General features: G+C 38.2%; 5 protein-coding genes across 13 annotated transcripts; 2 read left to right on the forward strand and 3 right to left on the reverse strand.

The window, feature by feature from the left end:
- Window positions 1–3033: 3033 nt before the first annotated feature.
- Window positions 3034–3839, reverse strand: LOC108988037 (basic leucine zipper 43-like). Its single transcript, XM_018961131.2, has one exon. The coding sequence runs from the start codon at window positions 3769–3771 to the stop codon at window positions 3178–3180; it is 594 nt and encodes a 197-aa protein (XP_018816676.1). The 5' UTR covers window positions 3772–3839; the 3' UTR covers window positions 3034–3177.
- Window positions 3840–15367: 11528 nt separating this feature from the next.
- LOC108988208 (E3 ubiquitin-protein ligase CIP8-like) lies at window positions 15368–25752 on the reverse strand. 4 transcript variants are annotated; one of them, XM_018961387.2, is made up of 2 exons: window positions 24510–25752; window positions 15368–15895 (listed from the first exon to the last, which is right to left on the reverse strand). In XM_018961387.2, exon 1 carries the CDS (start codon window positions 25617–25619, stop codon window positions 24573–24575), a length of 1047 nt encoding a protein of 348 aa, XP_018816932.1. In that variant the 5' UTR covers window positions 25620–25752; the 3' UTR covers window positions 15368–15895; window positions 24510–24572. The 4 variants fall into 4 exon arrangements, with proteins under 4 accessions (XP_018816932.1, XP_018816930.1, XP_018816931.1 ...); XM_018961385.2 differs by having other exon boundaries at window positions 15368–15929; XM_018961386.2 differs by lacking the exon at window positions 15368–15895 and adding an exon at window positions 18816–18920.
- A 5780-nt stretch (window positions 25753–31532) lies between these two features.
- Window positions 31533–34638, forward strand: LOC108987985. Its single transcript, XM_018961066.1, has 2 exons — window positions 31533–34032; window positions 34118–34638. The coding sequence occupies exons 1-2, from the start codon at window positions 31533–31535 to the stop codon at window positions 34636–34638; spliced, it is 3021 nt and encodes a 1006-aa protein (XP_018816611.1).
- Window positions 34639–42361: 7723 nt separating this feature from the next.
- LOC108987926 (pentatricopeptide repeat-containing protein At3g02330, mitochondrial) lies at window positions 42362–45499 on the forward strand. The gene has a single exon (XM_018960993.2). It carries the CDS (start codon window positions 42453–42455, stop codon window positions 45120–45122), a length of 2670 nt encoding a protein of 889 aa, XP_018816538.1. The 5' UTR covers window positions 42362–42452; the 3' UTR covers window positions 45123–45499.
- A 604-nt stretch (window positions 45500–46103) lies between these two features.
- LOC108988186 (WPP domain-interacting tail-anchored protein 1-like) lies at window positions 46104–50927 on the reverse strand. 6 transcript variants are annotated; one of them, XM_035692407.1, is made up of 6 exons: window positions 50766–50927; window positions 50097–50225; window positions 49308–49918; window positions 47705–48924; window positions 47175–47372; window positions 46104–46549 (listed from the first exon to the last, which is right to left on the reverse strand). In XM_035692407.1, the coding sequence occupies exons 3-6, from the start codon at window positions 49870–49872 to the stop codon at window positions 46358–46360; spliced, it is 2175 nt and encodes a 724-aa protein (XP_035548300.1). In that variant the 5' UTR covers window positions 49873–49918; window positions 50097–50225; window positions 50766–50927; the 3' UTR covers window positions 46104–46357. The 6 variants fall into 6 exon arrangements, with proteins under 6 accessions (XP_035548300.1, XP_035548289.1, XP_018816882.1 ...); XM_035692396.1 differs by having other exon boundaries at window positions 50097–50488; XM_018961337.2 differs by lacking the exon at window positions 50766–50927 and adding an exon at window positions 50372–50668.
- Between the last annotated feature and the right edge of the window lie 9820 nt (window positions 50928–60747).

Raw genomic sequence — 60747 nt, forward strand, 5'->3', positions numbered from 1 at the left:
GCTCAATATCAATGGAAGATCCATCAAATGGATGTTAAGTCCGCTTTTTTGAATGGTTATCTTGAGGAAGAAGTTTATATTGAACAACCTCCCGGTTTTGTTATTGAAGGTTATGAAGATAAAGTGCTTAGACTTAAAAAGGCCTTATATGGATTAAAGCAAGCTCCAAGAGCTTGGAATAGCCGTCTTGATAAGTATTTTAAAGAGAATGGTTTCACTAGATGCATTCATGAATATGCACTCTATGTGAAAAAGGAACATGAAGATTTATTATTTGTTTGTGTCTATGTGGATGATCTTATATTCACAGGAAACAATCAAAAGATGTTTGAAGGCTTTAAGAAGGTTATGGCTCAAGAGTTTGAGATGAGTGATATGGGACTCATGTCTTATTATTTGGGAATTGAAGTTAAGCAAATGAAGGATGGGATTTTCATCTCGCAAGAAGCCTATACAAAGGAAGTGCTAAAGAAGTTCAAGATGTTGGATTGCAATCCTGTCAATACGCCTATGGAGTGTGGAGTTAAACTTTCAAAACAGGAGAAAGGGCTACAAAAGGTTGATCCAACGTTGTTCAGAAGTCTTGTGGGAAGCTTAAGATACTTGACTTGTACTAGACCTGAAATTGTTTTTTCAGTTGGACTTGTGAGTCGCTTTATGGAAAATCCATCTGAAACACACATGAAGGCAGCCAAGAGGATCCTTCGTTATCTTAAAGGTACTCTTGATTATGGAATTTTTTACTCTGCGTCAAATAAGTTCAAGTTAATGGGCTATTGTGATAGTGATTATGGTGGAGATATTGATGATAGGAAGAGTACTACTGGGTTTGTCTTTTTCTTGGGAAATAATGCAATTTCCTGGTGTTCTAAAAAACAACCCATAGTCACTCTTTCAACTTGTGAAGCTGAGTACGTTGCTGCTACTACTTGTGCTTGTCATGCAATTTGGTTAAAGATATTGCTGAAGGAACTCCATTTTGAGCAAAGTGAAGCTACCAAGATCATGATAGATAATAAGTCAGCTATTGCTCTAGCAAAGAACCCAGTGTTTCATGATCGAAGCAAGCATATTGAAACAAAGTATCATTTTATTCGACAATGCATTGAGAGCAGGTACGTGGAGGTAGAGTATGTGAAGTCACTTGACCAAGCTGCTGATATATTCACAAAGCCTCTCAAATATGATACATTTCAGAAGTTGAGGATGATGATCGGTGTTGGAAAGATGTCAAGTTTAAGGGGGAATGTTGAAGATTAAACTTGATTTATTGCAAAAGGCCACAATTTATTAAGTTGTTCATTTACGAGATATGTGAAAACTGGAAAGTTTATTTTCATTGTATCTAGGTGTGTACCGTCTAGTGAATCTGAAAGGCCATAAATGTCATTAATTTAATTTCCAGAATTTTCTTTTGGTTTTATATATTGATGTACTGAAACAATATTGAATGAATTGAGAAAAACAGAGTACCGACGTGTGAGTGCTTCTTTCCTCTTCTATTGTTTTGTCTCTATCTTCCAACAGAGAGAGTACCGACGTGTGAGTGCTTCTTTCCTCTTCTATTATTTTGTCTCTATCTTCCAACACTTCATATATTGTCTGAGGCAATGAGTGATGCATTACAAAGGGACAGATTTGGTATTTGTTTAAGAGCTAGGAAGTGAACTGCCAGAGCATCTGAAGAGTTTGGCTTCAAGATGTGTCAAAAACATTGGGACATTTGTTACCATGTTCTTTACAGAGTAGTACTATTGCTATCAGTGAATGTATAATTGTTACTTTTGGGTCATCCTGGACAACCTAAGAAACTCCCAATGCCTTGTAAAGCTATGGTTGCATAGACCCCAGTCCACCATAAGTATGCTTAACATGTTAATTCAAGATGGGACCTTGGTACTTGGTGCACATATGGTGGTTTAAAATTGAGCTTTTCCTCCCCAGAATTCAGATAGTGAGTGGTTCTGAAGGCGATTGTTGTTATGGTTGTTGATGGAGAGGAGGAGCTTCTCTCATTTCAAAATACCTTTTTTCTGACCTCTGAGCATAATCTGTCATCTTCACTGTCCCCACTGCAGTCCCAAGTTATTTTAGAACAGAACAGTCGATATATATGGAACTGTGACCCGCTAACATTCCAAGAGTCAACTCCTATGTTCTTGCCAGGAGTCCAACTATCTGAGGGTGCTTTAATCATTATCGGAGACTTGAATGACATGATTTCACATAAATTTAAGATATCCAACATCAGATATTAATGGAAATTGCAATGAACAAGATTAATTACCAAAGAGAAAATAAAATATATATATATATATTGAGGCTTTTAATTCTGTAGATCTTGCTAGAAAATAATATGTAAGCTTATGCTTAAATACCGAAACACGTACAAACTCTGCTGGACCCAACCTGAGTCAGAATTAAATTGCATAGCTGAATGTTAAATAATTTCCTATTACATTCAGTCAAGGGTGTTCCTCAAAAGTATCAAACAGTATTTGGGATTCAGTGGAAAGCTTTTCCAAATATTTTTCTTTTTATGGCAATTTTTGTTTTGTTTACCAAAACCCACTTCACTACCTTTATTTCTCTGTCATGTCCAACTCCCCAACACCCAAAGCCACTGGTTCGATCCCCCTAGCACACCTGACATAATCAATACCACATTTCTTGCACAACAATTCATAGAATTTTTTATTTTTTACAAGAATACTTTTCACATATATTGCATATGATCCACTGGTTCAGTTTTCAGATGATCAGTACATGATAATCGATGTCTCATGAAATAATTTCTATGGAAGGATCATGATGAAGTCTCCGAGAGTGCTCCATATAGGTGGTGCCAGCATTAATATGCTCAAGTTTAGGCTGTACAAGCAGTAGTACTTTTAATGTTAATATGGTGATATAAACTTAGATTCTTGTTTATTTAGTATGTATAGAAGAACCCTTGGAAGGCTGGCCTGCATCATTTATAGACAAATATATATATGTGTGTGTGTGTGTGTGTGTGTGAGAATCAAAATAAAATGCTCAAAACATACATATTATTATAATTTAACGGCAATCTCTTACGGCTTAAAAAGCAAGCCAAAAACTGGTTCACTTCCATACAAACAGAAGAACCAAAAAGAGAAAGAGGATAATATTAGGACTTTTCATCCATCTAATAATTTAGCCAAGCAGATCCATGGAACTTGTACTGATAGACTGGTTTGATGACTCAGCTCTAAGGTAAGCTGTGTTGCAGGGAACATCTTCCAGGTCTCTCAAGGAAGGGAAGGGGCTATTGATTTGCATGTTATTAAGCATTTGGCGAAGTTCTGAAGCTTCCTCTTTGAGCTGAGCATTTTCTTGAACCACCCGGTCATGGCTCTCCGAGGCATGGTTCAGCTTATCTATGAGCTGGTGATTTTCATTACGGAGCCAAAGCACCTGTGACCAGAGCTCATCTAGGTGCTTCTGCTTGCGCATACGTGAACGACGCGCAGACTCTCTATTAGATATCATCCGTCTTTGTTTCCTCTCGTTGATAAGACTCAGTTGTTGCTCATCAGCTTCATCAGAAGTTGAATTGCTGCTGAAAGATGATGATTGTGGGTTGAATTCTTGAGCTTGAGGGAACTGGAAATTGTATATTGGGCTAGAAAATTGGTTCAATTGAATTCCGGGTGTGCAACTCTGAGACATGCTAAAGTGATGAGAAGGGTATGGAGATGGGTTTGGAGGGACTAGATAATGAAGAGCTGTAACCTCACTAGGCTGCATGGCTAGAACTTGAGTTAGAAAATGCAGGGTCTTGGAAGGGAAGGTGAAGTTGATATTGTTCGTGTTGAAGGGGGAGGAAAGCGTGAGGAGAGCAGGTGTTTTATAGGATGGGAAAAAGGTTGAATGGCCCCACTGTCAGCAACTGTGGGGGAAGTTTCGTAAATCTCATGCCATTGGAATATATATCATGCACACCATGATCCTTTCATACGGCATCACCTTGCTCAGAAAAAAAATCAAAAATCAAAAATCAAAAAGCAAAACAAAAAAAGAAAGTGGCAAGTCATTACATATTAACGAGTAATGTTATATATAATCATAGAATGCGTAAGTGTCGTGTAGTTATTTTAAAAAATGGTATGGTTTACTATTAAAAAATTATTTTTTTTTCCTGTAGACTTCTATTTATTTACTTTTTTCAAAGTAATTATGCGACACTTGCACATTCAATACTACAACTATCATTTCTCCATATTGATATATGCGTGAAACTCTACAACAATCCATAGGTTATCATGTAGTGGTTAATTGTAACCATGCGTGCCATGATACAGAGACATAAGCATAGGGGGCTGCAATTGTGTTTGTGGATAATCATTTTGAGATCAAAGATATGCTTACATCAGATGAGAGAAAAAGGCAGTTCGTGGGGAGTACAATTATTAAGATGTGAGAATGTTTTGGCAGAAGGAAAGCACAGGAGAGAATTAAATGGAGTTCAAAGAAGTCAATCTAAAATATTGGTTGTGTTATTGCCAAGCCAGATAGATACATACATACATGTTAGATGGTTTTTCACTTAAAACTCACACCCAATAGAACCATTTGACACGTAAGGATCGAAACCGATGGAAAGATCGATGTTGGGGGAATGGCAAACTCTGTACTATATCCATAACTACGAAATATTATATTGAGTTTGATGACTCAATTACCACTTGTATGAGAGACTAAATATAATAGATTAACAGAGGCCTTGACCCTCATTCTTTTGATTATTTTCATCGACCAATAAAAGTCCTCCTCTATCTGACATGTTTAGGCACTAATCATAGTCCACGATGACCTGCTAATTAATGAGGGTTTGCATAAAACCTCCATAAAAAATAAAAAAGAGGAAAAAATCTTCTTGCAAGTGTGTTCGTGTATCAAACCGCGTATCAATATTGACATGTAAGACATCCGTTTAATGAATCGGTGCATGCGAATTGTGATAGAAATAATTTTTGTGAGACAGAGGACGTACTTTCTTCTTCTCTTAAAATTTTCATTCTTTTGTTTTTCTTTTCAATAAAAAAAATTATGTCAGTATCGGTACGCAGTTTGGTGCACCAAACTACTTGTACCTAACAAGGCTAAAAAAAAAGGTTAATCAAGTTAAGAGCAGTTCTCTCTTAATTATTAAATGGGAGGGGAATGTATCTTATGAAAAAGAATGGCAAATGCACTATTTTTTTAATCTTTGAAGTTGGGAGTAAGTGAAATGGTCGTGACGTGAACCTTTACCAAATATACGTCCATTTCTCAAGTAGCTCTCGAGTTGGCAATATGCAGAAAGTTATTATTCCAGTAACAAATCATTGGTTGATGATCAACATGTAAAACAAAATCGCCATCACAACGAAGGAAAAACAAAAGATCAGCCATATTCACGTCAATTTGCAAAATCATAAACATCAATTACATTAATATTAGAGTACTGCTGCTGCTAACAGGAAACCATGCTACCTTAATTCTGCTACTTATAACGTTGATCAAACTGTCCGATTTCTGCAAGAGGATTCATATATAGTTCAAGGGAAAGCAGTAGTACATGAAGAAGCAATGGATCGATGAGTGCACTAGCGCATGACTATACTTTTATAAAGTTGAATGAAAGTAGAGCCATTATTCTATTTGATTCTATTAGTTGATAAGTAAAACGCAACAGATGATCATGAAAGGTTAGCCAATTTTTAGTGGTGGCTTCTTCTTTGTACTTGTGATCACTGCCACTTCTTTTAGGGTTTGAATATCTGTCTAGTATGACAAAGACAAATGCTAACCATGATTTTAATAGGAAAGATTAAAAGTGGCAATCGAGAGAGAGAGAGTATCTGTCCTTATTACTTTTCTTAATGAGTCGTATTTTATTTAAGAGTGTTAAGGTGTTGCCATTATATTACAAAATGTAAGTGTTGCGTGTCAAAATTTGTCGAAGCATTTGTAACCTATGCTGTAAAGGCATAGGATAAGCTTGCACTAATTAAAGAGGGTTGCGGATGAAATTGAAAATCAAGTGCAGTTCGACTACTGTCAATCTGGTTTACTTTTATTATTCAATCAGCTAATTACTAGTAAGTTTTCAAGCATATATATATACATATATATGAAATTTGGTCAAGTTTTGGTAGATTTATTCATAAACATGGAGAGGACTAGCTAGCTATGGTCTTTGACACTAGCTTAGGGTCACCTGAGTACAAAACTCTTGCTATATGGTGGTGGGAATCAAAAGAGAGAAAATGGGATGTACTTTGAAATGCAGTCTTCCCACTAAATGAAAAGCTTTCTAATGCATACAGAGCCAAAATCCTATTGATGCAAATGCCCTCTCTCTCTCTCTCTCTCTCTCTCTCTCTCTCCAACTGGGTTTGGGTCTGGTTTAGCCATGAGTGGACCGAATGGTCAATATTATCATTAGACAGATTTAGACTCACATTTCTCTTCTTGTCTTGTGATTGTTCTTTCCCTGTTCCATTTTTTTTTTTCTCCATTTCCCCAAGTTTCTTTTTGCTTGTGGTTGGAGGCTTACATCACTACTCATTCTTGTCTACTTGTACCTGTATATATATTATACCATATATCCAAATAAAATCATAATAAACGGTCAATCATGTTGCACTTAACTTGGACTTTCCAAGCTGAAACCTGACCACTCCCACTTGAATATCTTAAATAAACTACTTGGCTGATCCATTTTCTGTAATATTCTTATTGGAGTCTTTATCCATTTGGGAACAGTACTACTAATTTCTGTTTGTTCAGTCTGATTTGATTTTCCATATCAGATAGTAATTAAAATGGAATCCGACCTCACCCTTCCTACCAGTACTATTGTATACTACTTATAAGATATACATTAATTACCATCACTAACTACATCGTTAACTATTGTATCTTTATATAAGTAATTTCATATGTTTCACAAACCTATTCACTATGACTTTTGCATAAGCTGCTGCGCGCATCATTGCATTAATGTGTTTCTTTCAGTTTGTCAAAAGTTTCAAATAAGACCACTATCGTGCCAGGGAATGTGTAGTGTCAACGATTTCAGAAATAAGTACTTTTATCTGCTATTAAACAGCTTTGTCAAACAATTTTTTTTTTTTTTTGTGACACGTTTTTTTTTTTTTAATATATTAAATTTCCCCTCATTTTTCTTTCCTCTGCCTTTTAGCCTAAACTCGTGCTTAATTACACAAATTGTCAAACCCAGGATCAGGATCATAATTTGGACCAGAAGTACTTGGAAATATTTATTGTGTTAGAACTATTTTGATCAGATTAAGTAAAGCATTGAATAGGGATAACATTTAAAATCATATTACATTTCCCACTAAATTCTCGAGTCAGAATTCAGGAGATAGGCTCATCTCCACCCCCCCCTTCTTTTCCCACTCTAATCCAAAGAAATCACACATGATGTTTTATTTTTGTCTGCACTGATGATGCAAGAGGGTGGTGAGTTTCACTGTACATACACCACATCTAAACAGATGAATATTATACGTCAGTCACTATTTACTTTCACACTTCACACTTTCTTTCTTTCTTTCTTTCTTTTTTCTTCACAGGATGTGGGGTATTTTTCATAATGTGTCGGGACTGGGACAGTAAATAGTAGCTGATGAAAATAATTTTTCGATCTTAATATCATAAGCATTACAAGTATCTCTCTTGTTTTTTATGAGATATTTTATAATTCCGACAATTGTTTTACTAAACAAACTCATGTCTGCTGGAAAACATAATTCATAGACATCACGGTATATTTTGTTTATACCAAATGGCAGAGTGTGTATGCCATGAAAAATTCTGTGACCTCAAAGTAATGATAATAGAACTCAACTGAGGAGCCATAGCCCCTCACCCAACTTACATATCTTATCTACCTCTGAAAATCATTACCCATATCTCTCTGCACCCTACCCAATTTACCCTTCCAATATCACTATCATCCAAGCCAATGACAGTGATATTTTGGGAAGATTGATGATGACCTTAGGAATGGGAAGGGACAGTGCCCTAGAATAACGGCTAGGGTCCGGCACGGAGGTTGCTTTGATTTAACTCCTCTCCTTTTCGTACCAAAAACACCGTCCAAATTAACTACAAGAAAAAGAAAGAAAGAAAGAAACCCAAAAAACAATAATTTCAGCAAATAATGCAGAGATGGGCAAGAGGGACGAGAAAAACGCGGGCGCATGATAGATGTGACCCCGTGGGTCCCTTGCTAACGAGCGCGCGTGGGTGCTTAGTGCACCACCTTCTAACCCTATTGCTCAGCCTGTCAACTCAACCAAAAGCCCTCTAGAAATTTTCACACTTTAATTTTTTGGAGGCTTTTTTTTTTTCTGCCTCCCCCACCCATAAAGGGCGGTGGCAAATTTTGAAGGTGTTCTCAGCTCGGTACCAAGTGTGCACCCCACTAAGCCAACCTTCATTAATGTTTGTTGATTGCTGATACGATTACTGATGGGGAGATAGATGAGAGTCTCATGATGATCATCCGGTTAATCTAATTGGATTCTTTTAAGTTTGTAAAGATTAAGATTAAGTGATAGTTTGGATATTGATATGAGATAAAGATAAGATAGGATAAGATAAGATGAGATGATGAGATGAGATGAGATAAAATTAAAATTAAAATTTTTAATATTATTATTATTTTAGAATTTGAAAATTTTGAATTAAGATCTAAAAATGTTGAATTGTTTATTATATTTTGTATGAAAATTTAGAAAAATTTTAATGATGAGATGAGATGAGATGAAACACTCTCTAAATGCAAACGAGCCCTTAATTCATCTACCCACGTTTGATGAGTGTTTAACATTCTATTTTCTATCATATGTAGCCATATATAATTTCAAGAATATTAGGTTAAAATTAGATACAAAAGAACAATACTGAACATGAGATGAGATGAAAGTTGAATAAAATATTGTTTGAATATTATTTTTTAATATTATTTTTACTATGAGATTTAAAAAAATTAAATTATTTATTATATTTTTATGTGAAAATTTAAAAAAACTATAGTGATTGGATGAGATGAGTTGAGATGATTTATATAACCAAAAGAGATATATAAGTTATAGAGAAATGTTTTGGTTACAAAAGAATTTTATAAAAATAAATCTATAAACTAACATGATTTGATATAATTCAACAAATTATAAAGTTAACTTTATTACAAAATAGATAATAGATCTAACGTATCACTTGTAAAACTTATATGTGTGTGTAGCACTTCTTTAAATTATAAATGGGAAGATTTTCATTACCAACAATTAGGTCCCATTTGGATTGAAAAGTAATCCCAACTCATTTTATCTCATTTCATCATTATAATTTTTTTAAATTTTCATACAAAATATAATAAACAATTCAATTTTTTCAAATTACAAAACAATAATAATATCAAAAAATAATATTTTATTTAACTTTTATTTAAACTTACTATTTAAACTGCAACTTATTCTACATGAAATTCTGATCACATGGTCAAGAAAATCTTAATAAATTACGCGTTGATATTTTTCTATTTGAATTTTATCATGCCTTAAATCGGTACGCTTTGTCATGATGTGCTACAAGCCACGTGCGGTCACCCAAAAATTCCTCCCAACAACCAATCATGTTACTTTGCTACTTTGTTTTTTCTTGTGAGGTCATGAGATCTCAAGAGATTATTGGTTGTAAGGGGATGAACCCGTCACCAGGTACCATATGCATGTACCAACAAGACCTAATTCATCATTTCTCCTTTTTGCCCACTTTTATCATATGTAAATAAAATCTCTCCTTCTTAGCCAAAATGAATAAATTATATTATACTTTTTTGTGTCTCAATAAGATAATCATCTTAGTTTTGATGTGCACATTGGACACGATCGTCTATATATATAGAGAGTAATATTACATATAGTCTTAGAACGTATAAATCTCGTGCTCTCTTTTTAAAAAAAAAAATGAGATCAATCACTAAAAATTTAATTTTTTTCATGAAGGTGATCTCAAACTTACCCACTTTTTTAAAAAATGATACCCGAGAGACTTACATATTCTAAACCTGTAAATATTATTTCTCATATATAATGGTTAGTGGTGCAATAATATTCTAGTGTATGACTAATATATTATTACTCGCATGCACATGATTCACAGCAACAGTACTTTAATTACTTTGGTTACGTACTTAACATAAGGTCTTGATGATCCACTCAGAATGTGGACAATAAAGTGTTGGGTTATTTTTAAGAGAATTTAGGGTTAAATTCATGATGTCCTCGTCATTGTTAATATCAATTGCTGCTGCTGCTGCTACAATTGTCTCGTATATGGCATTTACCTGTGGTCTTAGATTATATATCCATGTATCTACTTTGGAAAATGTATTGGTTGGGCTGCTAAGACTAGAGCTGGCTGGGTGATGACCAAGCTGGCTTCGTTTATTTTTAATAATGGAGATCATTCTGTCGTTATCCGGCGGTACTGCAGCTTAATTATATTGTCTTCCATCGCATGCAACTAGTACTACTTGTGCTTTTGGTTTAGGCCTAACTCACTTGGATATATGGTGATCAGGGAGGCGCGCATGCAGTTTCAAGCCAATTAATTGATCCCATGAATTAAGTCTAGTAATTCTTCTGCATGCACATGGCTTTTGATGATGATCAGCATCATAGAAATCATGATCAGTATCGGTACTGAAATGTTTGACACAATTAATAGATCATTATAACGAGCTAACAATATTGAATTATATGCAATACACATATATATGAATAATTCTATATACAATCATTAAGTGTATAAACACCGCTTAGTCATTTTAAAAAAGAGTAGGGTCTATTATTAAAAAATTAATTTTTTTCATGTGAGTCTCATGATATTTTATTTATTTTTTTCAAAACGATTACACGACAATTGTATAATTCACGATTACAAATTTTTTTCTCTATATATATAGCAAAACAACAAACAGATGGGAATCAAAGAGAAGAAAAGGCCAATTGATATTATAATTATGAACCAATACTAATTGATTATTTTAGGTATATATCATGAGAGAACTTTAATTACTGGAATACTGGTCATTTTTCCAAAGCTGGTTCCTGCTTATGAACTATATATATATATATATAGCAAAATGCGTGAGACATAATTAATATAATTAATCTCACCTTATAGTAATTAATAATTTATATATAATGGAATTAATAAGATCAATGTCATTTTTATGATCAATGCAGCCCACTAACCAAAGTATAATAATTTAGTATATATTAAACAAAATATTATTAAATATATATTTCACCAAATAAAATTAAGGATCATGAATAAAGAATGAATGTCGTTTTTTGCCAATGCCCACTAACCTATTATTTTGTATTAAACAAAGAATTAGGTTGGTTTAGATTATCAACAGTAGAAAATATAAAAAGTGCTGATCAGATAAAGGCAGAAGATTCCCCCGCTCGAGCTGGTCGCCTGCATGAACCTTCCGACGACTCAATCCCCCAACCTGAGCTCGACACGCCTGCAGGCTCTGCCGCAGTACTCCAATATCTAGACAAGTGTGAAAACAAAAGATCCTCTAATCATCAAGTAGTACTACTACTACATTAATCGTGATATAAATATATATATATATATATATATGCGCCTCATTAATTATATATTATATATCCATGGAATGGTATAATTGGCGATATGTACCCTTTCCTCGAGACATTCATGATTCTGGCAACCTGCGGTTGTTGCATATATATTCTCGTTTGATCGTCGGTAGTTTCAATGTTGTCCTACATATATATATATATGCATGCTTCTTTTGATTTTGTTTGTTTGGCATCTAGCTAGCTAGCTATCCTCCAACACTATTGATCTATATATATATATATATATATATATGATCTAACACGGTGTCTTTCAAGTATCTCACCAACTCTACGTTCCCAATTATCCAGTTCTTCTTGACAAATATTTCTTGTCATCATGGTACAAAGATATCATCATCTTTTTTAAGCATAAAATGTAGGAGGAGTTATATATCTTGGACCCAAAACATTTTTTCTTTTTCTTTTTTGGTTACGAGAGAAGCCAAGCACACCCAAGAGTACCTTACAAAATGGATAGAATTAATTACGAAATATTCAACTTGATCTATCTTTGATTTCCTCTCTCTCTCTCTCTCTCTCTCTCTCTCTCTCTCTCTCTCTCTCTCTATATATATATATATATATATTATATATAATATATATATATATATACACACACACATGATACATATACATTGGGGGAGGCAATGCAATGTGCATGGGAACTGTAACCCTGTGGGTGTGTGTAGGGTTAATGAAGTTGGGAGGGCAAGGACCACGAGACGTTCATGTAACCAAAACTAAGCAAGAAGCAAGCAGATATTATAAGATATAAAAGCAAGCAATTAAGCAAACGTCCGGCCAGAGGCAAAAGCAAAACAAAGGTTGCCAGTACTAGTACCATTGCTAAATAAACATTAAATTTCAACCTCAAAATGATTGAAGTAATAATAAACTTTAGGCCCCACGACCCTAAAAGAAATATCTTCCGAATCAAATGGGGTTGGGAGAATCTATAAAAAATTTGTACCAGAGCTAGAGCTAGCCACTTCTTGAGGACCACACAAATTTATAACATGATCACAGAAATTCTAGAGGGAGTGAGTGCTTTGTTTGATTGCATGCCTCTCATCATGTGGACACTAGCTACCAGAGCCATAGGACTCTCTCTCCATTACTGAAAACGACATTAACTTTGTTTCTTTGTATTTTTTTTTTTTTTTTTTTTTTTGGCTTTTTGTAATGTGTTTAATTGCTAACTAGCTAGCTAGTGACGTACCCACATTTCATAGTTGAAACAGATCATCGATCATGGAGATGTGGGTGGATTTATAAGCAACTCTTTTGATTTGGTACAAGGATTAGATAACTTTGGTTTAGATCATTCATGACTCCAATAATTCAACGACTCAATTGCATAATTAAGCATCTTAATCATATATGTTAGTCAATATTAACCAGTCATATTTATTTATCGCGCATCAAATAACTAAATATATTAAATAAAATATATTTAATATAACAAATTAGTTGACATAGGTTTGAGCCATTATATAATAAGCAAAACTCTAAAAATATTATCAATATCAATTATCATAATTAATAGGGTTGAGTAGTAGTGTCTTAATTTTCTCACCCATCTCTCTCCAATAACCAACCTGTATCAAGATCAGTCGCAACTAAAAAGACTATAAAATTTAATACTCTTTTATGAATCCATTGAATACAAAACTAAAAACAACATTAATTAGTTAAGAAACCAAAAAAACAATGCATTAGCAAATTAATTAAAAGACTACTATTTTTCTCTTTAAAATCACTAACTTAATTAGATATGCCTACCTACTTCTATTAAGTAACTTTAACTTAATTCTATTTCTTATTTTATTTTTATTTAATAACATAATCATGCAGGGAAAGTGGATGAGCACATGAGGGAGAATCCGATAGAAAGAGAGAAAATCCCTTTATATATATATATATATATAGATTAATTATGCGAGGCTAAAAAACTATTACAGAAGGGATTTCTTTAAAATTGGATTAGAAAATAGAAACTGATCTAGTACTGCTATATTGTAAGAGAAATAATAAGTGAGCCTAAATTAAAACTAGGTTTTTATAAGAATCGAAAGCACTTGCATGCTTCTGTACGACATCAGTACATATATAGTTATGTTAGGTTGCCGTCTGGTCGTAACTACTGGCCGTGTCACCTAGACAAATTTATCTTTTTTATTTATCTTTTTAATATCTTTAAACATTTTTTTAAAATTAAAAAAATATATATATATATCAATATACTAATAATCATTTTTTTAATTAGTAAGTAAAAAAATTAAAAAAAATAAATACATAAACCATTAAAATAAAAGAGCAAAATATATATATATATATATGCCCCGAATGAGACATTGGTCTGGCACTCTTGCAGATCACCTGAAGACCTTGTGAAAAGCGAAGGAGAGCAAATTGCATAAAACCTACACATTTTCCTTTTTCAATTTGTTTTTTCTTTTCAGAATAACAAAATATAACCCAACCCAATATATACATATAAAGAATACTTCACAACAGTAAAAGGTGCCCAAGATCACCTAGATGGTATCTCTTTTTTTTTTTTCAAACAGTATTAGTGATTTGAATAATTAATTTAAAAGAATCATGCGCTACACCTAGCTACTGCTGGTATAGCTCGACAAAATGTTCTGATAAGGTTAAGAAAAATAGATGAAATAAATTAAGATAAAAATTAAAAATTACATCAAATATTATTAAAATATATATTTTTTAATACTATTTTTATTTTAAGATTTAAAAAAATTGAATTGTTTATTTTATTTTGTGTGAAAAATTGATAAAATTATAATAATGAAATAAAATGAAATAAGAAGTTTTGTAAGAGTGAACAAGACTAAATTCCTTTTTTTCATACATTTTTTTTATATTCTTAAACATTTTAAAAAAATTTACAACATCATTAAAAAAAACTTAATCACTAAATAAAAAAAATAGTATCGATAGAAATGCTCGAGATCCAAAATGGAGACTCCAAGCTGAACATTTTCCAATTTATAAAGGCTTAATTACGTAATCACAACAAGATATAGGGCCGAACCTCAAACTAGGGGGTGGCAAATCGTGCCTTCGGGCTGTATTTATGTCGTGTTATGTCATGAACATTTGACTATATAGATCAATCCGAATCCAATCCGTTAAGCTAAACGTGTCAAACTTCTAAACCTTAACCCAACCTATTTAGATAATCGGTCATTTCATGTCACCCATTTTGACCCTTTTAATAATTAATTAAAAATATGTTTACACAACACAACTCATTTAAATATATTTTTTTCATGTAAATGAATTGAACTAAAATACATAACTCATTTGACATGATTAACATAATTTCACATAAAAGTTAAAATCTATATTTATTAATAACTACAATATCTTAAAAAATATATATCAATATTTTTCAAATTTTCTTATAAATAAAACCAATATTTCAATCTATACAATAACAAATATGAACAAAAGTCTAAAATTATAATCTCAACAATAAAAACATAAGCATACTGAAAAATATCAATATTACAATTTAATAATAATAATAATTAAATTTTGAAATAAATTTTAAACGGGTCAAAATGAGTTGATTTCGTGTTAACTAGGTTTATCCGTTATTGACATATTTATGAATCGTGTCTTAACAGGTCAATCCGTTTTGATCCGAACTCGTTAACCTCAAACACAAACTCGTTAATTTCGTATCGAGTTCATGTTAAATTCATGGGTTACGTCACATATTGTTATCCCTATCTCAACCCAAGCAATTGTCTCTCAGAGACCGAAAACGATATGCTGATGATCATAACCAAAGAAATGGGAAGATGTTGGCGCCTGAAATGACACTACAATGGTTAAAGGGGTGACAAATATACGAATACGACAATTTGAACACCAATTGGTGTGCTTGCTAGAACACCCACGATTCAAATCTCTCTGCTAGTCGTCAGAAATTAAATCATGTCTGGATTGCAGCATCAGCCATTGGTGTTCCAAGCAATCAATGTAAAGAACAAGCAAAAACGGCAGAAATGGCTGAACATCATCCACCACGCTTGTGAGTGGACTGCATTACCAGCCGTGAAATGACCCGTCTCCACCCCACCACTTTCTATATCTCACACAAGCATAGAGACAGCCAACGGACATTTTAGACTGGACAAAAAGCCGAAGTTTTTGGGGGCCCGTGTTTCATATTAGCTCATCAGTTGACATAACCTTCGATTGTATCAAAATACGTAACATTAGTTGTAGAATTAAGTGCAACCCTATTGTAGCCCTACAAGTAGAATAAGTATAGAAAATCAAGCAATATATAGATAACCCTTCTACGTCTGCTAACGCAATTGTGGTAGAAAGTAACACAAGAATTAGAGGTTATTATTATCACCAATTACAACACTCCTAGATAGGGGTGCTACCCGCCCCCTACAGGGCGGGGCCACCCCTATCCCGCCCCCAACCTCCCGCATAGGCAAGGGTTGGGATTTTTCCCCAGGCTCCAACCCCGTCCATGCGGGGGCGGGGTACCCCGTCCGTTGATGGGGGTGCAGGGGTGGACCTCCAACCGTTCGCCTCCTGCCCCTCCAATCTCGACAGCAATTCAGTGATTCACAGCACATTGAGCACAATCAAGCAATTCACAAAACTACATGCACAATCAAATCATCTACAATTCACAATCTCATCCTCCTTTAATCTCATCCTCCAATCTCTATCCACAAATAATAATAATAAATTATAAAATTGGGGGTAGATTCGAGAGTGAGCCACACATTCGTCCGACTCTGAGACTGAGACGACGATGGCAATCTGAGACGACGACGACGACGACTCCTCAAGATGACGGTGGTGATTGATGAGGTAAATGGCGAATTTGAGAGAGAGAGAGAGAGAGAGAGAGAGAGGAATCGCGAGGAAGAAGATAAACAAGGGTTAGGGGTCTTCGAATGGGTATTAACCCATAATCAAAACATCGACAGGGGTATTAAAAAAAATACTCATGCACAAAACGACGTCGTTTTGTGCCAGAATATTTTTTTTGATATAATATGTATTATAATATATATATATATATATATAATATAGATATATTACAAACGGGTGGGGCAAGGCTGGGGGTTCCACCCCATCCTGCCCCTGCCTCCGCTTGAAGCCCCAGATGCTGGCGAGATCTCCCTGCACCCCGCAGCGGCAGATAATGCAGTTCTTTAACTCTTAACAGCATTAGTGTTCCTAAGGGTGTAATCGGTCTGGTCTGATCCGATCTAGGGAAGGTCATGGATCGAAAATTTTGATCCATCATTTTTGTTGGACCGAACTTAGCTATCAGTTTAGTCAGTCCATTTGGTCTGATTCAGCCGATGAACATTTTTTTTCTCTTTTTTCTTGTTTTTGACAAAATTAATTAAATTAGTTACATTAAATTAACATTTTATATATGGTTAATGAATTTTAATTTATTGTATACATGATCAATAGATTACTTGGATGAAAATTACATAATTAATTTATATTACTATATAAAATAATATTATATATATATATAAATCTAAAAATATATATATACACATCTGATTTGTCTCGGTTCAATCCGGTCCGGTCCAAAAAAATCACACCCTGAGACCAACTATCGGTCCAGACCGAACCATTCAATCCAGTTGGTTTTTCCGGTCCGGACCAATAGACTTACACCCCTAAGTGTCCCTCTGGGAAAATTCTGCCACTTATTCGCTTAATATCATCTAAAGATTCTAAACCGAGCTTCCCAACAAATCTGCGGCTTATTAGAGCGTTTTATACTCTTCTAAACCGGGGTTAGTAACCCCTTTGGCAAACACGCCCAAATCAGTAAAGCTAGTGATCAGCCAATTACTCGAAAGCATGGAAAGTTATATTGTTTAGCAACATTCTCAAGCTGTAGACCCAAATAGAATAGAAAGTGACAAATGGACTCCAAAGTACATCAGATAATATAACCCGTAATTGCCCAAGTGATCTTTTCGAATGATATTTGCCATCAAAATTTAAAATTAGTGCCACTCAAATCTCTGTGTCTTAGCACCAGAGTTCTATTTCCCGTTTAACTCCACAGCTTGGCTTAAGATTTAACCACGACAAAATAAAATGCACGACTCCCAGAAAAAGCAGAAGGAATACTCGAGTGCAGGAAACTTGGAGTGATTATCTGCCTAGCTAGAAGAATCAGATTTCCTGGTCTCTAAAAAAGTTGTGTGTATCCAATCCAGAAACCCATTACCGACCTTTTCTCATCCGGCCAAACACAAGATTCCTACATGCTAAGTGAAATTTCAAATGGGAACTTATAGGAGTTGAGAGTGCTATGGTAATCAGAACAGAAGCAATTTGATTCACAAATAGCATGCTCAATACCAAGTTCTTCTCCCTCATCTTCTCCGTAAGTCACTTGTCAAAAAAAAAAAATCTTCTCCGCAAGTCAAAAAGCCCAAACAGAATCCCCATTTCCTCCGCCAGAAAAATTCAGCTCGTCCTTTACACAAACCAACCGACCTTTCTTCATCCTGAGTCGTTTCCATATTGAGTGTATAGAGAGAAAGAGAGAGAGAGTGGTGGTCTAAGACAATTGAAGACAAATTTCTACGATAAGTCTGAGTCACATGCAAATCACACGTATATATTTTATTACTTTGGATTGAATAGTTAACAACTTAGATTTAACCTGAAGCAGCGGGAGGTTTAGCACCACTTTCTTGAGAAGCAAGGGAGGTAAAATGTAATTTCAGTATATAGGGAGGTCCCTTGTATTTTTTGGAGGGAAAAAACGAATTGAAAGAACAGTCAACTGGATATGATTAATGACCCTTCTCAAAATCATTTAAACGAGAGATGACTTTTGGCAAACTATATTTACATTAAAACAGAACAGACCTTTGTCAATCCTCTCCCTAGTTAAGCAATTTTTTTTGCTTAAAAGATAATAAATAACAACCACTTCCACAAATATTTCCTTCTACAAACAAAGGACTTAAAAAAAACAAACAACCATTTCCACAGAGTTCAAGAACTTTGGATGACTTAACAAACAAAGGACTTTAGATAAAACTTTTCAACTTTGGCAAGCATTACTAAGATTACAACAGAGATAAATGCAAAAAGTCTTACCTGGGCTATGCCCTTTGTGTTTTTTAATAAAATCCTCGCTTACTTATAAACAATGCAATAAGTTTCCTGTTTGTGACATATCAATCACTAAATATTAGGTTGTGCTCATATAGGACCATTAAGCACTGGTACAATCACAAAACTCACAACCACAACTCATAAAAACACATGAACCAGGCCTCAAATCCAGTGCCCGACTGACTTTAATGAATTTGATAGTAGTTTAAAAGAACTGTTCATATAGAATCAACAACAAAAGCGATCTAAAATCTATTTTAGAAATTCGCAAACAATGGGGCAGCTTACTTGGTAGGCTATGCCTAGCATCTATAAAGACAAGAAAAGGGTGTTGTAATTTTCCTTAATGGAAGAGACTTCATGGCAACAAAAATCGAGAGCTTTATGGCTAAAAGAAGGGGATAAATACACCAAGTTCTTCCATCGCATGGCTAACTCGCATAGAAGGTACAATGTCATTGAGTCATTATTAGTAGATGGGAGGATTACATCAAATCCGTTTGGAATCACGGATCATATTACCAACTTCTATGAACGATTACTTTCGGAACAATTCTCTTGGAGACCACGCCTGGATGGTCTTATTTTTTAGTCGATCAATCACCATGAAGCAAGTTGGCTAGAGAGACCATTTGAGGAGGCGGAGGTTTGCAAGGTAGTGCGAAGTATGGCAGGTGATAAAGCTCCAGGTCTGGATGGGTTCACTGTGGCTTTCTTTAAGGCATGCTGGGAAGTAGTTAAAGATGACAACATGAGCTTCTTCCATGAGTTTCATGAACGAGGGGCTTTCAAAAAAGTCTTAATGCTACATTCATTGCTCTTATTCCAAAGAAGCCGGAAGTGGTGGAAATTAAGGTTTTCGCCCTATTAGCTTGGTGAGTGGAATGTACAAAATTCTTTCGAAGGTTTTGGCTAATAGATTGAGTACGGTATTTGGGAAGATCATTTCCAACCCCCATAATGTCTTCATACAAGGTCAGAAAATCCTTGATTGTGTCCTCATTGCCAATGAATCTTGGAGAGTCGCATCAAGTCCGGTGCTCCAGGGTTATTATGTAAACTTGACATGAAGAAGGCATATGATCGAGTAAACTGGAATTTGTTGGTACACAAGCTTGAGAGGTGTGGACGTGGAGGGAGATGGTGCTCTTAGATCAAATTTTGTATATCCACAGTATGATTTTGGTGAACAGTACTCCAAGGGACTTCTTCTGAAGCTCGAGAGGATTGAGGCAAGATAATCCCCTATCCCCACTACTGTTTGTTTTCATAATGGAAACTTTTAGTAAAATGACTGCAGGTCTTGTGGAAGGTGGATTTCTATCTGGCTTTGTAGTAAGGGATGCAAGAATCGACACAATTGAGATGACCCACCTCTTATTTGTGGATGATACTCTTGTATTATGCGGTGCTAGTCACAATCACATTCAAGAGGGCTCTTCTACTTTGTTTTGAAGCAGCATCAGGATTGAAAGTGAATCTCGTCAAGTCAGAATTAGTTCCAATTGGAAATGTTCCAAGTGTTTTCAGCTTCGCCAACATTATGGGGTGCAAAGTCTCCACCTTGCCAATGAAGTATCTCGGTCTTCCCTTGGGTGCCTCCATCAAATCACAGTCCATCTAGGACGGGGTGTTGGAAAAAATGGAGTAGAAACTAGCGAGTTGGAAGAGAATTTATTTGTCCAAAGGTGGTAGAGTTATGTTGATAAAAAAATACTCTTTCCAATCTACCTACCTACTTCTTAGCTCTTTTTCCAATACCATGCAAGGTGGTTTATCGGTTAAAGAAGTTTCAACGAGATTTCCTTCTTTTTTTTTTCTTTTTTTTTTTTTGGGGAATAAGTGAAGGTGGGCTGGGAATTCATAATTTTGTTGGTTTTCAACAAGGCTTTATTGGGTAAGTGGCTATGAAGATACCACGAGGAGAGGGGAGTTTTGTGGAGAGTTATCATAGATTTAAAAAATGGTGAATTGTGGGGTGAATGGTGCTTGAATGCGGTGAGCGGACCTCATGGGGTGGGGCTTTGGAAACAAATCCGAAGAGGCAAAACAAACATCCATCGATACACACATTTTGCAGTTGGGGATGGTTCCAGAATTAAATTCTGGACTGATTTATGGTGTGGAGATTGAGTCCTTAAGGAAGCTGATCCAACAATATACAACATCACACGAAGATAGGAGGCTTCAGTAGCAGAACTCATGGATCTTTCTACTGCCTCTCCCCAATGGAATATCACATTCCTTAGAGTTGATACAATTTTGTGGTCACCATCCAAGAAGGGAAGATTTACTATACAGTCATATTATAAGTCCCTAAGGAAACATTCTACAAGATCGTTCCCATGGAAGAACATATGGAGGACCAAAGCCCCCCTAAAAGCTTCTTTTTTTGTATGGAAAGCTTCATTAGGGAAGATTCTCACCTTAGAAAATCTACAGAAACGCCAACTCATTGTCTTGGATTAGTGTTATTGTTATATGTGCAAGAACAGTGGGGGAGTTCGTGTATCATTTAGGCCTCGTTTTAATAGTGAGATGAGATTATCTATGAATAGCATTGAAATGGTTTGTGAGTAATAGTGAAATAGTTTGAGTTACGTTGTTTTATAGAGTTTTGGAAAAGGAGCGAAAAAGTTGAATAAAAATATAATGAAGTTCAAATATTATTAAAATAAATTTTTTTAATATTATTTTTGTTTTGAGATTTGAATAAGTTGAATTATTTTTTGTGTTTAGTTTGAAAGTTTGGACAAGTTGTAATAATTAAATAATATAAGATGAAAAAGTTGAAGGTTTGAAATTAAAAAGTGTTTGTGTTGGTGGTGTTTGTATATTGAGATGAGATAGGATGAGAGGCTCTTGCTATCCAAATCAAGCCTTATTATTGCAATGTGACGTAGCCATGCTAGAGCGGAGCTCCATTGGGTGATGCCACGAAGGGTCGTGTATTTTTTGGCCAGCTAGCAAGGCATCCGAGGTACCACTCACATTGCAACTATGTGGAAGATGATACCGACCTGTCAATGGTGGTGCATATGGATGGAGAAGAATGGTCAAAGTTTTGAGAATCATGAACCGACAATGGATGAGATTAGAACTTTATTTTTTCATACTCTACTCCATTGGTCAATTGTAATAGACTTTAATGGCATGAACGTATTTGATTTCCTTGTATCTTTAGACATTCATGCATAGGTGTCGCTCTGATATATGTCCCATGTAGTTGACTTCGCCTATTTTAATAAAATTCTTATTTACTGATAAAATTCCTTATTAAAACCTTTAAATTATTTCCACAATTATTCTTTTCGGTAAGTTTTAACTATGAAGATTAATAAATGATCCATTTAATCTTCAAGATTGACATTTTACTTAAGCTCCACCTTTATAAAAGGTGACAGACCATAACCATCTCCTAAGCTCTTTCCCAGTAGGAATATATAATTACAGAAATGATTTCAACATGAGCAATTTTTCTTTATAAAACCTCCAAAACTTATATTTTACTCTTACATGCCCTTTTGGGTGTCAATATTTGCATATTCAAGTTGCCGGGGGAACATCAAACATTTCTTTCACTTGAAAACAGAAGGACATTGTTTCCATAAGCTTTCCCTCTTTTGTTCGGAGTGGTTCAAAACTTCAAAGTAAGCATCAAGTCCTTGTAAGTCTTAGTTTTAAAACATAAAGGAGAGATTCAACCATGGAGTCTCACCTTTATCAGACAAGTGCAGGAATTGGGAAGCGAAATCAGTCTCTTCGCTCCCCAACCTCCTATATTCACATCAAATAAGGGGAAAATGTGAGGATGAAATGTGGTGGATCCACTCTAGGGTAAAAAACAGTTTGGGGTTAAGGGTTAATTCTTTTTTATCAAATCCTAAACCTTTTGGCCGAACAATCCTTGGAAAAGTAAATAGCTGGAAAGCTCTATCTCAAAAGTGGAATTTGTGTGGATGGCAGCTCTACAAAATTTTAATTATGGGTAATATGAGGAGGAGGCATATCATGGTGGTGGATTATTGTTGTAGGTGCAAGAAAAGTGAGGACTCTATCAACCGTTTGATGCTCCATTAATATGTGGCTCGGCCTTTTGTGGGTCCTCGACCTTCAACTTTCTTGGGATCCAACGGGAGGTGGAATTAATGGCCACATGGGGGGTAAACCAAGAGGAGCCTTGTGTGAAGAAGTATGAAGGATGGCCCCCTTGTGCCTAATGTGGAGTATTTGGAAGAGTTCAAGGCCCACAACTTTGAAGATTGTGACAGACCAATCCTAGAGTAAGAAACCTCTATGTCCACATCCTTGTATGAGCGGACAATCACCCATAACACTAGGTGCTGAGTCATTCTAACTAAGGATTCTTATAGTTCGAGGATCTGGCAAAGAAAGCACAAGTGGACAGCTTCTTCCAGCTAAAGTAAGGAACGGCTAGTCTTCCAAGGAAACACCAGACACAGTGCAGTTGCACCGATTAACCTCTTTGGGTACCACTTTTCCTCCTTTGTAGAATTTATGTTCGCCTTCCCCTTCCCCCCTCTAACTTGGCATTTTATCGTTTGTATACTTCCAAACTACTTAGGTTGCACCCCTAGTATTTTTAATAAAGTATGGTATATTAGGTTATCAAAAAGTTTGGGGACATGATTATGAATTATTATTATTGTTATTGTTATTATTATTTTGATGTTGAACATGAAGATCAATTATGGGCACCCCAAAATGGAAAGAATGGCAAACAAAATGGGACCAAAGAAGCAACTGATCATTTAAAGTGTTCCTCATAAACTACAAATTTAGCAAGCAACATCAAATTGATTCAGTATAAAATATCCATCCTACTGTCCAAATTAATGTCAGAATTGATAAAATCATGTATAGCTGGGTTTGTAAGGTTCAATAATTTGTCAAAATTGAAACATTAATGCACATTAAACTATAGGAGTATTTTCAATTGACCTTCGGAATTTCGCAAAGACTAACCTAAATCATTTCAAGAGAATATCCACTGTGACTTTGACAAACTGCGGAAAGATTGACAAGATATAAGCAGACTAAGAATCTTTCACGAGGACTACGGGCACAAATACAGGACATAGCCACTGAATCACAAATCGAACACTTCTTTCAATGAACACGATCAAATTTGATGAATATACATATTACAATGCAAAAGCACCACTTAAGCTCACACGAAGAGTAATTTATTTCCAAAATAGTTCCAAAGAGCATGTTTGATAGTTATATATAAAGAGCTATATACACTTTACTCCATTGGTCAATTGTACTAGACTTCAATGGTCTGAACATTCATGATTTCCTTGTATCCCTAGCCAATCAGGTATAGGTGTTGCTCTTGTATATGTCCCGTGTACCTAAGCTATGCCTAGTTCTCATCAATAAAATTCTTATTTACGGATCAGAGAAATATATATAAAGAGCTATATATATTAACTTTGTGTTTGCCTTTTTTAATATAATCCCTGATTACTAACCAATAATATAAAAAGCTATATAACATGTAAGTACATCAAAACCATTACAAGCGTCGTTCTCATCAATTCAGAAAGAGATGAGACTATATCCGAAAAAACAGCATTTACACAGAGATAACAAATATAGCAATTAGCTAACCTGCAAGCCCAGCTCCTCGACGCGCATTTCCCCACTGCCACCACCACCACCACCTCCAACCCTCTACTCCGTATCCTCGGTGGGTAATTCATACCGACAAACAGGACAGGTATTCCTTATACTCAACCACGGCACAATGCAATCCCCGTGATAATAATGAGAGCACGGAAGCCGCCTCACCTTCTCCTCCACTACAATCGCGTCCTTACAAACTGCACAGACCAAAGCGTTAGTCTGCAATTCCTCCACCGTTAACTCCACAAAAGGAAGATTCTCCACAACCCCTTTCGCTGCCGGAGGGCTGCCCCTTCCGTTATCCCCAAATCGCCCAAAAATGGTATCATATTCAGCCGGTTCCGCATCATATTCATCCTGAAATGCCGCTAGATACGAATCCGAATCTGAATCCGCATCAAATGCACGTTCTAACCTCATATTCGCACCTAATAGAATTTCCCACTCAAGATTTCGCACCCCTACTTCTTCCGATGAACCAACCGATAACTCCTCGACCTCCTCGACCATAATGCCTAGGTTTTCTCTCTGATTAAAAACGCCTTCCTCAACTTCCTCCCATTCGAAACCCTCAAACCAAGTCCTCTGCTCCTCCAAACAAAAGCTGTCCAAACGAAAATTCGAATCCTCGGAATTTAATTCCACACTCGGGTCCGACTCAGAATCAAGTCCAGCAACGCGGAGACCATCGCCAACTGAGTACTGCGCATCGAATTCAATTTCAAATCCAAACCCTATACCCGGCAGTTCCTCTTGATCCGATCCGAATTCGCCACCATTTGCGAACTCGAACTCGGAAAAGGGATCGGAGCCCGAGCCAGGAACATCGAAAGCGTGTAAATCATAACCATCATCAGATCGGCGCTCGAAGAGGTCGTTGAGGAAGCGGCCCACGTCCCGGTCCGAGGTGGAGCCCAAATCGGAGAACCAGTCAGAGTCGTAGCTTTGGGAATCGAAAGGGTTGCGGTCGGTGATGGAGGATACAAATGTACGGCGTCGTGCGAGGGGATCGAGGGATTGGGTATGGGAATGTGCATGAGGGTCGATTGGGCTCGGGTCTGGTTCATGGAGAGTGAATTCGTCGAACTGCGACATGGTTGAATTGAATCGAACAGAACTTTCGGAATCTGGAATTTGGAAGATTAATTAGGGTTTTATTGGACTAATTCTTTGGGACCGTATTAGGATGCTGGTGGACTAATTCTTCTTATACTTGGCGGTTTGGATTCTCTGCGATCAAACTCTTCTTCTGATGAGTACTATCGTCTCTGGATTCTCCCCACGTCATGATTTTTCACTTAATTTTTCATAAAAATCCAATTATCCAAACAAAAGTAATATGAATAACTTAACACATGGTCTATATGATTTCTTTATTTGCAATTATAATAAATAAGTTGAGTTACATATAGTTAAGAAATTATGATTATATCCCATTAAAAAATGAATGGACGAGATTCATTTACACAAGATGACATTTTCATTGATGTTTACATTATATGCAAGCCATTTCAATTTTCATGTGAGATACTCGTGTAATTCCTTTACAAACTAGCCACCCCAAGAACGTGGGGATATGTATTCTCAACGATGAAAAAGTCCTTGAGAAAATAAAACAAAACAATATTTTTTTTCTCCTTCGTGTAAAACCATATACATTTTTTTTAGAGTAATGTTAAGTATAGTCTTTATTTAAAAATTATATTATAAGTTTAGTTAATTTTATCTTTAAATTATTTTAAAATTATAATAATATTCTTATCAAAATTATACTTTTTTTCTATTTAATGAAGGGCTTGCATATGTAATCTTTAAATAAAGATTGTAAATAAAATTTATTTTTTTTCTATTGGTTACCCATGACGACGTGGATAGAAATTAATTAGTAGCACTTAAAAGAAGATCTTCCATGTGATGGAGGAGCTTGTCTATCTATGTCTAGCAAAAGAAAATAATAATAATAATAATAATAATAATAATAGAAAAAATTTTGATGAACATGATCAATGCTTTCTTATTTTCTGTTAATTTGAACACTAAGAATGGTTAGCCATTTACTTGGTCGTATGTATCTAAATAAATCAGATTTCAATACTATATTTGGATATTTGATTGGAATAAAGTAATTTCTATGGTGAAAATAATTTTCTTTTTAATTAATGAAGAAAAAAGGGTTCGCTACAAATTAGTGCTTTCTTTGCTTTTGGTGTCAATTTTGTTTTTGTCTTTTAATTTCCTCGCTCCAAAGTCCAAACCTTCTTTTTATAGATCATACATATATCGTCTTCTCTTTTATCCTTTCCATGACCTGAAAGTTGATTTACATACCATAAAATTGAGTTCTATATAAATGTTAACTTTTTGACTATATTCTATTCATGATGGATATTCTATATTTAAAAATAGAAACACTGTTAATGCCTAAAATTGCACAACATACTAGAAGGAATGTCTATGTGTCTTTCATCTTAGTAGTCTGAGTCAACTTGTCCTATCTCTTTATGACTTTATTTTTTAGCTTGATTTATGGCCTTATCTCGAAACTAAATTATAGGCAGCTCACTTGACCCCTATAGATGCATGCGATTCTTAAGGGCGATTTGTTGGTCAAGAAGGCCTTGAGAATTTTCAAGTCAATAATTTGCATAATAAATTTTGAAAATTGGTAACTGATTTCTTGTTTGGTTCTGGATTTTCTGTTTGTTTTATACTAAATGGTGAGGAGCTCAGCTTGGAGAGATAGGAGGGAGATGTACTCAACCGCATAAGGTGCGAGTACGGACCTCTGCTTTGGCAGGAGGTATACTCGACCTCATTAGGGGAGAGTGCGGACCTCAATTTTGGAAAGAGATGTACTCGACCGCGTTAGGGGCGAGCGCGGAGCTCGATTTTGGCAGGAGATGTACTCAACCGGGAGGTCCAGCGGTCCTTGACCTTTCCCACCTATTGGTTCGTCACAAGGGAGGTCGGACAGTCTGATAACTTGCCCTACTTGTTGACTCTCGATTAGAGACGAGTGGGGTCGGGCGATCTCTGACCTTTCCCTTTTTCGTGGGCACCGCAAGTTTTTGGATTTGTCATTGGTGTTTAAGGATCACATGGTATGTTGACATTCGCGCCTTTTTTTATTGGCACCGTGAGTCTTTATACTCGTCATTGGTGTTTAAGAGTCGCGTGGTCTATTGACATTCACGCCCTTTTTCCTTAGCACCGCGAGTTTTTGTACTCGTCATTGGTGTTTAAAGGTCGTGTGGTCTGTTGACCTCCGCGCCATTTTCCTTGGCATCACGAGTGTTTATACTCGTCATTGGTGTTTAAGGGTCGTGTGGTCTGTTGACCTCATCGCCCTTTTTCTTTGGCACTGCGAGTCTTTGTATTCATCATTGGTGTTTAAGAGTCGTGAGGTCTATTGACTTCCGCGCCTTTTTTCTTTGGCACCGTGAGTTTTTGTACTCGTCATTGGTGTTTAAGGATCGCGTGGTCTGTTAACCTCAGTGCCATTTTTCCTTGGCACCACGAGTTTTTGTATTCATCATTAGTGTTTAAAGGTTGCGTGATCTATTGATCTCTACACCATTTTTCCTTGGCACCACAAGTTTTTGTACTTATCATTGATCTTTGGGAGGATGCTTGATTGTGCATTGTTGTGGCGGGAGGTTGAGTTCGACTACCCTGAGAGGTTTTCACCAAAAACTAAATAGGTTAGCATAATACAAATTCCAAATTTGAGATTTGTAAACATGAGTCATTTCGCTAGAGTGTGGTGAAGGCTGGTGACACACAGGCGATGCCCATACGTAGTCATGCTTTAGCATTGATGAAGGGCTGGGATGCCCACGATACCAAGCGATCTATTCTGATGCAAACAAATTAATATGCTTATGTAGTGCTCGAAAAGGGCTTTGCAGCAAGTGTTTCGTGTTCGACGAGCGATTTCCAGCAAAATATATTTCCCGAGTGTCTAGCCACTCGGATTCTCATGGAACCTCGAGGAGTTTTGGTTGGGAAAATCTCCAAAAATCAAATTTGTTAGTAAAAATAAATTTAAAATATCGAGTTTGGAAGAGATAAACCAGAATAAATTAGTTGCTGCTTTCAATTGTTCCTTGACTGAGGTTGTTTGCTGTTAAGTATTTTTTGTGTAATGGAAGATGTTCGTCCCTAAGTATAATTTCCTTGTGTGAATCGTCACTCCCAATTGATTATAACTGGCGATCAAAGTGTACCGCCATCTTTCCCTCTACAGTCAGTTGCCGGCCTTTGAGTGGTTGTCCACTACCAAGGGTCGTGTGAGCTGCTCAGGTGAGGCTTGCAAGATGTCCTCCTGCCATCTTTCGTGGCAAGCTTGGGCGAGGATGTTAGGAAGCTTCATGGCGAATAGTGGCGAGGTGCGTCTATGTCGAGCACTGGTGTGAGTGGCGAGGGGGTTCCTTTGTAGTTTGTAGGCAGGGAGCTCCTATGCCATGAAACCTTGGTCGCCATGGGGCGGCGAGATGTTGACTCGAGCGAGGCTGGGAGATATTTTCTCTACTGTCGGTTGCTTGCCATAATTAGTTGCCTGTCATGGAATTATTGTCCACCCGTTTGTTGCTCGCCATGCTCCATCAGATAATAAATCTCGCATCTGAACTCTTTCTTGCCAAGATTGTTTGCTCACCACCTTTGCTCGCCATGGAGCTAGTGGTCTGTCCCTATACACGTGTGTTGTTGCTCGCCATCTTTGCTTGCCACATTCAGTTGCGTGGTCTGTCAGTGTGTTTTTGCTCACCTCCTCTCAGTTGACCATCCCCATGGGTTGCTTGAGATTGTCTCCGTGGGCGATGGAGCATTCAGGATGTACAAAGTTGGTGAAGGTGGCGATGAAGCATCCAGGATGTGCAAAGTTTCAGCAATGTTCGCGAAGAGCTTCTCGACAGGTAAAGCGTCTGTGTTGTTGGCGAGGGACGTCATTGTGGTCGAGAGCCATCACGCTGGTAGCAGAAGAAGTCGGCGAGCTAGGTGATGACCACTGTTGACCTCATAAGCTCACGATCATCACAAGTCTCGTACAGAACTGTGCTTGGCCACGAGGGAATGGTAAGGAACATCCTATGGGCGAGTACTGGGAGCAAGAAACTTCAGTGGCAAATACCGTGGTCAGGGACCGCCATGCCGGCAACAGAATAAGCCAGCTTAAGCTAGTTCTCTCGGGGTGCTCGCAAGATGCACAGTGTGCATGGTGCACTACTGCAGCGAGGAAAGTCGTTGTGGCCAGGAACCACCATACTGACGACAAAAGAAGCCGACGTCTCAAGTGGTGGCTAGCGACAGTTCTGCTGGCACATAGACACTTCTAGCTTTCAGCAGCGTGCATGGTGTGGTCAACGACAGCTTGTGGGGTGACGCAGTGGGCAGAGCTACGGAGAAAAGAGCCACTGTGCTAGGGACAGAGGCTGCTATCGAGTCATGTGGCAGTTGCTGCCTGGCTCGTTGGCTAATGAGTTGCCAGCGGGTGGCGATGCCCGTAACGTGTACTGATCCATGCCTCAGCTCGTCGGATCCAGCCTTGCCATTAGGCAGAATCACCTCCCTGAAGACAGAAGACACCGGCGGGCTCAGTCGTGGCCACTGGCGGTCTTGAAAGTCCCTGGGCGGCTGATGAGTGGTTTTCCACATGATCCTGGGTTCTTGGCAGCTAGATACCTGTGGAAAGACCCTCGTTGGCTCTATTCTGATGCTCGGCCTAGTGGCCGGGACTATGTCGTGCCACTCACAGAGGTGGTGGGCAACAAGCCCACAATGCACGACAAGAGACCGTGTCGTGTCTTTCGCGAGCTGGTGCATGGGACCATGTACATTACGTGCTTGTGCATGGCATACGTCGCGGACGTACCCAGTGCTTGGTGCATGTTCACAGCGCACGCCCTCCTTTTCTTGGGTCTCTCCATATGTATGTATGTGTGTGTGTGTGTGTGTGTGTGTGTGTGTGTGTGTGTATACACTAATAGAGTTATAATATTGACAAAATAAAATAATAAGTGCAAGTTTGAGGAACTTATCTAATATTTTCGAGAGAAGATCTTGTGAGCAGGAGAGTCATCCTCCTACCGTTACTTGAAATAATAAAAAAATTCAAATCCCACAAACGATGCTATTGTTAATGTCAAAAATTGCACAACAAACCGGAAGGGAGGAAATAATCATCCCCGGCTCACAACGATGATTCGGGCTTTGATACAATGTTTTTCGCGTTCACCCATATTATAAATAATAAATAAGCGAATAAAAGTAAATAAAGAGAGACACATAGATTTATGTGCTTCGACATAATGTCTACATCCAAGGGTTGTTTGGGGACAAAATTTACTATAATGGGTGATTTTACAATCTCTTATGATCTCACATATCTCACAATACAATAGAGGAATTTAGGAAAGATCATTTGGAGTCGTTGTGTGTTGTGGAGTTTGGGCGTATGAAACTTCTGTATAGAGAGCTCGTGGAGAGAGTTTGTGGGGAGTTTGTTCGTTTTGTGGGTGATCTTCTGTCATACGGCGGCATAGAGAAGCAGAACACAAGTGAACTACTTACTGTCGGCAGGAGAGTTAGGGTTAAGTGCGGTCGTGGGCTGAGGACCAGGGAGTTCGTAATGGGCCGAGAAAGGAATAAAGGGATAAGGGACCTGGACACGTCGTGGGTCTCGGGCTAAACATAATGGGTCAACTATGTTAATTACTTGTTTAGTAGATGCAATATTGTAAGGGCCTGGAGTCCATATTATAGTGAGGACCTTTTAGTAATTGAATCCTTCTAGTATATTAGCAGGCACACTGTTCACGCCTGTGGTACTTTGGAATATTATTCTGTTATAGTTTGTGGAGGTGCTTTCTCTCGAAGAAAGCTTTGTTCTCTGTTTTCATGGCAGAAATACAGTTATCACCATTTCATTATTCTCTCTAAATCCATTATTCTAGAACATTCAATTACAAGTGGTATCACAGAGCCTAGGTCCTGCTTTTGGTGTGATCAATGGCCGAAGGCACCCGTTTGAAGGATCTCCAGGAAGGCTTCACTTCCTTCAAAAGGTCTACCGAATCCCAGATGAGCACTTTTGGTGTGGAGCTCCTTGCTGTACGCAAGCAACTGGACATCATGATGCAACAATTCTCCTCTTTGGCGGCAGATCTGAAAAAGGAAAATACAAACCAGTCAAACAACAGTGAAAACAAGGGTGGACCGCAGATGATGAATCACTCTGGTGAACTCTTACCAAGATCCGTGCGGCTGGAGTTTCCAGTATTTGATGGTGAGGACCCCCATGCTTGGTTGTATAAGGTAAAACAATTTTTTACCTTCCACAACACATTGCCTGAACACCGTTTGAGATTAGTCTCCTTTCACATGGTTGGTAAGGCTTTGATTTGGTTTCAAGGCCTTGATGAGTCTGGGTTGTTGGGTGAGTGGGAAGAGTTTGTCAATGCTCTACTTATACGTTTTGGCCCCTGTAGTTTGGAGGATCCGTTGGAACAGCTCATTAGACTAAGGCAGGAGGGTACGGTGGAGGAATATAAGTCTGAATTTGAGCTAATTGCTAATCGCCTTAGGCGCTTGTCTAAAATGGATAAACTAAGTTGTTTTGTCAGTGGACTCAAGGATGACATTCGTTTGACGGTAAAAATGTTTAATCCTACAAATTTACTCACAGCCTATCGTCTTGCCCGAATCCAAGAGGAAAGAGTAAGCCTACACAAAAAGCCAAACACACGCCCTCCCTCCTTTCATTATACTGAACCTGCACACATCAAATACCAACCACCCCAATCCCAATCCCAACCCACCACAGAACCAAACCATTCCTTCAACAAAGCTGTAGTACCTGTCCATAAAATCAGTCCAAACCAAATGAAAATTAGGAGAGAAAAGGGGTTGTGTTATCATTGCGATTCGAAATGGCATCCTGGCCATCGTTGTAATAGTCCGAAGTTGTATTTGATTGAGGAGGTGGTAGAAGACAGCATAGAACCTTTAAATGATACCGGGCAATTTCTTGACCAGCCCGAAAACAAAGAGTTGTATAAAGGGGAGATGGCCTTACAACAAACACCTGAAATTTCACTGCACGCCATCATTGGCTCTATGAACCCCAAGACTATGAGAGTGAAAGGCAAGATTGGAAATCAATGGGTAGTCATCCTTATTGATTCAGGAAGTACACATAACTTCCTGGATCCAGCAGTACTTTCTAGGGTGCACATTCCTTTAGTGGATGAGGATAAAATCAGGGTTAAGGTAGCGAATGGTGAGATGGTTAACAGTGAAGGAAAAGTGAAGGGAGTGAATGTTTCTGTTCAAGGGTCCTGTTTTTTGGTAGATATGTATGTTCTTGTGTTGACTGGATGTGACATGGTTCTTGGTGTGCATTGGTTACAAGGTTTAGGGCCCATATTGTGGAATTTCAAAGAATTAACCATGCAGTTTACAGTTCAGCAAACTGTTGTCCAGTTGAAGGGACTCACGGGTAGCACTTGGATTGAAGAAGGACACATTCATAAATGTAGTCAAATGGAAAGCAAGGGAATTATCTTGCAATTCATTGAACAAACAACCAAACCCCAAGCCAACCAGATTCCAGAACATATACAAAAATTACTCAACGACTATCTTGACATTTTTTCCACCCCAAAAGGCCTACCCCCAACCCGTTCCCATGACCATGTTATCAATTTACAGCCAGGAACTAACCCCATTTCTGTCCGACCCTACCGATATCCTTATTTCCAAAAAGACGAGATCGAAAAGATTGTTATGGAGTTGCTGGATTCTGGGGTTATTAGGCCTAGTCAAAGCCCTTATTCCTCACCTGTTTTGTTGGTAAGGAAGGCGGATGGATCGTGGCGTTTATGTGTCGATTATAGGGTACTAAACAGTGCCACTATTAAGGATAAATATCATATTCCAGTGGTGGAGGAGTTGCTGGATGAACTACATGGTGCTAAGGTATTTTCAAAGTTGGACTTGAGGTCGGGCTACCATCAAATAAGGGTGAAGCCTGAGGACATCCCTAAGACCGCTTTCCGGACACATGAAGGGCATTACGAGTTTCTAGTTATGCCATTTGGCTTGACTAATGCTCCCTCAACCTTCCAAAGCTTGATGAATCAGGTTTTTAAACTATATCTCAGAAAATTCATTTTAGTATTTTTTGATGATATTTTAGTCTATAGTCAAGATGCAGTAGCTCATTTGAACCACTTAAAGATTACTTTTGATGCATTGAGGCAGCACCAATTGTTTGCTAAAATGAGCAAATGCAGCTTTGGGTTAGCTGAAGTCTCGTACTTGGGCCATCTCATTTATGGCCAGGGGGTACGGGCTAACCCTGAGAAGCTGAAAGCAATGTTAGATTGGCCTACCCCACGGTCAGTTAAAGACTTGAAAGGCTTTTTGGGCCTCACGGGATATTATCGGAGGTTTATCAAAGGATACGGGGTTGTTGCTGCCAAACTAACAGAGTTGTTAAAGAAGGAAGGTTTTAAATGGTCTAGTGAAGCACAAACTGCCTTTGACAGCTTGAAGACTGCCGTGACCCAACCCCCCTGTGTTGGCATTACCAGATTTCCATTCACCCTTTGCAATTGAGTGTGATGCATCGAGGGAGGCCATTGGAGCTGTTTTGATGCAATCGGGAAAACCAATAGCTTTTTTCAACAAGGCTTTGAAAGGTAGGGCTGTGAGTATGTCGACTTATGAAAAGGAATTTTTTGCATTAGTTTCAGTAGTGCAAAAGTGGCGCCATTATTTGCTAGGCCAGGCTTTTGTTGTTAAAACCGATCACCAAAGCCTCAAATTTCTGCTAGAGCAGAGAGTGGGAACCACTATGCAACAAAAGTGGATTTCTAAGGTGTTGGGATATGATTTTGTGGTGGAATTCAAGAAGGGTAGAGAGAATGTGGTAGCAGATGCCTTATCTAGGCAAAGGGAGGAAATTACAGCAACATTAGCTGTAATATCTCTACCTAGTTGGGATTGGGTAGAAGAAATTAAGACTTTATACTCTGGTGACCCTATTGTACAAGGGTTATGGAGGAAACATCAAGCTGGTGACTTAAGCATCCCCTACACAGTGAAGAATTGATTGATTTTATATAAAAATCGACTCTATATTCCAGCAAATGGAGTCTGTTCGTTTTGTGGGTGATCTTCTCATATATATATAGGTCTATTTTCTTGGAGTGATTGAGTCTAACTTGTCTTATGAAGCCTTTTCTTTTTAGAATTCTGAGTCTTTTTCATTTTAGGAGTCTGTGTATCTTTCCTCTTATGAGTCTGAGTCAACTTGTCATATCTCTTCATGGCTTTATCTCTTAGCTTAATTTTCGGCCTTATCTCGAAACTAAATTATAGGCTGCTCATTTGACCCCTACAAACACCATGCCTGTTTTGACCCTTGTTCCCCCTTATCGCCTTTTCCTATCTAATTGAATGATACATCTCGTCTTCAACTCACTCCGAGACTATATAAGATCTCATAGTGATAAAAGACTATAGGGTTTTTGGGCATTACCATAAATTTGACTCTTGTGACTCCCTTAAACCAACTAGCTCATTTGTGCTTAAATTTTTATCATTGCAAAGTAAGCTTGAAATCGAGTATCAGATTTTGACCCCGTTTTGATTCGAAACTCACCCTAACTTATCTCAACTCATTATTATAACTTTTTCAAATTTTCATATAAAATATAATAAACAATTCAATATTTTCAAATCTCAAAACAATAATAATATTAAAAATAATATTCTAACAATATTTTATTCAACTCATCTAACATCATCTCAACGCATCTCTGAATCTAAATGGAAATCAGGTTATTTGAATTTCGGACTGGATAAAAAAAAATCAATCAAATTTGATTGAACAGTGAGATGAGAATTTTTTATTTTAGATGAAAGTTTAAAATATTATTTTTTAATATTATTATTGTTTTGAGATTTAAAAAAGTTGAATTGGGATTTAAAAAAACTGAATTATTTATTATTTTTTTTATGAAAATTTGAAAAAGTTATAATGTTGAGATGAAATGAGAATTTTGTGTCATATCCCACTTGCCAATGTTAGGTTTGGATAGTGAGATAAGATGAGATGAGTTGAGATGAAAATTAAAAATTAAAAGTTAAATAAAAATATTGTTAGAATATTATTTTTTAATATTTTTATATTTAAAAAAGTTAAATTATTTATTATATTTTATGTAAAAATTATAATGATGAGATAAGATAAGATCGGTTAAGAGTGTTTCTCAATCTAAACAAACTAGAATAATGATAGGAAAAATTTTTAAATGCACAAGTAGGGGTGTGCAAAATTTCGAGAATTCTGACTCCGTCCGACTTCCGCTCCGACGCCGACTCCGACGGAGTCGAAGTTGTCGAAATTCGAAGTCGGAATTCGAAGTAACTCCGAATAACTATTCGGAGTCGGAGCTCCTGGTAGCTCCGACTCCGACTCCGATTTTTTTTTTAAACCCAGCTGTAAAACGACGTCGTTTTACAGCTGGGTTTAAAAAAAAATTTTAACGACACTGTTCCACTTAATATGGAACGACGTCGTTTCAGATTTTCTAACCCTCCAAAACGCAGCCCCAGGTCCCCCGTCCCCCCTTCTTCTTCCTTATTCAATTCTTCTTCCTTCTTCCTTCTTCTGCTTCCTTCTTCCTTCTCCCTTCTCTCTCGCGTCTGACTGAACCAGTGAACTGTGAAGCCGTCTTGCGCCTCACGTCTCGTGTCTTTCTTGCCAGCGTGCCGCCGTTCGTCGTTGCTCCTCCGTGCCGCCGTTCCTCGTTGCTCCTCTGTTTAGCTTCCACCTATGGTGAGAGAGTAAGGTTATGAGCCCTAAATTTAATTCAAGCACGTCTCTTATGAATTGGAGCTAGCAGTTGTGATTCTTGTGAATTGGTTGTATTGAATATTCAATATAGTCCCAACACGGTGCTCAAAACCCTGATTTTTACATTGTATTGAAAACTTGCGCTCGAGCGAGGTGTCGAGCGCAAGTCGAGCGCACGTTGTATTGAACATTGGCTTGAGCGATATGTCGAGCGGAAGTCGAGCGAACCTCTCTAGAAGAGTTCTGCTCGAGCGCTACGTCGAGCGCTCATCGAGCGAACCTCTCTGTATGAGTTATGCTCGAGCGCCACGTCAAGCGCATGTCGAGCGAACCTCTCTGGATGGGTTATATTCGAGCGCCACGTCGAGCGCACGTCGAGCGAACCTCTCTGGATGGGTTCTACTCGAGCGCCACGTCGAGCGCATGTCAAGCGAACCTCTCTGGATGGATTCTGCTCGAGCGTCACGTCGAGTGCACGAACCTCTCTGGATGGGTTCTGCTCGAGCGCCACGTCGAGCGCACGTCGAGCGAACCTCTCTGGATGGATTCTGCTCGAGCGCCACATCGAGCGCACATCGAGCGAACCTCTCTGTATGAGTTCTGCTCGAGCGCCACTTCGAGCGCACGTCGAGCGAACCTTTCTGGATGGGTTCTGCTCGAGCACCACGTCGAGCGCACGTCGAGCGAACCTCTCTGTATGGCTTCTGCTCGAGCGCACGTCGAGCGAACCTCTCTGGATGGTTTCGGCTTGAGCGCATGTCGAGCGAACCTCTCTGGATGGGTTATGCTCGAGCGCCACTTCGAGCGCACGTCGAGCGAACCTCTCTGGATGGGTTCCGCTGAGTTGAGCGCACGTCAACCGAACCTCGATGTAATAATACATCGATATAATAATATATTATGATACAATAATACATGTCCTATTGTATAATATAATAGCCTAGTTTAGTTTTAAACTAATTTTTTGCTTCTAATTTAATTTTTTCAGCTTCATTGATTGTGATATGGATCCTAGACATAGTGGGGATGATCGTCCACAAGGGGATGTGGCGAATGCCAATGCTACAACTCCTACACCGGTGGGTACTTCCACCCCTAGAGCCACATCTAGGGCAGCTACATCTAGAGCAGCTACATCTTGTGCGAGTAGTCGACTCCCACTCCCAGTTGATATAGAGGATGGGGATATGTTTAACAAAGAGGAGGAAATGCCCCCCATTGAGCAAGATCAACCACCACGACCTTCTAAAAAGAGGTCGTGGACATGAGAGCATTTCACCAAAATTTCTGGTGATATTGCGAACCCACTAGCAAGATGCCATTACTGTGGATCACTTTGTGGATGCTATTCGAAGAAGCAAGGTACCAGTGTGTTAATAGCACATCTAAATGGTTGCCAACAATATAAGATAGCGAAGGGATTGCAAGCCACTGATCAGACCAACCTCAGTTACCAAACTTCTACAGCCACTGATGGTACACAGACTAAGAAATTGGTCATCCCTCAATACAGTGAGAAGATGTTGAGGGACATGCTTGCAGAGATGATAATTACTTATGAGATGCCATTTACCACAGTCGAGAAAAGAGGCTTTCGAAAGTTTCTAAATTTTGTTGAGCCAAGATTTCCTATTCCATCACGGTATACAGTGATGCGAGATTGTATGAAGAGGCATGCGAAGGACAAGGAGGAGATGAGGAAGATGTTTAGTACCACTGGCCAGAAAGTGTCTTTTACGGCTGACACATGGACTTCCATACAGAACGTCTGTTACATGTGTATCACAGCACACTACATTGACAGTAAGTGAATTTTGCATAAAAAAATTATTGGTTTTAAAGAAATTATGGATCATAAAGGTGCATCCATTGGGGCGAAGATAGATGATTGTTTAAAGGACTGGGGAATTCGAAAAGTGCTGTGTATTACAGTTGACAATGCCAATGCGAATGAAACAGCAATTGATTGGTTTAAGCGGAACATGACGGTGAGAGATGATATCATTCGGGCCCACGAATTTATTCACGTTCGATGTTGTGCTCATATCATTAACCTCATAGTTGTTGAGGGATTAAAAGAGGTTCATGATTCCATAACCCGAGTCCGCAACATTGTACGATATGTGAGGGGTTCCCCTCAAAGGCTTGCCAAGTTTAAGGGAATAGCAGAAGATCTGAAGATTGAATGTTCTAGTATGCTGTGCTTGGACGTTCCGACTCGATGGAATTCTACATACATGATATTGGATGTGGCACAGAAGTACCAAAAAACATTCGAGCGGATGGAGGTCGAGGATGGGGGCCTGAGGTATGCTTTGTTGGAGTCAACAGGACAGGGGCTCGGTGCGCCAGACGCACATGATTGGACCAGTGTGAGTTATTTTGTCGAATTTTTAAGAACTTTTTATGAGATAACCATGCGGCTATCTGGATCCAAATATACGACTGCGAACTCATTTTTCAGCGAGCTCTCGGAGCTTCACTTCCAGTTGAAAAATAGTTGTACTGACTCTGCTGGATTGTTATCTGCTATGGCTACGAGGATGAAGATCAAATATGATAAATATTTGGGAAATATTGAGAAGATAAATAAATTGCTATTTGTGACTGTGATCCTTGACCCCCGAGTTAAGTTGGCCGTTCTAGAATTTTGGGTAAATTCCGTCCTCGGGGCAGTGAAGGCTGCAGAGTTTATTAGATTGCTAAAAAGTGATGTTGATGACTTATATAATCAATACAGTACTAGTGCTCAGCCTTCATCCGCAGTTGGTAGCTCCTCACATTCGAGGCCGACATGATCGACAGTTTCCTCAGGTGATACTGACCCATCTATAGGGGTTAGAGGCAATCGGATTATACGACAGTATCATCAACTCATGTCAACAAGGAACATTATGCATTGTACATTTGAGATTCAACGATATTTTATGGAAGCTGTCGAGGCACCTAGTGATGTATTTCAGTTATTAACTTGGTGGAAAGTTAATTCCACCAAGTATCCAGTCCTTTCCCGTGTGGCCCGAGATGTGCTAGCCATTCCTGTCACTACGGTTGCCTCAGAGTCGGCATTTAGCACTGGAGGTCGCGTGTTGGATGCTTATCGGAGTTCATTGTCACCGTCAACCGTGGAGGCCCTCGTTTGCACATAGAATTGGATAAGTGAAACGCCTATTGGACTAGATACCGTTGGCGTTGATGCCGAAAGCTATAGGCTTGAATCGGGTAAGTTTATATGCTTTTAAATGATGATTTAATTATTTTTAATATTTCTAACTTCTACTTTTTATGATTTTATAGATCTAATTGTGAACCCTAACATAATTACCGATGATTGAGAGCCTGGAACAAACGCTACTTGAGAGTTGGGATGGAGTTGAGAGAACCTCCTTTCTTGGTAAGAATCAAATTATTCTTTTACCTTATTCAATTTTTTATTATCAATTTTTTTTCATCTATTGATTGCTACTTTCTATCTTCATTTCAGGCATGACCAATGGAACAAAAAGCATTTGAGTGAAATCCGTGTTTAATTTTTATGTAGTTATATTTCAAGGCTGAGTCATATTGTTATTACGTTATAAATAAGACTGTTATAACTTATGGCTACATCATACATGTTATTTACTTTTTAAACTATTTATATAGTTATATTTATGTAGTTATATCCCGAGCAAAGATGTGGGATAAGTACTCTTTATTCTATAATTTCTATTAGTACTTATCCATCATCTCTCAAACGTTTATAATTTATTATCCAACTGAAATTAATCGAATTATACAAATTCGTACCATCATTCTTCTCTATAAAATTTTAAATTTGTGTAATTTTTAACTCATGAGTCATGAGCACTTTTAATGCTAAATTTCATGCGGACATAAAACAAATTAAAGATATAATCAAAATTTAGTAACAAAATCAGAAGGAATATTTAAATTATTGAAAACTCTTAAATAAACCAAATATTTGTAGATGGTTCACTTTTAAAAAAAATATATATGTTGCTCACTATCTGAAACAAAATTGAACAATAAAATTTAAATAATAAAAAAAAACAGAAAACAACAACTAGAAATTTATTTATTTATTGAGTTCAGAAATTTAATTCGGAGTCGGAGCTCCGACCTCCGTTCGGAAACTCCCTCCGAACTTCAGTCGGAGTTTCGATCGGAGATCGGAGCTTCGACCTCCGTTCGGAGTTCCGATCGGAGTTCGGAGCTTCGACCTCCGATCGGAATCGGACTCCGACAAAGTTCGGAGTCGGAGTTGGAGGGGCAATTCGGCTCCGACTTTTGTCGGAGTCGGAGGTCAGAAACGACAACTCCGACTCCGTCGGAGTCGGAGCCCACCCCTATGCACAAGTCTTGCGTAAGACTTTTATAAAAAAATTGATTCTACTAAAAAGTTTGTGAGTTTTTTCACAATCTTTTATAGTTGAGTCCACTTTTTTATTAAAGATTTACACGAAAATTGTACATATAGGACTTACGTATATAATTATTGATGAAATTATTAGAGTTTGTCCTAAAAGTTTAGATCATCCGGTAAGAAAAGGGAGAAGATGATGCCTTAAATTCATCATGATTATGCTGGAATTTTACTCCGAAGCTTTTGATAGGACGTCCTCACCAACTTTGACACTCAAGGTATATATGAAGGCAATCTTCTTAGTGCACTCACAATAGATTTTGTAAAATGTAAAGAAAGATAATTAAAAGTCTCTATTATTTAATAATTTATCCTATTTATATTTTACATTCATCTACAATAAATCTTTTATATGTAGAATTTACTGTTTATTTCTATTTTTTACTCAAGGTAAATATTAGTCCTTTCGACTTTTATACATACAGAAGCTTTGATATTGTTAATAATAAAGGTAGGTCTTTTTTCTCGTTTTATTTTTTAAAAATAATTTAAAATATTACATTATACATAAAAAAAAATATTACAAATATTAAAATATATGATTTATAGAGAAATATTTGAAATATAGAGAATATAATATTTGAAATAAATAAAAAAATATTAAAAAATATAATATTTAAATGATATAAAATAAATAAATAAGTTAATGTATGACGTATTGTAAAAATTAGTATATAAAATAAAAAATATATATTTTAATAAAATATTTTAAAAGATAGGATAATTATCTATTGAAAAGCTCTTAAAATATAGATAAAATAGCTACACTAATAAGATAGTTCCTTCACGGTTTCAACTTTCAAGAAGTCTCCACCCAGCAACACAAAGTTTTCAATGACAGTGATGGAAAAGGATAAAGATATCGGAGGAAGTTTCCTAGAAGTTGTAAAATGATATTTATGTAAATAGGTTTTAAAATCAAGATATTTATTATATAAATAGTAGTGATTTTTGCAGGGTTTTATATCCCAATCCATTCATTTATTATAATTTAATTTATAAAATTAAAAATTTATTTTTTTAATTAAATTATATCACATAAATAATTTATAGTGTAAAAACTTTTAAATAAAATTATTCTTATATAAAATAATATTATATTTTATAAATTATTTTAAATAAAATTATTCTTATATAAAATAATATTATATTTTATAAATTATTTTAAATATAATATTATTTTATATAAATACTCATCGTTCTAGTTGCTTAACAAGTTATAAAAATATTATTAGGAATGCTACATATACAGAATAATTATATAAAAATAATTTCATAAATTGACGTAATTTTATCTGATCTGTTAAATCTATTTTATGATAAAAATAATTTTATAATCTGATGAATCACATCAAATCACATTAATTTATAAGATTATTTTTATATAATTTTTTAGTTAAGAGTATTTTTCAAATATTATATGACTGACATTTTCCTTATTAAAAACGCTAATTATCTGAACTGAGCAAACGAAAACCAGACAGACAAATTCAGCTTCGTACGTTTTAATTTAACTAATCGAAGTCCTTTTCGCGGGGCGGCGTTTGGTTGGGCCCATGGAAGTGAGGCAAAGAAGTGAAGAGCCCAAGACTGATTCTCAACGGTCAAAAAACCCGCGAAAGCATGACTTCCACAGTTAATGGCTCACCATCACTTCCCTCATCTTCGGTTACTAAGGTTTTCGTCTTTCCCTTCGGTGCCCCTATTCAAATCTCGGCAAGTTTGTACATTTTGCACCGTTGCACTAAACCAAACAACACCCACGAGGTGGAAAACCTTTTCCCACATCTTCCAAGAATGCTCGGATCGTCGAGCTCTAAGTCCGGGAAAACAAGGCCATGCTCGCATGATAGTTTCTGGGTTTCAGCCCACCGTCTTTGTTACAAATTGTTTGGTGCAGATGTATGTGAAATGTCATAGTTTGGAGTATGCTTTTGATGTGTTTGATAGAATGCCGGCACGGGACACGGTATCTTGGAATACGATGATTTTTGGATACGCAGGATGTCGGAAGATGGGAATTGCGCGGTCCTTTTTTGATACAATGCCTGAGAGAGACGTGGTGTCCTGGAATTCTTTGATTTCGGGGTACTTGCAAAGTGGTGATTATCGAGAGTCGATTGATATATTTATGATGATGGGGAGAATGGGAATGGTGTTCGACGAAACTACGTTTGCAGTTTCTTTAAAAGTGTGTTCTGTCATGGAAGACTTTGACTTGGGGACTCAGATGCATGGAAATGCTCTGCGAAGAGGTTTTGATAATGATTTGGTAACAGGAAGTGCCCTCATAAATATGTATGCCAAATGTAAGAAATTAGATAACTCTCTTTCTGTTTTCCACGAGATGCCTGAGAAGAATTGGGTTTCTTGGAGCGCTGTTATTGCTGGCTGTGTTCAGAATGATCAGTTCATTGAGGGATTTGAACTGTTCAAGAAGATGCAGAAGGCAGGAGTCAGTGTTAGTCAATCTATTTATGCTAGTGTTTTCAGGTCCTGTGCAGGGTTATCTGCATTTAGTTTAGGTACTCAGTTGCATGGACATGCCTTAAAGGCTGACTTTGGATCTGATGTCATTGTGGGAACTGCCACTTTGGATATGTATGCAAAATGTGACAGCATGCTTGAAGCTCGAAAGCTATTTAACTCATTGCCAACCCGCACTTTGCAATCGTACAATGCCATTATTGTGGGGTATGTTCGAAGTAATCAAGGTTTTGAAGCTCTAGAACTATTTCGGCTTTTGCAGAAATGTAGCCTTGGTTTTGATGAGATAAGCCTATCTGCTGCACTTAGTGCTTGTGGAGTGATGAAAGGAAATTTGGAGGGGCTTCAACTACATGGTTTAGCAGCTAAGAGTAGTTTGAGGTCAAATGTTTGTGTGGCAAATGCCATGTTGGACATGTATGGTAAATGTGGATCTCTTTTTGAAGCTTGTTGTGTGTTTGATGAGATGCTACAAAGAGATGCAGTGTCTTGGAATGCAATTATTGTCGCTCATGAGCAGAATGAAAATGAAGAGGAAACACTTGCACTCTTTGTTTCAATGCTTCGGTCAAGAATGGAACCTGATGAGTTCACCTATGGCAGTGTTTTAAAAGCTTGCGCAGGTCAGCAAGCTTTACACTTTGGCATGGAGATCCATGGCAGACTTATCAAGTCCAGAATGGGGTTGAAGTCATTTGTTGGAGGTGCTCTTGTCGATATGTACTGCAAGTGTGGCATGATGGAAGAGGCAGAAAAGATTCATGACAGAACAGATGAACCAGCAATGGTTTCATGGAATGCCATAATTTCTGGATTCTCGCTACAAAACCAAAGTGAGAGTGCTCAGAGATTCTTTTCTCAGATGTTGGAGAAGGGTATAAACCCTGATAACTTCACGTATGCAACAGTTCTGGATACTTGTGCTAATTTAGCCACCGTTGGACTTGGGAAACAAATCCATGCTCAAATCATTAAGCTGGAATTGCAACCAGATGTGTATGTAACTAGCACTCTTGTCGATATGTACTCAAAATGTGGGAACATGCAAGACTCCATACTAATGTTCGATAAAGCACCTAGGCGAGATCCTGTGACATGGAATGCCATGATTTGTGGCTATGCTTACCATGGTCTTGGAGAAGAGGCCCTCGCAACTTTTGAGAATATGCAGCTTGAAAATTTGAAACCAAACCATGCTACTTTTGTTTCGGTTCTCAGAGCTTGTGGTCACATTGGGCATGTTGAGAGAGGATTGCACTACTTCCATTCCATGCTAAGTGACTATGGTTTAAATCCTCAGTTGGAGCATTATTCATGTATGGTCGATATATTAGGCAGGTCTGGGAAAGTTAACGAGGCTTTGAAGCTTATTCAAGAGATGCCTTTTGAAGCTGATGCTGTTATATGGAGAACTCTGCTTAGTATTTGCAAGATCCATGGGAATGTAGAGGTGGCAGAAAAAGCAGCCAAATTTATCCTGCAATTAGACCCTCAAGACTCTGCTGTTTATGTCCTGCTATCAAATATCTATGCTGATGCAGGTATGTGGGATGAGGTTACAGAGATGAGAAAAGTAATGAGGCAAAATTATTTAAAGAAGGAACCTGGTTGTAGTTGGATCGAGGTAAAGGATGAAGTTCACACATTTCTTGTTGGTGACAAGGCTCATCCTAGATGCATAGATGTATATGAGAAGCTTGATATGCTAACTGAGGAGATGAAGTGGGTCGGGTATCTACCAGACATTGATTTTGTGCTTGAGGAAGAGATTGAGGAACTCCAAGAGCAAGAAGAGCTAAGAGCATGCATAGATGTTATGTAGTTCTACGACCCTGTGAAAAAAATGAGATTTTTTGGTGATTTTTCCAGCATGGAATTTGGAGTGAGTTGGGAAACGAATACATGGCGTTGGACATAAGACTAGTGGATTTTGTGATCAACGGATTCGTGGGAAGACCATACAGCTTGTGACAGTGTACTGAGTTATAAGGATGGGATGAATTGGTTTTGGAAGAGACACATCGATCCAAGGAAAGCTCAATCTACCATTTTTAATGATCCGAGAAAAGTCCAAACCAAGGCTTTTAAAAGTTGAGAAGTTTAGTGAAAATAAACGAGGTCAAAGTTTTGTGTGGGAATTCTATATCAATCAACATTACAATTGGGATTATTTTAATCATTATAAATTTGAAGACTTTTTCCCTCCAAATAATGTGGAATCCTATTATCCTTTCTATGTTATACTTTTCCAATGTGAATGAGAATTTCCATATGTTATATGATATACAACACTTTAAAAATCATACGCACTCCCCAGTTTCAGGCGGCCCGGGGAAGCTTTAAAACGTACAGTTCTGAATCAAGGCAAGCTGTAATCAAGGCAAGCTGTAGAGGAGAGAATCAACAAATTCCTTGGCCTTCATTTTCAATTTTCTTACTTTTTTTTTTTTTTTTTGGATGAATAGAAATAGAGGAGAAAAGGATCTTGAGTCTAATTGTGATGATTAAAGGCCAAAAAATAAGAAAAACCATCTAACCCCTTCACTAGTGCCATCCACTCAGAAAAGCTAATTGACAGAACCGAAGCAAGATTACGAGGGCAGAAAGCCAGGATCACAAAAACTCCAACAAAATGTGGCGTTTTCCATGGCAGCTTCTTGATAATCTGAATAATTTGAGCGAAATTTTCTGCAGTTCAGGCAAAACACCATTTTTCCTTGCATTTCACATTTACAGAAGGCACAGATTTCAATGGCCAAAACATATTTTCTAACAAGTAGACAGCAAAAAATATAATGATATCTTTAATCCTCGAAGCCTTCTCTTTCCATGTACTCTTTATTGTTCAGATGAAAACTTATGCATATCGTAAAATAGGTTTTATCTGCCAAAAAATTTCAGAACATAGAAACTATCTTTATCCGTCTGCAAAGCTCCACATCACTGGTTTACAACAGAAGTATTTTAGGAGAGAGATTGTGTACATTCAGTTACAAAAGAGAGAAGCTCTGACGAAAATCTCTAGAAGATTGGCCAAGAAAAACTCTTACATGAACATCAAAACGGGCAATTTTGTTGTCGAAATAAATAAGCTACGACTGAAACTAGTAAGATGAGCATTGCAATAGAAACATGCTTAAAGTTCAGGACTCCTGCATCTATTCTCCTCACTGTCTCGAGCTCCGATGTAATATCTGCCGACCTCACTTTAGTCTTACCAATAGATGCATTTTTCAAAGTCTTGTCACACTGGAAACAAACAAATATGGAGGCCACAATTCAGAACAACTAAATTCAATTTCCCAAACTTATGAAGGTGGAGTGCTGGTTACTAATTTTAACTGTGCTAGCATATGCTACAAAACCTTGTTAAAACGTATCTGTTAAAATTCAATATCGGTTAAATTGTATGCTACAAGCCCTTCCTATGTTTCCTTTTTCTACTCAAAGTTTTCTTCCAACGTTCGATTCAACATGTATCTAATACAAGTGTCCAGAAGTATAGCATAAGATTCTACATTTCAAAATCTTAATTTCAAACTCAATGAAAGTTTCTGATGCATATTTAGTGTTTGAGAGGTACCGGTCTCCAATACAGATGATACAGATATGTATCCCTTATAGAAGTATCCACACTACTATTAGAACCTCAATGCCTGTCCTTTAGTAACGAGTTATGATATAACTAACCATGACTATGTGATCGTTGAGGCAGTTAGCAGATCAAGTCTTTATTTTAAATAAGATCCCTTGACAACAAGAGGGGAGTTTTCAAGCATCAATAAAGTGAGTCGCCGTCAGAAGTGTGTATATATATATATATTTTTTTTGATAATTAAGTGTGTGTATATATATATAAGCAGGAAGTGCTTACCTCAGAACCAGTGGGCGGCAACTCAGATATTTCTTCAGTACTTCCTCTTGCACTAGTAACAGCAGCCAAATCATGCTCGGGAAATGAGAATTCTTTAATGTTTTCTACAGTGTCATGGCCAATAGTTACAGATGGATCCCTGTTCATATGCTGTAACTTTACCAGCAAGATTTGGTTCTCCATCGCCAATGAAGTTAGCTGCACATAATACACGAAACATCTTTTGAATCAACAGAAGCAATGCTGAGTTTGGGTTAACCCCATTTTATTTTTACCAGCTCAGTTGGCCAGCCCCATATTTACACAGTTATTCAACCTTTGCTATTAATTAAATTGACTCAGGGAAAATATCATAGTTTAATAAAATCTTTATGTGGATATCAAACTGTAAGTATCTTTCCACCTACTTGATTCATGTGTGGAAACCCTATACAGTGCTATCAAGGCTTTTCTATGTTGGGTTGAGGTGGGATAAAATTCAGACATCTTTTAACGTGAAAAATCAAATCACACGTGTAATTGGTCAATACCTGCTTACGAAGGCGCTCTCTTTCAATTGCCAGTTGCATGACCAAATCTGTAATAACTTTGGTTCGGATACCTATGTCCTTTGCAGTTGCAATTTTCATTTCCTGAGCTTGATGCAAAGATGCCTCCAAGCTTTCCAGTCTGCCTCTCAAAAAGCTCAGTTCCTCGTTTAGCTCCGCATTAGATTCAGATAATAGGATACACTTCTCCTCAGCAGAATCGGCCCGAATTTCAGCTTTTGAAACCTTCAACTTCAGGTCCTTTATCAAATTCTCCATGTCTCCAATTGCTGAATACAACATGATTTGCTTCTCCTGACTAGCTTCAGCAGATGCTACTGCATACTGTAGCTGAATATCAGATTCTCTTAATTGTCTCTCGAGTAAATTCACCTTCTCAGAGATATTACCACTGCCTTTAAGAAGACGCAGTTGATCATTAAGATCCACATTGGTCTCCTCTAATAATTTGCACTTGGCTTCGGCACTTTCAGCCCTATTTTCTGCTTCAGATATATTTTCTTTCAGACCCATGCTAACATTTTCCGTTTCACCGATTTTAGAAGTCAGAACGTTATGCTGCACCTGACTTTCATCTGCAGAGACCTTCGCATTCAGCAGCCCAAACTTTGACTCTTTAAGCTGATTCTCAAGTGAACTCAAAGCCTCTCTCAAAGTGGATGCCTCAGAATTGGAAAGAATTAATTTATCTTCAGCTTCCTTCAAGCAGACCTTTAAGCTATTTGTCTGAGCTAAGAGAAAGTCATTGAGGTCTGCACTACTGGTCTTGAGCTTGTGAAAATCAGTTTCTTTGGCTTTCAACTGCTCAGTAGAGTGTTCAAGCTTTGATCTTAGCTCAGCTTCTCGCTTAAATGCACCATTCAAACTGAACTGACAAATCTGGAGTCGACCCAACAGTTCTTTTGAAACTCCCATAAGGACCTCTGATGCATTATCTGTCTGAAAACATCTCTTCCACACATCTGCTGCTTCTTCCTCTAGGTAAAATACTTCTTGTTCTGAAGAATTTAGCCTCAGTTTCAGTTCTTCTTCGATTTGTCTTGAGTCAGTCAACTTCTTCTCAAGATCAATCTCTCTAGCCAAAGATTTTTCGAGCATCCTCAGGATATGTCTTTGTTGGTCAGCAGTTTGCATTTTTATCTTTGCATTCGTATTCAACAATTCATCATCCTCTTGACAGTCCCCACCTTTATCACCAATAACTGTCAACATGTACGCATTGGAAAGTGAGATACCAACATAATAATTAAATAATTTTCTCATCTAGTATTGAACTAACTTATGCCTGCATCAAAGAGCAAAACAATTGAAAAAACAAATTATCATCTGTCACACATCTTTATCAGGAAGAGCAGAATCGTTTTCATGAAAACGATCTGAATGCGTTCAGTTGGCACATACAGCTCCTAAACTCAAAGAAACTGCTTTTCAAAGTTTTTTACAAGTTAATTTCGCATATCTGTGGAACAAACAAATCTGTCCCATTCAGTTATCTACAGCTGCATCCCATATTATGACCATTGAATCATGATGACCCAGGTTATTTGTGTTATTAGAAACTAGATTTACTTTCTATATAGCTTACAATTGCCATCTCGAATAGAACATGACAAGATCCTTTGGAACTTGGCAGATTGCGTCCTAATTTCAGAGACCTGATCTCGGGATTGCTTCAAAGATTGTTCAGCATCACGCAACTTTCCTTCCATTTCCATGAAAGTTTCTCCCAAGTGCTTGAATGAGAATACAATCTCACAGGCGGTGATAACATCTGCTTCAAGAGTAGCTGTGAATTTGTCCAGTTCTCTCGCCTCCGAGTCTAAAATTCCAGATAAGAGATCAAATTCCAAAGCCTTTCCAATAGAATCACCCGACATATGTTCTTCAAGCGAAGCAAAGGCTTCAAAGTCACTTTCCCTGGTTGCCACATGCATCACAAGAACACTTAGGTTAACCAACTTTTCAGAATAGCATGCTAACATCAATTCCACTCTTGTTAGAACCTCGCCAGCATTTCCTAATTCTCCGATGATCTCTCCATTAGAAGTGATCCCTTCAAGTAAGTCAACCCTAATTGACTCTGCCTCTAGATCACTAGTCTCAAAACCATCAACAGATGTAGTTGCTTCACAAACAGCATCAGTTTCCATTTCAACCGTCCAGTTATTCTACCGTTCTTTAAACCTGGAAAAAAAACTACCAAAAATACAGATAAATTTAAGTTAGAACAAGTTTTGAGAGGAAATAACAGTAGACGAATAGAATATTAAGAAAATAAACTTCAGATAAAATGGCACCTCCCCCTAAAAGCATGGGAAACGGGCCTTGAGCAAGATAATGGATTCAAGACCTATTGGGTTAGTGTTTTACTTACCCGTGAAAAAATTGTCAACTCTAAACTTACTGAGTATCTTACTGAAAGATAACTAAAACCCCTATAACAGTATATGAGCAGTCGCTAAAAATCCAGTCCATCCTTCAATAAGTTAAACCAAAGCTCCCGCTATAACCTCAAGCGCAGGAAACACAAACAAGTAAGCCATTTATATGTCTCAAACCAACGCAAATACTCTCATAAAATTCACAAACTAACTGTCATTAAAATTCTAAAGAACCAGAACATGATGTTCGATAGACCAACAAAAATACCTGAGAAATTTAAAAAGAACCAGAAGAAAATGAATAATCCAAAACACCCATAAAAAACGCTTGAAGGTAATCCCATGAAGGTTCGGTGATTCATAACGCCACATCATCTGAGTAATTCTGTTGCCATAAAAATGCCTTTTTAAAGCTAATAAACATCCAAAAGAGGCAAAATTTTGAAAGACCCAGATCAAGAATTTCCCATAAATTTCAACAACAAAATTTCCATGTCAGAATCCGGCAATGTTCCAAAAATAGAAACTTCAAAGTGCCAACCTCATGATACAAACACATACAACGAAATATTGGAGAGATAAAAAAAAAAAATCACCCTTGTTTCTTTTCCGGCATATCAGAGAAGAAACGTAAGAACATTAATAAGAAAACAGAAGTATACCCAAGGAAAGAGCCCGAGAACAGAAGAAGGAACTGTCGGGGAGGAAAAAGACGGTGAGATTCTTTTTTCCAAGGAGTTCATTGATTCGAGACAATATGTTCCCATTGAATTACTTATATGAAGTTCTAATTTACCGTTGTTTAAGGCGACTAGCTTCGACGTTATAACTCTCAATGAAGAATTTTTCAACCCATATCTTCTAATTTCTAAAAGCAGATAAATTTAGCGTTTGGTAATCGGTGGTTTCTTTAAAAATAGAAAAGAATTATTGTAAAATTGGTCGAGTTGGATCCAATTCCTTTAGAACAGAACACGTTGAGATTTGAAACATGTGTCCCAATTTCTTCTCAAAATGTCCTATCCATTCGGGAGAAAAAAACTAAACAAAAATCTCAATCACATCGTGTTAAGTTATACTTGTTTAGATTCAGAAATCATCTCATCTCATTTCATCTCACTATCTAAACCAGTTCAAAACTCTAGCTGAATCTATTATAATTTACATCCAATAGTCGGTTTGGAGTACACAAGAGTTTCTTTTGTCCAACTTTCTAAAAAAATGAGGAATAATTTTTATTAATATTAAACTGCTCGAGATTTTTATAAATAAAAACGTTTTTGTTTATTTTAAATTTTATTGTTTTAAATTTAGAATGTTTTTCAATTCATCTATGAAGTCATTTTAAATGTTTCCGGTGTGATTAAATATGATAAAAGTTCAGAAAGGAAAAAAAATAATGTCATTCCTAAATGTTTCATTATGGATACAGATGACCTTACACTTTTGCAGTTAGCATTGGAAATGTATTGCCTTTTTATTATTTCATCAACTTGGTGTACCACTAATTATTAAATGCTGGCCTTAGGAGTATCAGTCCTGGAAATGTTCTAGCCTTGATGCTGTAAAATGACATGAAGTTTCCGATTGAGCATTTTGAATGGGATATGTAAAATTTATATTTTTGTAAAATTTAAATGAAAATAGCTTAATATAATGTATTTTATAATTAATATTCAGTTTGTTATAATACTATTTCTACTCTTGATCTATTTTTTATTTTATTTTAAATGAATAAAATATATTACAAATTATAATATTTAAATAATATAAAAAAATAGATAAGATGATGTATGTTATATTGTAAAAATTAATATATAAAATTAAAAAATTAAATTTTAATAATATATTTTAAATAATAAGATGAATCTATTGGGAGTGCTAGATCTGTAGCGATCGATAGGGCTAGCTAGACGACGCGTGTAGATAAAAGTCACTCGTATATATGGTTGTGTCCAACTCAGCAAGTGAAAGTCACTCTCAAAAGCATTACATCAAACGTCTAATCCGCGTCCAAATGAATACACAGTCCTTTGGACGACGACCTCCCACCACCATCCGCTGCATAAACTTTCTTCGTAATTCATATCGTCCAAACACCTCTGCAACAAGTAGGTGCAAGTGCAACCACAGCCCCATGTTTATTCTAACGTATCGTTTGGATTCGAATATGAGTTAAGATAAATTATAAATATTAATAAATAAGAGTTAAGATAAATTAAGATAAATTATAAATATTAATAAAATAAGTTATGAATAATAATAAAATTTATGAGTTAAAGTTATTGAATAGTAATAAATAATAATGAAATTAGTTAAAATGAATTAAAATAGACTGTGAATACAAATGAAGCAGAGTTAAGTCGCACGATCATACAAGTTTCAATAATTATATTTAAAAAAATTAAAGTTATAATAATATAATGTTTAAAATAATTTTATTTTATTTTATTCTCATTTATTAATAGAATTATACACGCAGTTTTCAATCAAAACTGTAAATAATTTTTTTTTTATTCTAAAATATTATCACATTAATCTCATTTAGTTAATTTATGCCATTTTGGGTCCATGGTTGAGAGCGACGTTTGTTAGGGACCCCGGTCTAGTCCCTAAACACTTGCCTTGCTAAGCCAATAGTAACCTTGAGATGACCGAGTCCAAGTCCTTCTCTTGCTTGGTCCACGTCCAATGTAGGTCAAGATGACCAATGTGTCAATGGGAGAAGATGTATTTCGGCTAGAATTGGTAAATGATATTAAGATTGGATGATGTAAGTGTAGGGTTGGATGATGGGTGATGCACGGCCATGAGGTATGGTAGGGTTTCCCGAATTGGCAAAAGGGTAATGGCGGCTAGGGTTTATCAAATTAGGAAGGTAGTTGGCGGCTAGGGTTAGCTCAATATGGAATGTAGGTGTGGTGGCTAGGGTTGCCGAAATAGGGTAGTATGGGATTTAGGAAAGTTTCCTAATGATGATGGATGCAAAAGGAATGTTGGGTGGCGGCTAGGCAAGTCCCAATAAGGCAATAGTTGGCCGAATGGGAATTGACCTACCAAGTGATGCAATTCGGCTATGACAACCAAAAGGGTTAGGGCAACTTATGGAAAGTTGACTAACACTTGTTATAGTCGAAATGATGATTCACACGGATTGAGAGACCAAAAATAATGAAGAACTTCAAGAACAAATGTGGAACTCCAAGAACAATATATAGAATACTATTGCTCTCGAATGAACTAAAATGACACAAAGATCAAATGAACAATCAAGCCTTGATTCACGTATTGCACAAGGAATGATTAAACTACATAAAATGATAAATCAATTTGGGATTCACGGATTGCACCCAAATTGCCCAAGTGCTCATGCACCGAAGATGATCTCTCAAACAATGTTCTCTCTCTAGAGTTTTGCCAAAAGATGGAAATGAAATGACTAGGGGTCCTATTTATAGGTTACAACTTGGAAACCCTAAAATGGTCCCTTCAAAGTAAATAACAAATAATCAAAGGACTAAATAAGTAAAACAATTAAAAGGGAGCCATGGACTAAACCATGGTGTGACATGCACGGACCCAAGGTGGGTTAAGTGGTTGCATGTTGGTTGGTTGGTCCATGGCTAAGTGTTGGTTCGGCATGGCCCATGTGGTTGGCTTGGGCGTTGGCTGCATGGCTAAATGTTGGTTCGGCATGGCCCACGGGGGTGCCGTGGCCGTTGGCTGCATGGCACGGGCTGGAGCCGTGCGCTGGATGGCACGCCTGGATGGCATGCCACTGACCTGCTCCGCATGGCACGGGCTGGAGCCGTGCGCTGGATGGCACGCCATGGGGCGTGCCACTAGCCTCGCTGGTGTGCTGCAGGATGGGCGTGGGCGTGCTGGCATGGGCGGCAGGAGGACCCAAGGCTGTGCGGGTGTGCGGCATGGTCAGCCTGGTCGTGTGCGCGCGCGCGCGGACTGGCTGGTCTGTGTGGCGCATGGGCGTGTGCAGGGCCCTGCGGCCCACTGGTGTGCGCACGGGCCTGCGCACTGCGAAGTGCCTGGGCGTGCGGCCCGCTGGGGCGCCTGGTGCTGCGCGCATGTGCGCGCGGGCCTGTGCTGCGCGCCTGCGCGCGCTGGCCTGTGCTGCGTGCTTGTGCGCGCTGGCTTGTGCTGCGCGCGCTGCCGTGTGTTTGCTAGCCTCGCTAGCCCGCATGCTGTGGAGGCATGGTTGTGGGTTAACCACGGTGCTAGTACCCACCATGGTTAGGGTTTGTGCTGCTCTCCTTGAGGCCACTCGACGTGGGGGTCTAACAATCCCCCTCTCTTTAAGTATATCCTTGCCCTCAAGGATAAATTGAGGAAACCTTGCCCTTATGTCATCGTAGTCCTCCCAAGTAGCTTCTTCCTTTGGAGCTTTACCCCACCTTATCAAGACTTGCCACACACTTTTTCTCATGGTCCCTCTTGAAACCACCCTATAGTTGAGAGCTTCCCTTGGTTGTAAAAGCATTCGGCCTTCATCATCAAACCTAGGTAGCTCATCCACAATGAGGCTCGGGTCCCCAATTCTCTTTTTTAACACGGTTACATGGAACACCGGATGAAGTTTGGAACTTGGAGGAAGCTCCAATCTATAAGCTACCTCTCCCAACCTCTCAAGTACCTTGAAAGGCCCATAGTACTTCTTGGCCAACTTCAAATTAAGCTTTTTCCTCAATGTTCTTTGGCCAAAAGGTTGAAGCTTCAAATACACATAGTCCCCTACTTCAAAGGAAACCATTCTTCTACCCTCATCGTAATACTTCCTCATTCTTTGTTGAGCCTTGGCAAGCTCCTTCTTCACCTTCACTAGGATCTCATCCCTAGTTACCAACTCCTTTTCGACTTCTTCATTCTTGGCCGTGCCCTTTTCATAATTTACCAACATAGGTGGTGCCCTCCCATAAACAACCTCAAAAGGACTTCTTTGGATGGATGCGTGGAAAGAAGTATTGTACCAATATTCGGCCCAAGACAAGTACTCACCCCACTTTTTTTGTTCCTCATGGCAAAAACACCTTAAATATTGCTCAAGTGTTCTATTGACAACCTCCGTTTGCCCATCGGTTTGTGGGTGGTAAGATGAACTTGCCTTCAACTTGCTACCTTGTAGCTCAAATAATTCCTTCCAAAAGGAACTCATGAAGACCCTATCTCTATCCGAGATAATACTCTTGGGAAACCCATGGAGCTTCACCACGTGATCAATAAAGGCTTTGGCCACACTCTTGGCCGAATATGGGTGGGTAAGAGAAATAAAATGGCTATACTTGCTTAGCCTATCAACCACCACAAAAATTACCTCAAACCCGCCACTACTAGGTAACCCTTCGATGAAATCCATACTCAAATCCTCCCAAATTAAGTTTGGAATAGGCAAGGGTTGCAACAAACCGGTTGGTGGCCTTGTCTCATACTTAGACTTTTGGCATACATCACACTCGGCCACAAGTGTCTTCACGGCTTTCTTCAATCCTTCCCAATAGAAAAAATGCTTAATTCTTATGTAGGTTCTCAACCACCCGGAGTGACCTCCCTCTTTACTATTGTGGAAGTGATCAAGAACCTCCCTTCTCAAATTCGGTACATTAGGGACATACACATAGTTCTTGTAGTAGATTAGGTCATCTTTCAACTTGAAGCCGATTACCCCATCACCTTGAGCTTCTAAAAGCTCTACAATCTCAATGGCCCTCGCATCAAGCTTGGTTGCCTCACGGATCTTGTCCCATATCCTCCATTCGGCCCCACTCAAGGCCATCAAACTATCATCATTCTCTTCATATACTTGCCATAATGTTGAGCTCCCTTCTTTTCTACTAAGTGCATCCGCAACTTTGTTCTCTTTTCCGGGTTGGTATACAATGTCATACTCAAATCCCAACAACTTGACAAGAAACTTTTGTTGTTCCGGGGTTACTATTTTTTGTTGCAACAAGTGTCTCAAAGCTTGTTGGTCCGTGACTATAGTGAACTTCCTCCCCAATAAATATGGCCTCCATACCTTCACGGCATGAACAACCGCAAGCATCTCTCTTGCATAAGTGCTCCACGCTTTCTTCATAGGTCCAAGGGCTTTGGAGATAAAAGCTATTGGCCTCTTCTCTTGGACCAAAACAGCCCCTATTCCATCCCCACTTGCATCGGTGTAAACCTCAAAGACCTTCTCAAAATTAGGTAGGGCTAATACGGGAGTAGTGGTCATGGCTCTCTTCAATTCCTCAAAAGCATTCCTTGCCCCTTGGTTCCATGCAAAATTATCCTTCTTCAACAAGGAAGTGAGTGGCTTAGCAATAAGCCCATAGTTCTTCACAAACCGCCTATAGTAGCCGGTTAGTCCCAAAAATCCTCTCAAGGCCGAGACATCATTGGGTAATGGCCAATCAACCATGGCTTCTATCTTCCTTTGGTCCACCTTGACCCCTTCACCCGAAATGAAATGCCCCAAATATTCGAGCTCCTTTTCCATGAAAGCACATTTGGATGCTTTGATGAAAAAATGATGCTCCTCAAGAATTTTCATCACTATCTTCAATTGGGACTTGTGGTCTTCAATGTTCTTGGAGTATACCAAGATATCATCAAAGAAAACCAAAACAAACTTCCTCAATAAGGGCTTGAAAATGGTATTCATGGCGGCTTGGAATGTGGAAGGTGCATTACACAATCCAAACGGCATCACAAGGTATTCATAGTGCCCATTATGCGTTCTAAAGGCCGTCTTGTGCACATCTCTTTCTTTCATACGGATTTGGTGGTAACCCGCCCTCAAGTCAAGTTTAGAAAAGATGCTAGCCCCGTGCAACTCATCTAACATCTCATCAACGGTAGGTATGGGGAACCTATCCTTGATGGTGGCCTCGTTCAAAGCCCTATAATCCGTGCAAAATCTCCAAGTACCATCCTTCTTCCTTACCAATAAGACCGGTGAGGAAAAAGGACTATTGCTAGGCCTTATCAAGCCTCCTTTCAACATTTCTTCCACTTGCCTTTCTATCTCTTCTTTTTGGAAATAAGCATACCGGTATGGGGGAACATTCACCGGTTTGCCCTCATTCTCCAAGGCAATGGAGTGATCAAAGACTCTAGAAGGTGGCAAGGTAGTTGGCACCTCTAGAACTCCCTTGTGGTCCTTCAAAACTTCTTGGACCTCCACGGGCAGCAATGACATGTCATCCCTCTTGCTCCCGTCTTCATTTTTCTCAATCTTCAAAAGTGTCTCTTGCTTTGCTAGAATAATGGCAAAGCAACTAGCTCCACCTTTACATAATTTTTCAAACATCAAGGCCTCACAAGACCTCACCTCCTTGGAGGTCAAAGCTGTCCATAACTTCTTTTTGGACCCAATCCGAAATTCCATAGTCATCTTCTCATAGTCATTAACAACTTTGCCGATGCCTTTGAGCCATGCATTACCCAAAACTACATCAAGTCCCACTAGTGACAAAATGTGCAAGTCCGCCATGATTCTAACTCCTTGAACATTCATCTTAACCTCTTTCACAAGGCCCTCACACCTCAACTTGTCCCCATTAGCCACTTTAACATCAAAAGGCTCAATGGTGCTCGGTTTCAACCCAACTTTGGTGACTATGTTGGCGTTGATGAAGTTATGCGTTGAGCCACTATCCACCAACAAGGTGACTTCAAATTTCCCAATCCATGCCATAACTCTCATGGAAGTGGGTCTTTGGATTCCGGACATAGCATTGAGTGATAGCTCGGCTTCTTCTTCTTCCTCCTTGGTTTCATTCTCTTCTTGCTCGGATTCATCTTGTGAGGACTCTTCATCCTCCTCTTCTTCAATCATCAAGTAAGCTTTACCCGATCTACATGCATGTTCCTTGCTCCATTTCTCTCCACATTTGAAACAAAGGCCCTTTTTTATTCTTTCTTGGACTTCCTCCCTTGACAACTTTTTAATTTCATAAGGCTTTGGTTTGGAACTACCCCCTTCCACTTCTTTTCCTTTCCAAGGAGTTTTGGTTTGCAAAGGTTTAGAAAATTTGCTCCCCACTTCCTTGGAATGGCGTTTCTCCATATGGGTGCTTTCTTCCAACACTTCGGCCATTCGCATTACCTCTTGTAATCTTGTGGGTTGCTTCAATTTTATTTCCTTGGCAAGCCAAGGCTTCAAACCGTCTACAAAAGTTCCAATCAAGGCTTCTTCGGTCCAACCCCTCACCATAGTTTGGAGTTGCCGAAACTCATCTATGTAATGGTGCACCTTTCCTTCTTGTTTCAACTTGGCCAATTGTCCATGGTGATTGACAATTGGTGATGGCCCAAATTGCATCAAGAACTCTTTTTCAAAGGCCGTCCACCCAAGTCGTCTCCTTTCTTGGTCATATTGGTCGCGTAGCCAACGCCACCACTTGCTTGCTCTCCCTTCAAGATGAAAACATGCTGTCGACACCCTCTCATCTCTTGGTACTTCATAGACACGGAAATAGTGGTCCACTTTGTCCAACCACTCATATGGATCCCCCCCATTGAACTTGGGGAAATCCACCTTTGGTCTCCTTGGTCCCCGGTCATGTGCCCGGTTTCCAACTCTATGGTCGTAGTGGTCTTCTTCATGTCTTTCATCTCTATGGCCCCTTTCTCGTTCACGGTTGTGACGTCTCCTATGGCCATGATCATCATGTCCATTACGCCCTCCATGGCCTAAGTCATACTCGGCCTCATTTTGTTCTTCATGTCTTGGGACCTCATATCTCACGTCTTGAGTTTCCCTTACTATACTCGGGCTCCTTGAGTGGTGGGTATCATTTCGAACCCATCTCTCCACGGCTATGTGGTCATTTTCCACTCTTCCCCCTCTTCTATACCCTTCTCTTGGGGGTTCATGTCTAGGCTCACGCACGGATCCGGATATGCTTGTTTCCACTCCTTCCACAAAGGCATCATGCCTTTGTCCATCCACCTCTTGTCGGGAAGCTTGGCCTTCCACAATCCTCCTCTCGATTCTTTCGATGTTCTCGTGAGTCTCCCTTCTCAAAGCCTCCGTGGCCCTTCGATGTTCCTCACTTTCTCGGTTGGTGGCATTCATGGCCATTCTAAGCTCGGCCATTGTAGTATTGACATCACTCAAAATGTCTAATACTCTTGTGTTGTGATCTTCAAGTCTCTCTATACGTTCCCGATTGGAACCCGCCACCATCTCGGTCTCTTGATGGCTTGTGGCCATGTTGCTTGCAAACTAGCTTCTTTGAACACTTGCAAACTGACTTGCGACTGAAAATTCTGGTTGAGGAAGTTTCGGACAGCAACTTGTACTCTTCAATGGCGATAGGAAGGGCTCTCAAGTCCAACCTTGAGTTGGCCACCTAAAAAGATGGACAACCCCTCTTGCACAAGCTCTTGTCCGACCTTGGATCCTCCACCTTCAAGGGTGGTCGATCCCTTCAAGAACTCTACTCCGTCCTCTACCTCAACCCCCAAACTCCAATGTTCAACAATTCACAAACAACAAATAATGGGATCCAACGAGGGTCTCCCCCAACAAATTCACAAAGTTTGGGTTAACGCGTCGTTTACCTCGTGGAGAAGTGAGCACTTCTCAACAATCACCAAACAAGATACCTCTCAATGAAAGCACCATAAATGTTAGGGACCCCGGTCTAGTCCCTAAACACTTGCCTTGCTAAGCCAATAGTAACCTTGAGATGACCGAGTCCAAGTCCTTCTCTTGCTTGGTCCACGTCCAATGTAGGTCAAGATGACCAATGTGTCAATGGGAGAAGATGTATTTCGGCTAGAATTGGTAAATGATATTAAGATTGGATGATGTAAGTGTAGGGTTGGATGATGGGTGATGCACGAGCCATGAGGTATGGTAGGGTTTCCCGAATTGGCAAAAGGGTAATGGCGGCTAGGGTTTATCAAATTAGGAAGGTAGTTGGCGGCTAGGGTTAGCTCAATATGGAATGTAGGTGTGGTGGCTAGGGTTGCCGAAATAGGGTAGTATGGGAATTAGGAAAGTTTCCTAATGATGATGGATGCAAAAGGAATGTTGGGTGGCGACTAGGCAAGTCCCAATAAGGCAATAGTTGGCCGAATGGGAATTGACCTACCAAGTGATGCAATTCGGCTATGACAACCAAAAGGGTTAGGGCAACTTATGGAAAGTTGACTAACACTTGTTATAGTCGAAATGTGGATTCACACGGATTGAGAGACCAAAAATAATGAAGAACTTCAAGAACAAATGTAGAACTCCAAGAACAATATATAGAATACTATTGCTCTTGAATGAACTAAAATGACACAAGATCAAATGAACAATCAAGCCTTGATTCACGTATTGCACAAGGAATGATTAAACTACATAAAATGATAAATCAATTTGGGATTCACGGATTGCACCCAAATTGCCCAAGTGCTCTTGCACCGAAAGATGATCTCTCCACAATGTTCTCTCTCTAGAGTTTTGCCAAAAGATGGAAATGAAATGACTAGGGGTCCTATTTATAGGTTACAACTTGGAAACCCTAAAATGGTCCCTTCAAAGTAAATAACAATTAATCAAAGGACTAAATAAGTAAAACAATTAAAAGGGAGCCATGGACTAAACCATGGTGTACATGCACGGACCCAAGGTGGGTTAAGTGGTTGCAT

The sequence above is a fragment of the Juglans regia genome, chromosome 1 (genome assembly GCF_001411555.2).
Source record: "Juglans regia cultivar Chandler chromosome 1, Walnut 2.0, whole genome shotgun sequence".
NCBI classification, from domain to species: domain Eukaryota; kingdom Viridiplantae; phylum Streptophyta; class Magnoliopsida; order Fagales; family Juglandaceae; genus Juglans; species Juglans regia.

Coding starts and splice junctions, on each gene's coding strand:
- LOC108987926 (XM_018960993.2), top strand. CDS start 42,453: ATGGCTCACCATCACTTCCCTCATCTTCGGTTACTAAGGTTTTCGTCT.
- LOC108988208 (XM_018961387.2), bottom strand. CDS start 25,619: ATGTCGCAGTTCGACGAATTCACTCTCCATGAACCAGACCCGAGCCCA.
- LOC108988186 (XM_018961336.2), bottom strand. CDS start 49,872: ATGGAAACTGATGCTGTTTGTGAAGCAACTACATCTGTTGATGGTTTT. Junction 48,925..49,307: donor TTCTATTCGAGATGGCAATT/GTAAGCTATATA, acceptor ACATGTTGACAG/TTATTGGTGATAAAGGTGGG. Junction 46,550..47,174: donor TGCCGCCCACTGGTTCTGAG/GTAAGCACTTCC, acceptor GTTTGTTTCCAG/TGTGACAAGACTTTGAAAAA.
- LOC108988037 (XM_018961131.2), bottom strand. CDS start 3,771: ATGCAGCCTAGTGAGGTTACAGCTCTTCATTATCTAGTCCCTCCAAAC.
- LOC108987985 (XM_018961066.1), top strand. CDS start 31,533: ATGGCCGAAGGCACCCGTTTGAAGGATCTCCAGGAAGGCTTCACTTCC. Junction 34,033..34,117: donor AGAGTTGTTAAAGAAGGAAG/GTTTTAAATGGT, acceptor TGGCATTACCAG/ATTTCCATTCACCCTTTGCA.